The sequence below is a fragment of the Magallana gigas genome, chromosome 6 (assembly GCF_963853765.1).
Source record: "Magallana gigas chromosome 6, xbMagGiga1.1, whole genome shotgun sequence".
NCBI classification, from domain to species: Eukaryota; Metazoa; Mollusca; class Bivalvia; order Ostreida; family Ostreidae; genus Magallana; species Magallana gigas.
Window position 1 is genome coordinate 45190470 of NC_088858.1, and position 65073 is coordinate 45255542.

Genomic DNA, 65073 nt, shown 5'->3' on the forward strand with positions numbered 1-65073 from the left:
TCCTCAGTAGCTTCTGGTATGACAGCTGATTGTCAGGAGATGGCCAGTTCAGTACTTCATGGTATTGTTAGGTCCATCTTTCTTCCTGTTCTTTCTCCGTATTCAGCAGTGTACCATGTATTCCTTGATAGGCCCTCATGAGCTTTTTCTATATTTACCACATACTCGTTTTGTGATCTTGTATACTCTTTCTTGCTCTCCCTTTACTGCCGCTTCCTCTGCTTCTTATCTTGCTTCATGAGATTTTATAAACATATCTGTTTCCATTGTAAAATTTTCTTAATGTAAAAATGACTTTGTATTCAGAGTTCAATCCCTCTTCTAGATTTACTGTCCACTAATTAAAAAGATAAAATCTTTTACACTCAGATAATGATATGTTTATTTTCTCAGTGAAATAGACTACCAACAGTTAACATTGGATAGACTTGTATGCAATGTGTAACAGGGAAGGTTCTGCACTTAATTCCAATCCAAACCATTACAGTAAGATGCTTTGAATTATTGAAAAATACAAAGAATGTCGTCCCATTTCATATGTAGATGCAACATATGTGCTTTTTCCCCCAGCTCCTGAATTTTTTAAATATTTGATATGTAATTTTTATAAAGATATCATTTACTTGTTTGTCTTTTTCTTGTATATGCGTGATGTAAGGGTTTCCTACATTTCTCCTTATAAAATACAAGGTTGTTAAATTCGTCTGAAAGCCGAGAAGCATTGCCAGTGTATGAATATTGTTTGAAATATACTATCAAACTACAACTACCAGTACAAACGACGACCTCATGTCGAAGCCCGGTAATTCCTTTCACTGAATATCTGCTTGTCATGCCCATGTAAATACCATTGGATCAAGTTACTATTATAATATATATATGTATATTGGGTAAATTGGGACAAAAGTTAAAGCGCGATTTATGATCTTAAGGCGGTTGGCACCTAAAATACTAGTAATGTCATAGTAGAGGCATACCTTTCCTCTTCCTATATGCAGGTTGGGGTTGTTTTAAATAAATTATATGGAACATATTGTGTACATGACTTTAAAAGAATATCTATCTAAAAAGCTTCAACTACCCCGTGGGTCTAAATCGGGGGGGGGGGGGGGGGGGGGGGTGTTATTCTCAAGCACCTGTGATAAGTGACAGTGACTATTCTTCCTCATAAAATATATGGACTATATTTGTTGGCAGTGTTTAAAAACTCGCATATAACACGTATTTTAAATAATGCTTTAAAATAATAATAATAAACTGAAACGAAAATACTTTCCAAAACCTATCTTTGGGTTTTGTTTGACATTTAAACTATTTTAAATTCAAACAATTAAATCAACGGTGATAATAAATGGCAAACAATCATTGCCGTAATGATAGAACGTCATTCTTCTTCGTTGGTTTAGATTATGGTAATAATTTGATATAAAATATAAAAACTAGAATTTTTAAATAACATTGTTTCCAATTGGAAAAGGTTTGATAGAAAATGAAGAATAATGAAGCAATGGCTCGTTACTTTCATATGTCTATTGAGTATCTTCGGTAATCTTTAAAGGGGCATGGTCAAGATTTTGGTCAAATATTATTTTTCTGATTTTAATAACAATTAACAATAACAATTACAATGCTTCAGTAAGCCATTTTTAATAGGCTTACAAAATTTGAGTGTTATTTGTTGAGTTATAAGCGAAGTTACAGAGCTTGAAGTTCTTTGCTATGTAAACAAAACGTTTGTTTACATTTTGCACGATGAAGTGAAAATTCAGGTTTAGACCTAAAAATGAATTTGTTAAAAGTTAGAAACTGTTTATCTGTGCTTAAAATTAACAAAATTATAGACAAATAAGCTGGAATGTTTTTTACTGTATATTGAATCTATGTAAACAAAAACAGGACACGAGCCTTGTTTACATGAAAAAGAATTGTGAGCCCTGTATCTTGCTTATAAATCTAAAGATGACTCAAATTTTGTTTGATCATTAGAAATGCAATTCTAAACCATTGTAAATAAGAAAAACAGAATTTGACCAAAATCGTTACCATGCCCCTTTTTTGGTAATGAAATTTAAGTCATCGTGAATGCACATGTAATACGTATTTGAATAAATTTCATTTTAATACTGTTCCAAGTTCATATTAGATTAAATATACCTATGTATAACGGTACTAGTGACTTTCCATTGCTTAAAAAAACCCTGTATTTTGCAGTATATACCCGTTAAATATAGACATGCATGACATTTTTGGCTGTTGTACGCAATTAAAGTTTTCATTTTAGTTTGCCTAGCTAATACCGGTAATGTGTAAACCGATGTATTGTGTTGATGAACCAAACTATACAACGAACTAAAGTATAAAATAGTATTTTATACAACTAGACTTTGACCAGTGCGTGTTCGGATCGACATTGCATATGATATCGGACATTTACAAATAGATACATCGACACACCGTATTGTTGACATTTAGATAACCAAGCTACAATGATGCTATTAATTTCACTACACTCTGCTTAGTTAGAATAATCTGTTTCTCGGGGACAGGCATTCATCACAGCTAAAATGCCTCCCATATACCCGTAATGTAGCAGAACATTGCAGAATCGATTTTGAAGAAAATCAACGAAGTTGCATTGAAAATATCATTCATAAAAAACTATTCTGAGTGTAAACAGATAGCCATGCTATGACCTTGAATTGATAGTATTACATAATGGTCACTATGGTATTTATGTGTACCTAGGTGCTGCGCATGGAATAGTGTTAATGATGATTAACAGAATGAACTCTATGACTCTTGTAGCAATGTGTAGTATTCCTAAATGATGTTATTAAACAAGGTGAATAATACGGGCATAATAATATCCAAATTGAGAGTTTAAAAACAAGTGTCAAATTTGGCGATTCTGTGTTGCAACGATAGCTCTAGTACTCTATATTGAGTCATGTATTGTGTATTCTATATATTAACCTTTGTAACCTTTTATGCCATGTATGAATGAACGTATTATGAGTAAGTGATGCCTCATACTAGGTGGGGGACTCTGAGACCCAGGACTCGGAGTCTCAAATCCTGCATCCAGACTCTTTGATTGGCAGTTTTGACGGTTTTGTTACTTTATTTAGGAATAAAATATTAATCTTAATTTTGAACACTAAATATTCACTCATGATCGTCGTATATGGGCCGAACTAGTCAAAACTGTCCATCATAAGTAAAACCTTATATATACCCATGTGAAATGAGAGATAGATTCCGCTTATAGAGATTCTTAGACTCTTGATTTGGGCTGCTTTTAATTGTTTAAGTATACGATCACGCTTTATTAAAACAGCTTGAGAAAGAAATACTGTACTTGTCATCACTAAGTTTGAGCTGACCCTTAATTAGATCCGTAAGACAGAAGGCTTACATGAACTTTCTTGGTGCCGTGACCAGGATTTAGCGAAGTTCAAAACAGAATAAGGTAAGAACCATTTCTATATGTCTCTCATAGCTATCTCGAAGTAAACAACTTTTTCTAAGCAACCAATATGACGACAGGTGATGGGTTTGATAAAAAAGAATTTACAAACCAAATGGAGCAATTAGAAAAACAATTCGCGGGGTTGGGTCAGAACAAAGAAAATAAAGGGCAAGAAACAGGTCAAAAGTCCTCAGAAAAAGAACAGATTATACAAAATACTTTTGAAACATATCATGATGCTTGGCCGTATGAAACTCGTGAACCTCGACACCGAGTCCCAGATCAGGATGATGATAAATATTTTTTCATTGGTCTAGTTAAAGCTATAACAGCCGCACTCTCAGTGCCCCTATCTTCTGCAACTCCTTTTGAGGGAGATGCTCAAAAATTTAAACAGTGGATAAAAGAAGTTGAAAAGTACAGTGTTATGTCTGGGAAACAAGGTCATTAGATTCCCATGCTTGCATACATAACGAGTAAGGGTTCAGTTGGGAATTATATTAAAAGGTATTTAGATGAAACAGATGCGTCTGAAGAAATCCCATCTTGGAACGATCTTAAGGAATCCCTTAGAAATAACAGATCCCCAACACGCGTTAGCAGTAATGCGTAAGACTCGACAAAATTCAAATGAAAGTGTTCAGTTGTTCGCCGAGAGACTATTGCAAATCGCAGAAGACGCCTACAGTAATAACAGACTAAAAGAACCTTTGGTACAACAACAGTTAGTAGATATCTTTTGTGACAGGTTGACATTCGACTACCTCAGAATGAAAATTTTGCGAGAAAACCCTAAAGATTTAGAATCCGCAATTCAAATAGCAATGCGAAAACAAAATCTGAGACAGAGGCTAGCAATAAGAGGATCAACTAGACTCTTGTTGCCATAGCAATAAAAAGGTCTTCCGTTCCTCGTGTATCAATCTGCACACAAAATCCAGTTATCTTGTAAACAGAAAATGGATACATGTACATTTTGTATTTCCTCAAAGTTTGGATGTTCAAGTTTTTGTTAGTTATAATATCTCGTTGAAAAAAGGTTTTTATCTAGGGACCGGAAACGAACAAACGGAAGTGATTTAAGAAATGGAAAGTAGATATTTTAATACATTTACCTACGTACGTTACTGTTCATCACATTGAGCAAAATGTTTTAAAATGCTTCGAGTAATAACCGGAAGTGACGTAGGACCCATTGAAACCCGTTAAACACATGTTCAATCAATGTCCATTATCTATATAAGTTTTGTGTTTTGATCTATCACAGTTTCTGAGATCTTGTGGGTACTTTGTTTTTCAAAAAGAAGGCTACCTGAGATATTTGAGATGCCTCACCGGAAGTAGATCTTTATTTTACAACGTGAAGATGACCTTTTGTATTTCTATAGCTAAAATGTTACTTCAATGCTAAATAACCAAAATATTTTAAAAAAAACAAATTTGGGTGTACTTCCTATGACGACCGGAAGTTACGCCGGATAAAACAAAATAGTGTTAAGACATGTACATACATAGGTTTATCATCCAACAAAGTTTGGTTGTTCAAGTCGTTACTGTTTTTGAGATCTCGTCGAAATAAAGGTTTCGGTCTCTGGACAGGAAACGGGCAAACGGAAGTGTTCAATGTAATGTGTATTCAATATTTCTCGTATACTTGCCTTTTGTACATTATTTTTTATATATCTAACTAAAAAATATCAAAGGAAAACAGTTAAACTGATAAACAGCTCGATTTTTTTTTAACTCTTCCGGTATGAACCGGAAGTGACGATCAACAAAATGAAACAAGTTAAACACATCTTCAATCAAATGTCTATCATCCATGAAAGTTTCGTGTCTTGATCGCTTATAGTGACTGAGATCTCGCGGGTACAAAATGTGTTTTAAAAAAGCTACCTGAGATAATTGAGATATCTCACCGGAAGTAGAATTTTTTTGTTGATATTACATTGCAGAGATTTCCTATGTATAATTGTATTCTTATATATTAATTCTATGGAAAAGAAATTTAATGCGTAAAAAAAATTATTTTTGATGTGCTTCCGGTGACAACCGGAAGTTATGACGAACAAAACAAAAGTGTTTAAACACATCTACAGCAATAGGTCTATCATCCCACAAAGTTTGAATGTTCAAGTCTTAACCGTTTTTTAGATCTCGAGGTGACAAGGTTTTTTTCGCGGGACAGGAAACGGACGAACGGAAGTGAATTTAGAAAATTTTTAATTAAAATCCTTGAGATCTTTTAATTTTCTGTCATTCCTGAAAATTTTATAAAAATCCATGAAGACATCTCTGAGAAATTCACAAGACAAACAGGGGAAAAAAATAATAATAACTAGACTCTTGTTGCTATAGCAACAAAAAGGTCTTCCGTTCCTCATGTATAAATCTGTGCAAAAGATATATTTCTCTTGTAAACAGAAAATGGATATAATTTATACTGTAAAGGAATTCCCAAGAAATAAACAAAACAAAAAGACAAAACGTCATTTTTTGAGTACTTTCTGTGACGACCGGAAGTTACGCCGGATCATACAAAACACAATAAACATTACCTTGTCTTTCCTCAAAGTTTGGATGTTCAAGTTTTTGTTAGTTATAATATCTCGCTTAGAAAAGATTTTTGTCTCGGAACCGGAAACGATCGAACGGAAGTGATTAAGAAATTGAAAATACGTAGTTTAGTACATTTACCTATGATACGTTATTGTTCATTACATTGAGTAAAATGTTTAAAAAATGCTTAAGAAAAAAAACCTTTTATTGCTTGAACACTTCGAGTTAAAACCGGAAGTGGCGAACGACCAAATGGAACCCGTTAAACACATGTTCATTCAAATGTCCATTATCCATACAAGTTTTGTGTCTGTATCTCTCACAGTTTCTGAGATCTTGAGGGTAGTTTGTTTTTTTAAAAGAAGGCTACCTGAGATATTTGAGATGTCTCACCGGAAGTAGAACTTATTTTTGGTTTTTTTACCATGTGTAGATGACCTCTTGTATTCTTATAACCAAAATGTTACTTCCATGCTAAATAACCAACATATTTTTAAAAAATCAAAATTTTGCGTTCTTCCTGTGACGACCGGAAGTTACGCCGGATGAAACAAAATAGTGTTAACACATGTCCATACACAGGTCTATAATTCTACAAAGTTTGGTTGTTGAAGTCGTTACCGTTTTTGAGATCTCGTCGATATAAGGTTTTTTGTCTCGGGACAGGAAACGGACAAACGGAAGTGCTTAATGAAACTTAATTTTTTTATATCTTGTTTACTTTCCTATTTTACATTATTAGTCATCGAAACAGCTTAAACTATAAAAAAAAAACCAGTTTAACGGATTAACAATTTGATTTGTTTGAACTCTTCCGCTTTGGACCGGAAGTGACGGAGGACATAATGAAACTGTTATAACACATCTTCAATCAACTGTCTATGAGTGGTGAAAGTTTTGTGTCTTGATCACGTACAGTACCTGAGAACTTGCGGGTACAAAATATGTTTTAAAAAAGCTACCTGAGATAATCGAGATATCTCACCGGAAGTAGAATGTTTTTGTTTATTTAACATTGCATAGATGACATATATAAGGATCTATACTAATATCTTTATTCTATTGAAAATAAATTAAATACGTAAAAACAAAAAAAATTGAAGAGCTTCCGGTGACGACCGGAAGTTACGACGAACAAAACAAAAATGTTTAAACACATCTACGACTATAGGTCTATTATCCCTCAAAGTTTGGATGTTCAAGTCTTTCTCATTTCTGAGATCTCGATGTGACAAGCTTTTTAACGCGGGACAGGAAACGGACGACAGGAAATAAATTTTCAAAAAATGAAAAAAACGCCTAGAGATATGATCATTTTCTATCAGTCCTGAAAACTTGAAGTAAATCTATCAAGCCATCTCTGAGAAATCTTGTGGACAAAAACTGGGAAAAAAATAATAATAAAAAACCTTACAATCTCTATAAGGTCTTCCGTTGGAAACGGAAGACCTTAATTACATATATCTAATTAATAACGCAAAACAAATCAAAATTATTTATGTTACAAACCCGTATGCAAATCAAGTACGTACCTAAAATGATAGATAATATCCATGAAAATAAAAACATATGATATATTTTTGAATTCATCTTCATAACGAACATATTACCGATATATTTATTCTTCCGAAAAGGTTTCGACAATTTTCCCACAAAACTTCAAGAACTCTCATATGGATGGGTCGTATTGAATTTGCATAATTATTCCAATCGTTAAACTTAATTCAGCAATTTTTTCTGCTTTGAAAAGAATAAGTGTTCATTTTACAGATAGTGAACCATTACGTTGTGAATATTGGTACATTTAACTCAATAAAATAACCTTGTATGTAAAAAAAAAAAACCAACAGATAAATAATTATGCAAACAATCTAATGACAAAGGATTAACTGTGTCAGGGATATAATGAAACACCTTACAAAAAAATTATTTTACCACGCACATGCTATCTAACATCTCCTATTTAAATAGCTAGCATACAATGAGTTCACACTTCGTCATATAAGATAGAGACAATATTATTTTTACACAGTAATAATTGTGTAATGTATTTCATGTGCAATACTTTGAGATTTCAATATGAGTACATACATTGTGTCACTCTTGAAACTGTAATTACCTGTATTGCTACTGAACATTGTGTCCTCTTTGGGGGATATTCCTCTACAAAAACTTGGTCCAGTTTCATTTATTTAGTGAAACGGCAAGAATTCAAGAAACGACATGAAATCAGGCACACAAGAAAATAGACAATGTGTATTTTATTACCGGTACAATTGCAAGAGATGTTATTTGCAGTTGATTTTCTTCATACTGCAAGTATTATTTTGCAGGATAAATAGAAATAAATTTATAAATACGGCTCATCAATCGTTGTTTGCACATTTTATTATCTAACATCTCTGGCTTTTCTAAACTACATTTTTCTTTTGAGCAGTACCGCAGTTACAATAAATGACCAAAATATAATATACCTGACCATCATTAAAAAAAAGAAATACATTGTATTTTTACAAAAATATTTCACATTTATTGAGACGTTTCACAGCATGGAGATAATCTTTAAGGTGGTTTAACACATCATCACGAAATGGCTGACCTCTGATCCAAACGGGTAAAGTGTTGGGTTTGTGATCCGTACATCGAAGTTCGAATCCCGCAGGAGCTTTTGTTGTTACTTACTGAATTGTATTTTTTAGATATTCATTTTTTACTCCCCAAACTAAAAAATTTTTGCTTATTTGACATGTGTTCAGTTTATTAATCATTATATCTTTCATAATCAAATAATTTACTGTTAATTTGAGTGTATTTTTTCATGTGTGTTAAAGCTGATATGAATTCATAAAGGCATTTGGTCGCCATATTAGTTATGATTGCTCCTCATCTGGCACTAGGGTATATATACCAGTGGAGAAAGTTACAGTCGGTTGCTTTCCGATCGAGGCATTCAGGCGGCTGCATGGACTTCTAAATGCATGAACTTAACATTGTAGTAAACAATGTGTAAAAATGAATAAAGGAAACTATCAATCAATAAAACATATTTATTTATTCTTTAATAGAATGAAAGAATTTTCAATGCATCCGTAATATATTGCACAGATAGTGTTACCTAAAGGCCCTGTCACACCAAGCTGCGTCCCCACGGCGTGTTCACGGCGTTGTAAAATTCATGGAATCGCCGTAGGATCGCACGGAAAATTCAGAAAAAATGCACAGTCTTATTTGAAAATTTAGAAGTGTATATGTCACGGCGTACTGAGGCGTTCTTATGGAGCTCCCACGGCGTGTAACTGCGTTTCCACGGAGTTCTACTTGGCGATTAACTGCGCTCTCGCTGAGTCTCCGCCGAGCGCTCATGACGTGCTAGGAGTTTTTTACCGCGCATCCACGGCGTGCACTGCAAAAGATCCTTCTTTGTTTCTTTCCAGCCTTTGACAAGTAGGTAGATTGCTTTGTCCCAGTTTTCCTTCAGGTTTATAAAAATGGAAGCAATTATCAACCCTTGTAATAATTTAATGCAGACAATTTTTCACACGTTTTATAAAGTATTTCCCCCCTGAAATTAAGAATTGCTTTCGATTTTGTTCACCATTCAATATGTGGATGATGGTTCCTACCTCGTTGAAACATTCCTGGCACCTCATTTTTCTTTTGTAATCTTAAAAACGCCACCCGATTAAATGCTGATTATTTTTTTCAATCTGATTTAGAGTTATTATTTCATATCTGTCAATGATGATTTTAGCTGCTGCGTTTGATTTATCATTGATATCTGATTTGGCTTTTCAGACTGTTTGATGATATCAACTGAATCTCTGCATAAGTTTAATATGCTTTACCATCGGTAAACGCGGTCGGGTTTAAAAAATACAAATTAGTTCTAAACAATTAAAGACAAAAGTTTCCATAGTAAACGAATTATTGACAACAGGGATAGGGTATTTGTAATAAATATATAATAATAAAAGTATTTGTAATTGAGCGTAATTTCGAATATATTACATATTTCAAAGTAACTGGAAGAAATTTGTAATTGATCCTGTCGTCCTCAATTACAAGTAATTGAATGTATTTAAATACATTCCAAAAATAGCATGTATTTTCAATTACTTTTCAATTATCTTTTCTATTACTTTTTAACCAAGTTTCAAAGTAATTGGAAGAAATTTGTAATTGATCCTGTCCTCAATTACAAGTAATTGAATGTATTTAAATACATTCCAAAAATAGCATGTATTTTCAATTACTTTTCAATTATCTTTCTATTACTTTTTAACCAAGTTTAAAGAATAGGTGTCTTATAATGCTGCTTATTTTGTTTACCTGCTTGGCATAGGCTTTTGTTTAGACAATTATTAAATGTCTTATAATGTTTAATATGTTTATACAACATGAGATACTGCCCAGGACAATAGGTAAATGTCTAATTTTGTTCAGGTGTGAACCCTTTTCATTCCCAAGAACCCCAATATTTTAGGATTTAAGGGAGTCTAATTCTAAATATCGAATTGTTGTGATTTATACTTACAACTTTCTATACAGAGATGGGGTACATTGCCAATTTTTTTTGTTTTTATTTTTTTGCATAAAAACATGTTTACACAAATAAAATTCCACTATATAGAAGATCTTCCTTAGAGCCAAACATGAACTCAATGGTACTGGAAGAATTTTATGTCAAGAAACCTTTTGTATAAATGATGATTAAACAGAACTCCAATCTTTCAAAAAATTACCACACATAAAGCCATATCGTAATGCTATTTATGCAAGTAATTGTTCTCAAGATTTTTTAAAAATAAAAACTAAAGTAATTAAATTGTAATTAATTCCTTTTGTCAAAGTAATTGAAAGTTATTAATTATATTTGAAAAAACCCAATGTAATTGTATTTGCAAGTAACTGACAAATTTATCAATGTATTTGAAAGTACTTAATAACATATACGTATTTACATTTCCCATTGTCGTTGCCTATAACACTATATATCGATTTTGTACTACATAACCTATTAAACAAATGACGCCAAATTGAGGCGCCAGCTGGGTTTGCTTATTAATATTTAAATATATAATCGTACGATGGCTTAAAAATATAAATATAAGTAATAAGGAATCATTCTTTGAATATTATGAGGTGATAATTTCGGTCTGGGGGTGATCAAATCTATCATAAAGCCCTTCGGGCTTAATTGGATTTGACCACGCCCCGACCAAAATTATCACCTCATAATACTCAAAGAATGATTCCTTATTCCTTATTTCAAAGTAATTGACCCCAACCCTGATTGACAACTTGCATATCGAGAACAGAACACAACGAAATCTATCACAAAATGGATTGCTTTTGGTAAAAAAAAAAGGTAAAAAAGGACAGTCATACAATATAGTGGTGGCCGCCAAATAATGACTGGCGGTCGCCAGATGAAATGTTGGTCTTCACCTTGCGCGTGCGTTTAATGTAAGCATATGTCTGATACATTGTAGCATCCCAACTGATACTGCCTAAAGACAATTCTTATCAAATATATGGTTTGTTGTCTTCCAAATCTCTCTTTCTCATTTTTTCCTATCGTTTTGATGTATAAATTTTCCTTACTTAATCATAGTCCATAGTTTAAAAAATTACATCTAAATAATTAAGATAGATTTCATGGCTTGTTTGATGACCACCAAGCTTCCTTAACTGTTTTCAAATAAATTGTTTCGGAATCAAAATCTCGAGTATTATATAATCGTAGAATGAGTGCGTTATTAAATCTAGTATACACAATTTTTTTTTTGGCTTTTTATCAGTTTCGACAAAGTGAATGATGAATTGCTTAGTTATTTGCCTTCTAATATTAGTTTCATTTCTCGGTTGTCTTATTAGTATTTTAGTTATGATTAGTATCATTTAGGAAAAACATTTTATTTTTCCATAAAAAAAACCCTGGTGCATAACGGAATCCAGATTTTACAAGATTTGGGCAATTATTTATAAGTCTGAAATAATTAAAGACATTTACATGTATTTCTCTTTGTGATTATTGAAAAAGAGAGGAGTATTTACAATGTCATTTTTCTTTTAATTACTAGTATTCAACTCAAACACTTACAAAATAGACAATTTAAATGTAATTATTTTATACAATTATTATAAATAATGATTGATTCAATATATTGAGAACTATTTTGGGGTGACTGGGTTATGGTATTTACATTGTAGATATATCAACTAATGAAATAAGTTAATAGTCAAGAATTGATAACTTAGAATAAATCGACTCGAATTCAAATTCATAATTATACTTGTTTTAATCAGTCACTTGAAGAATAAAAAGTAATTGTTTTCAACAATTTAAGAGACCACTCTTGAATATTTGTAAAAAGTATATTTTGAGAAATATACATACATGTACGTTATATATTTAAGTCAGAAAGTTATAAACATAGCTTCTTGTAATAATAATCGTTTACTTTAATATTTTTTAAAAACTTGAAATAAGGAGTCTCTGCGCATCAAATTATATTTTTGAACTAGACTCTTGTTGCTATAGCAACAAAAAGGTCTTCCGTTCCTCATGTATAAATCTGTGCAAAAGATATATTTCTCTTGTAAACAGAAAATGGATATAATTTATACTGTAAAGGAATTCCCAAGAAATAAACAAAACAAAAAGACAAAACGTCATTTTTTGAGTACTTTCTGTGACGACCGGAAGTTACGCCGGATCATACAAAACACAATAAACATTACCTTGTCTTTCCTCAAAGTTTGGATGTTCAAGTTTTTGTTAGTTATAATATCTCGCTTAGAAAAGATTTTTGTCTCGGAACCGGAAACGATCGAACGGAAGTGATTAAGAAATTGAAAATACGTAGTTTAGTACATTTACCTATGATACGTTATTGTTCATTACATTGAGTAAAATGTTTAAAAAATGCTTAAGAAAAAAAACCTCTTATTGCTTGAACACTTCGAGTTAAAACCGGAAGTGGCGAACGACCAAATGGAACCCGTTAAACACATGTTCATTCAAATGTCCATTATCCATACAAGTTTTGTGTCTGTATCTCTCACAGTTTCTGAGATCTTGAGGGTAGTTTGTTTTTTTAAAAGAAGGCTACCTGAGATATTTGAGATGTCTCACCGGAAGTAGAACTTATTTTTGGTTTTTTTACCATGTGTAGATGACCTCTTGTATTCTTATAACCAAAATGTTACTTCCATGCTAAATAACCAACATATTTTTAAAAAATCAAAATTTTGCGTTCTTCCTGTGACGACCGGAAGTTACGCCGGATGAAACAAAATAGTGTTAACACATGTCCATACACAGGTCTATAATTCTACAAAGTTTGGTTGTTGAAGTCGTTACCGTTTTTGAGATCTCGTCGATATAAGGTTTTTTGTCTCGGGACAGGAAACGGACAAACGGAAGTGCTTAATGAAACTTAATTTTTTTATATCTTGTTTACTTTCCTATTTTACATTATTAGTCATCGAAACAGCTTAAACTATAAAAAAAAAAACCAGTTTAACGGATTAACAATTTGATTTGTTTGAACTCTTCCGCTTTGGACCGGAAGTGACGGAGGACAAAATGAAACTGTTTAAACACATCTTCAATCAACTGTCTATGAGTGGTGAAAGTTTTGTGTCTTGATCACGTACAGTACCTGAGAACTTGCGGGTACAAAATATGTTTTAAAAAAGCTACCTGAGATAATCGAGATATCTCACCGGAAGTAGAATGTTTTTGTTTATTTAACATTGCATAGATGACATATATAAGGATCTATACTAATATCTTTATTCTATTGAAAATAAATTAAATACGTAAAAACAAAAAAAATTGAAGAGCTTCCGGTGACGACCGGAAGTTACGACGAACAAAACAAAAATGTTTAAACACATCTACGACTATAGGTCTATTATCCCTCAAAGTTTGGATGTTCAAGTCTTTCTCATTTCTGAGATCTCGATGTGACAAGCTTTTTAACGCGGGACAGGAAACGGACGACAGGAAATAAATTTTCAAAAAATGAAAAAAACGCCTAAAGATATGATCATTTTCTATCAGTCCTGAAAACTTGAAGTAAATCTATCAAGCCATCTCTGAGAAATCTTGTGGACAAAAACTGGGAAAAAAATAATAATAAAAAACCTTACAATTTCTATAAGGTCTTCCGTTGGAAACGGAAGACCTTAAAAAGAAACATTACAATCACTATAAGGTCTTCCGTTGGAAACGGACGACCTTAAATATGACAGAAATTGTACAAAGTAATGACAACAGACGAACTCTTTCAAATGTTGATACTACTCTTCCCTTATTAAAGGATAGAGCAGATAATCTTACCTCAGTAGAAACAAGGCATGTAGAACCAATTAAAATTGACCATGCGCGTAATAGTAGGTGTTTTAAATGCAAACAGACGGGTCATAGGGCTCGATTTTGTACTCAAAATAAACCCAAAGTCAGGTCCCGTCCTCAAATAAATAAACAAACCTGTCCATAATATAGAGCAGAAACCCCGTTCGCCTGTGGAATGTTGGAATTGTGGTAAAGTAGGTCATGTGCGTGCAGATTATTGGGGCTCGCATATTTATCAAAGAGCGCAGCAAAATCAGGGCAGACCATCAAATCGTCAAGGCCGAACATATAAATCTAGCGACCAAGTAAATAGGGGATCGTCTCAAAATTTCAAATCGCGCTCTTATTTTGACAAACAAAAACAGGAAAACTAAGACGTTCTTCCTTCGTTGAAACCCGAAGAAAGAACTTTAAACAAAGACCTACATATGAATTTAATTTTACTAACAACCCCAGTAGCTGTTTATTAAAAGTAGGAAAAAATAAATTTAGAGCTTTGGTAGATACAGGTGCAGCCGTATCTCTAATTAGTAAGAAAATGTATGAAAATCTATTTCCCCGCCCCAAGTTGTTTAATAACGACATCCCCTCTTTACAAGCAGCAAATGGCAATTCTTTAATTGCGATAGGGTATGTAAATATTTCCTTTAAGATTTCAGGATTTACTTTAGACCACAAACTTTATGTGACAAAGGGACTCAACCGAAACATGATTCTCGGTCGTGATTGGCTCAAGAATAACAATGTTCGTTTATAGTTTGATCTTGGACTCATGCGTATTGATGGTAAAGTATACGCGGAACCTAAAGAAGATTTACACATCTCAACTATTGTAAGAACACCTAAGAAACTTATTATGAGACCAAACACGGTGACTGTATGTTATGGAAAAATAAATAACAATTTTCCTCTGGAGAAAAGTGACTTGGTTGAAGTGAACAGCATAGACAATAACTGCATTATGGAAGACCCAGGACTATATTTAAAAGACGCCGTTTGTATAGTTCGGAAAGATAAGAAAGTTCCAATGATCTTCGTTAACCAAACTAACAAAAATTATAAAATTCCAAGAGGCTAAATAGTAGGACGAATTACCTCATTAAAACAGAAGGAAATCTCAGAAATACAGACTACTCAAGACACAAAAGAAGAAATTGATGTACCTAAAAGATTTGAACACTCAATCAAGAGACTTGTGAGCAAAAACAATGATTTATTTGCAAAGAAAGACAGTGATCTTGGAGTGACTGATACTGTTAAAATGAAGATAGAAACTGGAGATCACCACCCAATAAAGAACAGACCCTACCGTGTACCCCTAAATAAAAGACAGATAAATGACAAGGTTATACTGGAAATGATGGACGCAAAGATTATTGAGAGATCACAATCGCCTTGGTCATTTCCCTTAGTAGTAGTGAAGAAAAAGGACGGATCAGACCGGATGTGCGTTGACTTTAGAAGCTTATATAAGATAGTGAAACCAGTATCATTCCCGCTACCGCTGATTGATGACATCCTATGTTTACTAGGTAAGGCAAAATATTTCACTGCGCTAGACTTAAAGAGTGGATATTGGCAAGTGAAATTAGAAGATTCAAGCAAAGAAAAAACGGCCTTTGCATGTCACAAAGATTTAAGATTATTGGTAAAAACAATCAAATTTTGCGATCGACATCTTGAGTATGGGACAAGGTTGTTCGGGTTTCCACGGTTCATTATTATTACCGCCATTTTATAATAGAGAAAGTCAGTTCAACATGACCAATTCTTTCCAAAAATTTATCAATGAGATCGATACATGCACCCTTTGGAACCCTCTAAACACCAGACACCCCGAAATTAGCCAAATAAAAATTCCTGACAAACTAAAAGATATTAAAATTTCCCTATGAATGCACTAATGGCGGAATTGCCATTAATTAATTTGCAACCCATGAAATCCTCGTCTTGGGTGGGAAGCCCCTGGTTTTATGTGTGTTTAGCTTTGGCAGTAACAATAACGATAGGACTTTGTATTGAGAAACGCAAAACTATTTTTAAAAAAGTGGGGTGGTATTTGCTGTAGTGGTTGCTGGACAGGTTGTCGAAAAAGAGGTAGTGACGGAGATAAGAAAGGTTCTTCCAAAGACACTGTATTTTGTTGTGAGAATCCAGAGAAAAGGACCTCTAGCGACATTATTAAACTTGAACCAATCCCGAAAGACACTAGGATCCAAGAGAAACCCCGACGAAGCGGAAGAATCGCAACTCGCAAATTGACCAGTAACACGGGGACAATTTCGACTAAACTAGCACAACAATGTCTTGGAGAGGAGAACAATGAAGAATATCCATGGACCAAATACTATAGACCGGACCCAGAGCTGGCACGTAAATACCTGGAAGAGAAGGCCGCGATGTCTACGCAACAGAGGAACGCAGGAGACGGTCCGCGAGAATTCGCCTCGCCATCCGCGCCGACCCTCTATCCACGGGTGCCGATGATGGATGAATAATTAATCTACAGCCGCGAAAAAGTTGTGTTTTCCTGGTGAAAGGATTGTGAAATTTAGCGAAAATTAAAAATGTGAATTGTGTAAAAGTAGAAATGTGCGTTATATTGTGCTAATATAAATCTCGCATTTGGTGATTCACTCTGGAGAACTTCCGGAAGAAACCGATTGACTCCGAACCTATGACGCTAACCTCACCCCTAAGAAGGAAGAGATATTTTGGTGAACTTACAAGCATGCACTGGCTTTGTATATATATGTGACATCAGGCTTAACCATACTTAGTATTACTTTGATGATGAATTACGATTATATTCAACTATGGTTATTTCATCTTGGTCATTATTGTCATACTTTATTCATTATTGTTTTCATGATTGTAATGCAATATAATCAAGCCATATGGTTTTATGTACATGTATACATCTTGGTTATAGATTTCTTTTTGTAGATGAATGATGTTCCAAGCCGGAGGTGGAAACATGTCACTTGATACTATCTCTTAACATAGATGTTCTGACTGGTATGTCACTAGAAAGTTCGTCTGATCAAGGGTAGATCAAGGACGCTTTCCTATTCCGGGCGCCATGCATGAGAAATCTCCCTTCGGGATATTTCTTTTGTTTGGGGGACGTATGTAAACAGATAGCCATGCTATGACCTTGAATTGATAGTATTACATAATGGTCACTATGTATTTATGTGTACCTAGGTGCTGCGCACTGAATAGTGTTAATGATGATAATAACAGAATGAACTATATGACTCTTGTAGCAATGTGTAGTATTACTAAATGATGTTGTTTTGCCTCGGACTAGAATGTCGCGACGTCATTGGATGAAACGCGTCACGTGGCTGCCTTACAAATTTCTTTAAAAGGCAAGCGTCAAAATTTATAGGGCAACATGGCGGACGTAACGTTATTTGTACTGATTTTCTACACAAACGTTTGTTTACATATCAAACTTTAGGTCCTCGACAAAACAAAACACTTATCAGGTTTGTTACTGGCTGTTTAAAGAAATTTGTGGGGTCGGTAAAGTCCATAGAAGGCTCGGCTCCGCCTCGCCTTCTATGGACTTTACCGACCCCACAAATTTCTTTAAACAGCCAGTAACAAACCTAATAAGTAATATTATTAAACCAGGTGAATAATACGGGCATAATAATATCCAAATTGAGAGTTAAAAACAAGTGTCAAATTTGGCGATTCAGTGTCAGCAACGATAGCTCTAGTACTCTATATTGAGTCATGTATTGTGTATTCTACGGAAGCCCGTTGGTGCCACGTAGGAAAAATATTTTATCTGGCGGCCGCCAGATAATTATTTGGCGGCCGCCACTTATTATCTTGCGGCCGCCACATAATTTTCTGGCGGCCGCCATATAATTTTCTGGCGGCCGCCACATAATTATTTGTTTTCCCTCGGACTGAAATGTCACATTTTCATTGGATTAAACATGGCACGTGATTGCCTCATATATCTCTATGTAGGTTCTGTGAGGATTAATATTAGGCAATATGGCCGTCATTGGCCGCCGCCTCACCTATTCATCTCGATATTTCATATTATTTAACACAGAAATCGTGTTTAGTAAGTCATTAAAATATTTAGAGTAGTGGCCCTTTGGAATTATTTTTTAAACTAGAGTAGTTGCCCTTTGAATATTGACGTCACATTGTTGTGTCTGGAGCAGAACAAAATGGCAGCGTCTAAATTTGCTCAAATCCCTGCAGAAGTTTAAAATTGAATAGCAACAAAACATTGTAAGTAATATGGCTGATGCAAAGATTTTTTAAGCGTATTTGAAAGGTGGTATTGATAATTTTGAAGAGTTTAAATGAGTTTAATTGGACGAGATGTAAGGCATCTTGTACATGGCTTTGCGTAGATCACCGCTATTTGTGAATGAATATGTCGCTTGATAGTCCTCGGGAAAACAAAACACTTATTAGGTTAGTTACTGACTCACTACGGAAATATATTGGGTTGATCAATCTCATAGACGGCTCGGCTTCGCCTCGCCATCTATGAGATTGATCAACCCAATATATTTCCGTAGTGAGTCAATAACTAACCTAATAAGTAATAATGGCGGCCGCCACATAATTATTTGGCGGCCGCCAGATAAAACCTGACTTCCTGATGCGCGTGCATGTTTTAATGGGAGCTTTTTAGGGAGTTGAGGAAACACTCTAATTTATTAGTTTTATTAATTAATTATTTCTGAAACTTGACATTAAATATCAATTGCAGAGCTTAGGATTTTGAAAAACTGGTTGAGTTGAATGTATAGAAGACTTTGTTGTTAGAATCTAGAATGAATTTTATATTACTTTGTGCCTTGTATTATACATGTATGTTGTAAAACATGGTATTTTAGAGTTGATTCTGAACTTTTAAAACTGAACTTGACACCAGTTCAGGAAATCTTAACATTAAAAAACCCTAACTTGAGAGGAATTTTATGTAAACATGTATAAGTAAAGGAACGCACTGCCTTCTATGTGTTTTAATTTTGGTACAAGAATTTACCAACGCAGATTAAAGCCAGCTTTATTGACCACGACAGCTAGTACAGGCAATATTATCACGAGAGCAGATCCATCTATGACTTAATAAGGATAAACTAGGATAAGTGTGTACTAGCATTCGTGGCCATAAAAATGAAACTATTTAACTGACTGTGTTGTTAAACTCTTATTCCAAATCACATGAAAGGCAGTACAATAAAAAGACCGTGATCGGCCACATTCTCTCTGGGTAAATCAAAGTACTGAGAGTACTAAAAGGCGGGGTCTTGAAAGTTTGAATTTGTAATTGTTCACGTTTTCCTCCATTATGTTCCAAAAATTCTGAGTTTGAATTAGTTGTTTTAATCTACATGTAGTATGCTAAAGTTCGGCTTTTTGCAATTGCCTGATAATTTGTCATAATTTTGCTAAATCCCGACCGGGACTGTTCTTCATAATTGTAGAAAATTGACACATCGGTACTGGCACTGTACCAGTTATCGGCTAAAATTTAATGTTTTCTTTTCGTATTTTCTTATTTCGTGATATCTTTGGATAAAACTTGCCATATTTTAAATACTGAACTCCTTATTTATCAATCTGTTAGTTTATATCATTTTTTAGAACCGCAAACATCTTGTTTTGTGATTTTTATCAGGCCCCGAATTTGCCTAGTTTTTACGATCTACTGTATTGTTATCGGCTTCGTGATAATGACATAGTAAAATCCCTGTACATGTTGAATCTATACTCTGCTAAATGAAATTTGAATTATGTCCCTTGTGGGTCAGGCTAAAGTAGTCGGGGTTGTGATACATTATAAACAAAACTCATAAAATTATTCGTTTATTATCATACGGTAATTCACCAAATCGTACACTATTCAATACATAATTATGCAATCAGGCGTTCAACTGCGCTACGAATCTCTCGGAAATTAATGAATTCCTTTTGTTTATACATGTTATATGTATTGATATTATTTGTCAAATCAAAGAAGGGATATAATAACGTATCACAAAGAGGTAATATTCTGTTTTTAACTTATTACGTCATTTTCCCCACTGCTGAAAGTGCAAAGATGTAAAATCAGCGGTAAACAATGATCGTTTAAGCTCATGTATAAAACATATTCAAGAAAGTTTTCAAGCAAACATACTTTTCTTTATCCGAAAAAGACGACTGAATTAAAAAATCTTGGATTGTCCCCTGCTATAAACTCGAACTCTCAGTTTAGCCGATAACTGGTCTTAGCCGATAACTGGTACGGTACCAGTATATTATGTAAAATAAGACCCCAAGAAAAATTTTAAAAAACTACAACTAACCAGGAAAATCAAAACAACTATATTTAGGTATATAATTTAAATCGTTATATTTATTTATTTTGTGATCGGTAGACAAATCAACAATTTGAGATTTTTCGGAGTTTCCATAAACCTTGTATAACAGATACCGTCCGACTTATAGATTTTCCCTTTGATCACCCCCCCCCCCCCCCCCCCCCGCCCCACGGATAAGGATTTTCATGGTTTATAGATGTTGTAAATTCATTCTTTTATTATTTGTCAATATTGTTTTGGCGAGTCTGCGCCCCCCCCCCCTCCTCCTTTTCAAAATCGATGCTACGTGTCTGTTATATATTGTACCGGTATTAGAAACAATATCTACATTGCTTCATATATTCGTGATTCTGTACCTCAGAAACATTGGGAACATAGCCTTTCCTATTATGGCATTTGGATTAACGTATCCAACAGAAGCCGCAAGTGATGCTACCTTTTGTTTCAAAGGGCCAAAAATGGAAACGTCGGGGGGTTGCAGAATATGGGTTGTGTGTGGCAGCAAACCCATGACATGGACGTCGTTAGCCATTGCCTTTTTAGGAAGGGACAGTGAGATATGGGAATCGTGGTTGTCGAAGATGAGAAGAACTGGTCTCCTACTTCCGCAGTGCGGCAGACAAATATTATTGAACCACAACTCGAAAATCTCGCCAACCAGCTTGGAGGAATCCCGTCCGTAAAATTCCTGTGGAGCAGACCTCCTTCAAAGATAATGCAAGTTGGAAGCACCGTGCCGTCAGCTGCGACACAAACATGCGCTGTACAATGCGAGTGTCCAAGATTTGACTGCTGGTACGCATGTGTGCCTTTACCAACCAAAACCTTCTTTCGACATTTTTCTTTACCTGTAATTGAGGGAAATTTTGTATTTTTTAATATCACATGTGTAAATACCGCTATTTCATCCACTCGGCAATACCAATTTAATTTCATGCGTCGGACTCACGCGCTCATATTTAAAGAAAACAAAATAAAGTAATATTTAAAAAATCACGTTAATTAATTGAAAATTCTATTTAATTTCCCCTTCCATGTTAAGTACTTGTTTTCATCTGATGTCCTACAAATATGAAATTAAATTGGTGTGACCCTAGTTTTTCTTTTTCTTTTAAATATATATTGTATTATTATCTTCAGTTCTTTAGTCCATGGAATTGTATTTTAATAGTCATGCAATATGAGTCAGCATTTTTAAAGTACCGCTGAATCCGCTTTCATCACAGTTGAATATCTGTGCAGGTTTGTCCTTAAGGCCCAAGTCTTCAACAGTTTTATTCAAAAGATTGAAGTACTGGTTCGTGACAGTCCAGTTGGACATTCTAGCTCTAGAATTATCTAGCACCTCGGGAACTCTTTCCGAAATGTCGGGATGTCTTTTGAAAAACCATTTTGAAGGACCATTTTCTAGGTTGAACAATGTTTTTCGTCCACTTTCTTTAACTATTGCAACCACGAACGACTAAATTGAATTAAAAAAAAATATTGAAGAAAATTTACTGGACTGATCCCTTCAAAATATTCAAAAGTAGAAATTGGTGTATAAAATAATGTATAATTTTAAGAAATCGTGTACTTATGTTTTAGCAACATAATTTTATGAATAAAAGAGAGACCTTCAATAGTTTTCTCGACACGGGGAAACCTCTTGTTCCCATATGTTTAATGTAATTTAATAGAGACACTTCTTCGTCCTCGGTAAGCATACGTGGTGGACCTGGCGTTGATCTCTCTATCTTGTTTTCTTCTTTTATGTGGTCAAACACAGTTGACGTAGGCACTTGGTATTCTCGAGCAGCCTGATAAGTATTTAACTTTTTTGTTCTTACATCACTCACAGCCCGATGGAAGCATTCCTCTTGGTACTGGTGTCTTTTTCTTTTGTTCATGTTTCTCTTTTTTTTTTTTATACACAAATAAATATTAAAATATATGAATGCAACGTTATTTTACGGGGGCAATACAGATGGCGAAGAATTGGATATGGGACTTAATATATTTTTCTTATTTTTGTTTATATAATTACAATTTAAAAAAAAATATCTATTGTCTTTCATTACCTTTAAAACAGTTTGATAACTGTGCATTTTATGCAGGTTCAAGTTAATTAAATAGAGTGGCATGCATGTACTGGTTTGTTGATTTTATCGATGCAATTAATTTTATGTTCTCTGCAAATTGTAATTTGAATTATGTCCCTTTGTGGGGTCAGATTAAAGGTCGTAAGGGTTATGACACATAAACAAAACTCTAAATAAAATTAATACTTTGGTATCATGCGGTAATACACAAAATCGTACTGAATATTCAAACATGGTTGTCGAATCAGGCGTTTAACTGCGATATGAATCTTTCATAATTCAGCGATTTCCTTTTGTTTGTATGCATCGATATTGCATGTCAAATCAAAGAAGGGATATATAACAACGTATTACAGAAGTCATAGTCTATTTTTAACTTATTACGTCACTTCCCCCACTGCTGAAAGTGCAAAGATGTAAATCAACAGGTAAACAATGATCGTTTAAGCTAATGTTCACAGGATATTCAAGAAAGTTTTCAAGCAAACTTACGTTTCTTTATTCGGAGCAGACGACCAAATTAAAAAAATCTCGGATAGTCGCGCACTATAATCCCGAACTCTCAGTTTAGCCGATAACTGGTCTTAGTCGATAACTGGTACAATACCAGTACTACATGTAGATTGAAACAACTAATTCAAACTCATAATTTTTCGAACATAATGGAGGAAAACGTGAACAATCACAAATTCAAACTTCCAAGACCCCGCCTTTCAGTACTCTCAGTACTTTGATTTACCCAGAGAGACCGTGGCCGATCACGGTCTTTTTATTGTACTACCTTTCATGTGATTTGGAATAAGAGTTTAACAACACAGTCAGTTAAATAGTTTCATTTTTATGGCCACGAATGCTAGTACACACTTATCCTAGTTTATCCTTATTAAGTCATAGATGGATCTGCTCTCGTGATAATATTGCATGTACTAGCTGTCGTGGTCAATAAAGCTGGCTTTAATCTGCGTTGGTAAATTCTTGTACCAAAATTAAAACACATAGAAGGCAGTGAGTTCCTTTACTTATACATGTTTACATAAAATTCCTCTCAAGTTAAGGTTTTTTAATGTTAAGATTTCCTGAACTGGTGTCAAGTTCAGTTTTAAAAGTTCAGAATCAACTCTAGAATACCATTTTTTACAACATACATGTATAATACAAGGCACAAAGTAATATAAAATTCATTCTAGATTCTAACAACAAAGTCTTCTATACATTCAACTCAACCAGTTTTTCAAAATCCTAAGCTCTGCAATTGATATTTAATGTCAAGTTTCAGAAATAATTAATAAAACTAATAAATTAGAGTGTTTCCTCAACTCCCTAAAAAGCTCCCATTAAAACATGCACGCGCATCAGGAAGTCAGGTTTTATCTGGCGGCCGCCAAATAATTATCTGGCGGCCGCCAGATAATTATGTGGCGGCCGCCAGAAAATTATATGGCGGCCGCCAGATAATAAGTGGCGGCCGCCAAATAATTATCTGGCGGCCGCCAGATAAAATATTTTTCCTACGTGGCACCAACGGGCTTCCGTAGTATTCTATATATTAACCTTTGTAACCATTTATGCCATGTATGAATGAACGTATTATGAGTAAGTGATGCCTCATACTAGGTGGGGGACTCTGAGACCCAGGACTCGGAGTCTCAAATCCTGCATCCAGACTCTTTGATTGGCAGTTTTGACGGTTTTGTTACTTTATTTAGGAATAAAATATTAATCTTAATTTTGAACACTAAATATTCACTAATGATCGTCGTATATGGGCCGAACTAGTCAAAATTGTCCATCATAAGTAAAACCTTATATATACCCATGTGAAATGAGAGATAGATTCCGCTTATAGAGATTCTTAGACTCTTGATTCGGGCTGCTTTTAATTGTTTAACTATACGATCACGCTTTAATAAAACCGCTTGAGAAAGAAATACTGTACTTGTCATCACTAAGTTTGAGCTGACCCTCAATTGGATCCGTAAGACAGAAGGCTTACATGAGGCTGTAAATACCTTTCATCTAAAAATTTAATTCTGCTAGCAAACGTTTTTTTTACTAACTTCAAATTTACACACCATGTTGACTTTCGAAACTCTTGGGGATTTTTCATAGTAAATGCACTGTGTTAGAGTTATATCACGTATTTTCTTTGATGAACAGATTATAAATTAAAGCAATGAAAAAATGACAATAGCAAACCGTGAACCATCTCAAAAATCCATGAAACGAAATACAGATTCAAAGCAGAGCAACATGGACCTCCAAATAGATAGAGGTAGGATCAGGTGCCTAGGAGGAGTGAGCATCCTCTGCTGACCGGTCACACCCGCCGTGTGCTCTTTGTCGTAATCGGGAAAAAAAGACAAAAACGGAAAAGTCCGTAGACAAGTAGGTGATAAATTAAGGTCTAACAATTAGTATGAAAAACGTCAGTCAGCATGCGAGCCAGTGGAAAATTGTATCGTCGTTGTATCGACCACAGAACTTACTTCAAACGAGACTGTTGATAGTCCTGTTTTATTAACTTGTTTGTTAGTAGATTGCTTCGCCTTAGAAACTGTTCATACGAAGAGCATGCCCTTGCGTATCGAATCAATTGAGAGACAAAAACACAATATGCAGGTGACCATCAATGTCCATTTCCAGTAAAATATTCAAATATGAATCAGATGACGCAGACTCTGTGGTATCTTTTATTTCAAATTTACTGGGATATATCGAGTCGACGTTAGTATAGAAATATAAATTGATAATTGATAATTCGTCGTCGATATACCTGAATGTTGAGCTGAATGCCACAACGAGTGATTTCTTTTTTTCACGTACAAGTTTTCGAATAAATTCTGCTTCATAAGAATACAAAAATAGATCTGCTAACAATGGGGCACAATTGGTACCCATGGGAATTCCAACAAATTGTTGGAAGACAAATTTACCATTAGAACTTTCACGTATTTGTATTTTCGTTTCTGAGTTTATACATTGTGGAAACATAAACTAAAGAGCCTCCCGTGATTTAGCGTGAATGTAGTGCGCATGCGCAAGATCGTAATATTAAAAGAATTCAGATGATTTCTGTAATTTTTTTTAGGAATATTCGTCGATTATTAATTAGCGAAACTTGATTGAAAAAAAACAACCAAATTGGTAATCTTCAAGTACCAATGATGTTTAAAATACATGAAACAAAAGACAGTACTCTTCCGATTTTTCGGTATTAGAAACCAAAAATTTGAGTCTATTCTTATATAGTAGTATAGATATAGCTGCATATAATCTACTGCGCTCTCACATTTATTTAAGGAATAAGGAATCATTCTTTAAGTATTTTGAGGTGATAATTTTGGTCGGGGCGTCATTTGGTCATTATTATCCAATAATGATAGATTTGATCACGCACCGAAATTATCACCTCATAATATTAAAAGAAAAATTTCTAATTACTTATATGATTTTAAGCCATTGTACGATTAAATGATTAAATATAAATAAGCACCCCGCTGGCGCCTCAATTTGGCTTCATGTGAAGTTATGGGTTTTACAGTACAAAATCGATACGTAGTATTATTATCACAGGCAAAGACACTGGAAAATGTAAATATTATTATATAAGATACGTTACCTTAAAAGAAACTTCTACCAGATAACTAAAGACAAAATGAATCCAAGAACGGTAGATCCTTCGCAACGGCTTTCTATTTAACAGTGAATGGTATCTGACTCCTAGATATATAAGGAGAAAGACAACGCGAATAAAATGTAACTCTAGCATGAAACGATAGTTTATGAGACTTCATACATATGTATATCTCCGTTTAGTGAAACTCAGCTGTTAAAAGACTCTGTAATACTGCGCAAACCTTGAAATATTAAGATGGTGTAATTTATGGAATGTTGATATAATTTTTTAATTTTTGTATTCTGACAAAATGAATAACTTTATGGAAATAAATTAAATTGAATTTCAACTGATCGTTTTCGAATGACTTTTTGCCCCCCCCCCCACCCCCCAAGAAAACAAACTTATTTAGCAAGGCAAAAAAGAAGTCATTACATTTTAAGCTCGCCTTTATTTTTTACATGAAGAATGCAATAATACAAAATGCATAAAGTAGAATGTTTATGACATTTTTTTTTATATGTATCTTTATATGTTTAAGTACTTGCAGAAAATATGTACATATATATACAGTCATTTTTGCTTTTATTTATCTTACATGTCATGTATTAAATAAACTCTAAAATCTTGTAAAGCTAACATTTTTTTCCTGAAATTCAAACCTTTAATATTGTTAAAAACTGATTGAATTTTGTTATTTACCTATACATGTATGACGGGTAGATTTTTTATTCACACACTAAAAACGTCAGTGTGCATCATTTCTTATGGAATAATAAACAAGATTGTTCAGCTTTTCTTTGCAAGTTTTGTGCACTTCGTTACAATTTTAACTGGGTAGATCAATGTATTATGGTTTTATAAGTGATGAACTGTGTAATGGTGATCATTCATTCAAGGTTGTGTTTGTGTGACTTTTTGGATAAGGAAAACGGAATAGAACTCAGACTGTTAAAAAACTTTATAGCGTCAGTGTAGGGATTTACATCGCAGAAAATAAAACTGTATTATTGTAAAAAAATTAACATTCGTGTACACTTGATCGCTGAAGTGGAACGACGATTAGGCGGAAGCATTCACCTTGGCGATTTAATGAGAGTAACCCGGGTTTGATGAAACCTGTGTTTGTCAGAAGTGGCACACATCCTAATGACGTCGTACTACCAACTGTACGCATCAATCGTGTTTTCTAAAGAGCATTTGATAAAAATTGCAACTGAATTAAACATCTTATCGTTCAAAATGACGAATTCAGTCATACAGTTAAAATTTTCAAATTTTGCAATATCTATCCAGAAAATATGTTAACATTTTTTTTTTTGGAAAAGTAAAGAGAAGATTGGGGGGAGTAAGGCGTGGAGAGAGAGAGAGAGAGAGAGAGAGAGAGAGAGAGAGAGAGAGAGAGAGAGAGAGAGAGAGACCCTCACATTAAACCATTAGATAACCACCAAGAGTTTAATTTACCTTTCGTGTATGAAAAAGATCAATACCTTTGTTAACGAAATAACCAGAATTTTTATATAAACCTCAACTATAAACAAAGCAGAACCAGAAGTAAAAGAACATAACACGGAACTTATTATGAGTCAACTGTCTCGAAACAACGATAAATTAACAATTTATAAACAGTGTTTTGACTTTTATAACGAAAAAATTCCATTTCATTTTAAAATGTCCTTTGAATTAATAAGGAAATAGATTAAGCATGTTTGCTATGTAAAACATAACGAGTACAATCTGGTGAAGTTTTTTAATAGTGTGCATAATACAACTGAAGGAACTTAATAAGTTAGAGGTTAAATTTCAGCTGAGCTGTAAGATAAACGTTTAACATTGTATATATTATAAAACATTCATTGTATTTCATTCATTTTCAAATCTGTCCAGTCACCATTGGTGTCATTTATAGAATATTTTTGTAATTAAATGCGTTCTGAATGGTTGTATTTCTAAAGAAAATAACTTGGACGGATAGTTTTTGAACGGCTTTTTACCACCCCCCCCCCCTCCCCCCGCTCCGAAAAGCACTCAAAAACATTACACATTAAAAAACTTTAATAAGCAAGGCAATGGAGAGGTCATTACATTTGCCTTTATTTACATGGAGATTGCAACAATACAACAAGAGGCCAGTAGGCCTTAATGGTCACCTGAGTAGCACCATCTGGCATTTATACCAAAATCATTTTACATGCAACAGTGATATAGTTAGCTTATTATTACTTTGGTCCACTACGTCATAATTAATTGACCGGACTGTCTCAGCATCGCGACCTCTATCGGAGTACGTTGGTATTTATCACAATGACGCTTATGGAGAAGTTCGTGTCACAATGGAAGGGAATAACCATCTAGTATTAAACTACGGAGTCGCTTCCTGGAAACTTTGGCCAAAACACAGCCACGACCAGTTCCAGGGAGAGGGACAAGGGATGCTGTTCGAAACACTTGACATTCATCAAATCAAGTTCCATTCTAGTCACTCCAAAATCATTTCTTTGGAAATTATTACCTTCATCCACTTAGCGTAGTCAATTCCATTAGTCAAGACACTATTAGACCCTGCCCATATCGCCCACTTGCTGTTAAAACAAAGCTGACATAAAATAAAAGTTTGTTACGAGGTACTAATAGGAAGTGAAAATTCTGTCAATGGTCTTCTATCAATAACAAAAACAGCAATTGAATTATAATCATTAAAGATATTTAAATGTAAATTTATATGAGAACACTATTTAAAAGCAAATGAAAGATAATTATTGAAGAAGGAATCAAAGAACCCAGAGATTCAAGTCATAACAGCATATCTAAAACGAACAACTTAAGGTTGAAAAAACCAGCAACACATTGAACATCATAATAGTTCATTTCCACACTCATTTACATTTACAGTTTTTTTCTCTGAAATGGTTTTACAAAGTACATTGAATACATGTATCTGTATTGTATATATACCGGGTCAGTGCATGCAATGCTGGGACGAGTCGGGATCCTGGACCATTTCTGTATCCAGGAACTACCTTGGAAAAGTCTGGAGTAGTTGGTGCAAACGTGGAACTGTCCATTCCCAGCGACTGGAATAGTTCTTCTTGTATCAAGTCTTCCCAACTTTTTCCGCCAAGATTCTCCGATATATAGGTAACTAAGGCGTAGTTCAGGTTACTATAGACGAAACTTGTCCGGAATGGGTGTACCGACTCAATGTAAGGCATCCGCCTGTAAAAGACCAGAAATTATACTCTCTCTCTCTGTGATATATTAGACGCGCTTGATTTATCTACACTGTTGTACACCTTGTGTAGATGACTTACACCATATAATCAAGCGAAATTTGGTGTAGTGTATAATGTATAGTGTTCAATATGGACGCCAAAGTATTGAAAGCTGCCGAGGAGTTCCGTTTTTGAGACAATTCTTTTAATAGCTTTTGAAAATAAATCAATTTTGTAATCTATAGCTACCCTTGCCAGTTTTCAGATTTATGCAAAGTACAGTATGTGTTTTGTTTTTGTTTTTGTTTTTTTTAAATAGGCTATTAAAAATTGTTTATAAGTTTATTTTAGGAGAGACACAATGCTCAGCAAAACAGTAAAGTAATTGTCAAGAAAAAAAATTATGAAAGTGAATTTACTTTCTTTACAACTGAAAAGTATAATCTGGCAAAATTACTAGCGAGCTAGTGCATTCATATGCTCTGAAAAATAAATGCGTATAAATCTTTTCTTACTTCTTATTACACTATACATGTTCAATGTATCTGTTGTCTTTTGCTGACAAAACATGTTTTATTGATACATATAAAAAATACAAAGTTTTTAAATTTATTTTTCTTATGCTTTGAACACTTTCACATTTACACACGCAATATGTACTACAATTAAGCTATCAACTCTAGCATATTTCATGTGCTGACAAAAGAAATTCTTCAGATTTCTCAGTTAACCATTTTGTCGCCATATTGAAAACAAGAGTGTACATTTCCCACATGCCCTGCACAAAGAGTAGACGGTGTTCACCTAAAGTGTACACTTTTGCACTTGATTAGAGAAAAGTGTACACAGGTTGTAAGGTGTAGACAAATCAAGCGCGCCCATTGTTACATCAGATGCAGTTCTAACGACTTTTTATTTGTCTCCATTATTATTTTTTTATTTACTAAAAGAATTATGGTCGTTTTGAACAGTTTCTTGCGAAATGTTTATAAACATTATGATACAAACTTGAAATATAATAAGGGCAAATACTAATACTATTCATCTTCAAATAAGTATCATTTGTAATAAAGTTAAGTTTTTGAAATTGATTAAGATGAGTGAGTTTAAACAATCGTTGATTTTTTTTATGACATTTTGAATGATAATGATCAAAATAAAATAATGTATAAAACCCCCTCCGTATCCAATATTTTCATTGGATATTGTCGTTTTCAGTTTGTCACCAGTTACAAAATATACTCCTTCAAAACAATTTTGATTGGTTCGGAAGAAAATAACACATATCACAATGTTACTTTTAATTTGTCAATGTCTGAATTGAACGACCTCATGTGGACAAAATGGCGGCATTATACGATCTATAAGTCAATGCAGACATCAAACGATTGATGATCAAGAGTCAATGCAGGCATTGGACGACTGATGATCAAGAGTCAATGCAGGCATTGGACGACTGATGATCAAGAGTCAATGCAAGCATTGGACGACTGATCATCAAGAGTCAATGCAGGCATTGGACGACTGTTGATTAAGTGTCAATGCAGGCATTAAACGACCGATGGTCTACTAAGCCAATGCAGGCATTGGACGACTGATGATCAAGTGTCAATGCAGGCATTGGACGACTGATGATCAAAAGTCAATGCAGGCATTGGACTACTGATGGTCTACTAAGCCAATGCAGGCATTGGCCGACTGATGATCAAGAGTCAATGCAGGCATTAGCCGACTGATGATCAAAAGTCAATGCAGGCATTGGACTACTGATGGTCTACTACGCCAATGCAGGCATTTGACGACTGATGGTATGGAGTCAATGCAGGCATTGGCCGACTGATGATCAAGAGTCAATGCAGGCATTTGACGACTGATGATCAAGAGTAAATGCAGGCATTGGACGACTGATGATCAAGAGTCAATGCAGGTATTGGCCGACTGATGATCACGAGTCAATGCAGGCATTGGACGACTGATGATCTACTAAGCCAATGCAGGCATTGGACGGCTGATGGTATGGAGTCAATGCAGGCATTGGCCGACTGATGATCAAGAGTCAATGCAGGTATTGGCCGACTGATGATCACGAGTCAATGCAGGCATTGGACGACTGATGATCACGAGTCAATGCAGGCATTGGACGACTGATGATCACGAGTCAATGCAGACATTGGACTACTGATGGTATAGAGTTAATGCAGGCATTGGACGACTGATAGTCATCTAAGCCAATTCAGGCATTGGACGACTGATGGTCTAGAGTCAATGCAGGCATTAGCCGACTGATGATCAAAAGTCAATGCAGGCATTGGACTACTGATGGTCTACTACGCCAATGCAGGCATTTGACGACTGATGGTATGGAGTCAATGCAGGCATTGGCCGACTGATGGTCTAGAGTCAACGCAGGCATTGGACGACTGATGGTCTAGAGTCAATTCAGGCATTGGACAACTGATGGTTTTAAGCCATCTTGACAATTTTTTCTGGATCTAATGCAGGTTTGTTCCACCTAATGAATGACATTTTGTTTGTTTGATGATGTTTTTAATGAGATAATCTAAGCATGAGAAGTATATGGAGTCATTGCTTGATTTGAACATTCTATGCATAAAATAAGATACTTCTACATATAACGTCCTTGTACATTTGTCTTTTTGTTCAACAGGATACTGTAACACAACTTCAACTTTTGAGACAGAGCTTGATTTTGATTTAAAAGAAAACAAAACACTTGTTTTAATTCATCGTTTTTGATGGGTAATATTTTTTTAATAAAGTGCTATATTACAAGAGCGGACCATTGCATTCCTGATGTCTACTCCAATTACAGTTAGAACTTTCTTTACTCCAGCTTGTAGTGGTTCACCTGAAAGACATATTAAGCGTAATGCATAAACACAAGGTCTACATGTGTATGCTGTCTTAAATGCACAGTTCCAAAATTTAATTAAGTTTTACATGTATGCAAATGGATTTGATAAATGTGTATATTAATTAATTCAAATGACAGAGAGCATAGGATGGTTTCAGAATTTTGTGAGTGACATAGGAGAACATATGCCACACCAAGAAAAAGTTACGCTACCTGCTGGAATGAAGAAAACAGATGTGTGGAATCTAATGACTTCTGACCTTGACAGTCAGTCTTTGGCAAAGTCATCATTTATGAAGATATGGAAGAATTCTTTTTCTAATGTAACCATTGTCAAGGTATACTTTTGTGTAATATATTTGAGAATAATGAGAAAGTAGAACAATATTTATGCTCGTATAATCACCAAAAAATTGGACAAGTGAATAGAGTTAAATGACTATACATTTTTTAAAAACAGGGAAACCCATTTTCAAAGTGCCACATCTGTACAACTTTACATTTTGAGTATGAACAATGTGGAAGATATGACAAAGAAGCAAAGAAGCTCATAATAGACAAGAAGAGAGAACACTGGGAATATGTTAGGTAAATATTACATTTATTTCTTTAAGTTTTTAACTTCATCAATTTCCGAGTTTCTGTTTTATCTGGTTTACTTCAAGACTGGTTATTTCATGCACTAGCACTTTCGCACTCAGTTTAAATAGATTTACTCGGGAGAAATTGATTAATGCGATATTCGTTACAAAGAAGTACAGGTTGTGTATTTGGCTTTCCCTTCCCACCCTGACCCAGATATGTTTTTTTAAAGATAATTAATAAAACTAATATTGAACTGCTGTTAAATTGTTACTTTTATCTTGTCATTTATTTGTATGTTGAATAAATCTTAAATGCGATTTGTAACGAACACACCAATCCTAAAAATTGGTTTTATTTTTCAATAAATTAGTCAAGAAAATATTTAGTTTCAGAGAAGTGAAACAAGGGAGAAATTAAATGTTTTATCCTGTTCTTTTTTCAATTCTAACAAAACTATATGTAGAAAATCTTTTTTCATAATGTTTTGTAAAGGAAACAGAAGGATGCATACTACATGAGAAGAGAGGCGTCATGTTTGTATCCGAAGCGCTTCCTGACGATAATCATGGACGGAATTGACCAGCAGAAAACTAACATTCCCATTCTATACACCAAAGCAAAAAATTCGGAACAGATTTCGAATCTGCAGCAAGTAAGGACACACTTGCTGGGCGTACTGGCCCACAGAGATTCAGGTAACATATAGAACAATCCATATAAAACATTTGCAATTCAGAACACATTGCTAGTAACTGAAGTACATACGTGTGTCCCTCAAGTTCAATATTTCTGTACTACTTGTTTTTCAGAAACTTCAGGAATGAGAAAAGTTGGATTTGTCCATTTTGATTTGATGCAATATCCACATGATGCCAATCTTAACTTGACTGTTCTGCTAGAAACATTATGTGGTAGGTACTGTTTTTGTAAAAGTAATAGAAAAGACAAGTTTACTAGAGCTTAGACACAAGTGTTATATACAAATGTATATGGAAATCCTTTTTTGGCAGAGTTCAAAGATGCACTAGGAACAGAGCTTCACCTGCAAACAGACAGTGCTTCGGACAACAAAAACAAGACGGCCTTGGACTTCTTAGGATTGCTAGTGCATTTGGGCATATTTGAGGAGGTATTTCTTGTTTACATAATGCACAATTTAATATTGAATTATTTCCTGTTCATTAATAAGTACCTGTTAGTGACATATACAGTGACAAATATTTTATTTCTTCTGTGTTACCTGCACATGCTCCCAGTTGGCCATACACATGAGGACATAGACTCTATGTTTTCAAGCTCTTTAAAAGGCGACATTATCACCCCTGCGAATGTGTTCGGAATGTTTTCTTTATCGTTGCTAAGTATGTAGTAAATCCAAAGGTGCTCGAATGAAAGTTCACAAGACTTCACCGAGTTTGTTCAGTTCCTGTGAAATTTCGAGCGGAAGTATAAGTGTTCGGGTAATATTCTTAAAGTACGTAAGTACTGGTCAATTTCCATATCATATCCTACTTTGATTTATGTTAAAACATCAACATCGTTTAGATGTATGTCTTATTTCACCATCTAGCGGTAATTTGAATTTAACGATGATATTCAGAACAAAGTTATCGTTCGTGTTCAACCACGTGTAGAGTGGTTGAAAATATAAACATTGGGTTGCTAAATAAAATCATAGCCATGTTTGATGCTTCTGGTGTGCAATTCTATGTTTTAAAAAAAAAATAATGGGTGAATGTTTTGCATAAAAACTTAGTATATCGAGCCATTTTCAAAGAACATTATGCATTTAAAAGTATAAGTCTCTTTCACTATTGATGTTATGACTAGGTCAGGCGCGGATCGAAAATTAATTCCTATATAGGGGGATCTCTACTACGCATGTTAATTGTTGCAACAGCAGGAAAAAAACCCTATTTTTTCTATTGTCACATTTATTTATAGAACACATTTTATCCACCACTTAAAGGGACTTGGACACGATTTGACTTAAAATTTTCAAATTTTATTTTTCCATTTTCAATGTTTATACTGATAAATATAGAAGATTATAATGCTTTGTCAAAATTTGAAACTCAAATATCAAGTTATAAGCAAGATACAGACTTTATAATTCTTTGTTTTGTAAACAAAGCTCGAATATTGTCTTTTTTACATATTCGTTGTATTGGTGTAAATTTCAATCAAATGTAACTTTTTTCTGTTGATAATAGTATTTTAGAAGATATTGATTTGGTTTAAATTGTTTTTTACAAGTCATTTTGTCTAAGAAATGGTAATTCTCTACATTACATTTTTTGTAAACAACTATAAGACTCGAGCTTTGTTTACATAACTATCAATTCTTACCTCTGTATCTCGCTTGTAACTTGACTTTAACATTTAATATTTTGGTCAATCGTTTAAAATGCACCAATAAACCATTTTATACATAAAAAATAAAAATAAAATTTTTGATCTCAAATCGTGTCCAAGTCCCCTTAATGAAAATAAAGTTTAAAATCAATATACGTCTAGAATTTATATTTGACAACAAGTACCTAGATTCTATAAAAAAGACTATAAACACGAGGCACGATTTTTACTGCGAAACTGAAAGGGTCAAATAAAACCACGTGGTTTAAAATTTAAATGACAATAACATTCGCAGGGGTGATTATGACCCTAGATGGTAAAATCTAACTTCACATCAAGTTGAAAAACCTATCATTACAATTGCTTCACGACATCACTGCTGGTTTTTCTTTACAATACTGGAAATGATATTTTTATTTTCAGACCTGCTTCAAGCTTTTCAAAAGCTATCATATGTTGAGCGAGGAAAGATGGTAAAATTGGTTTGGGATTTTAAGGGATGGATGGAAAATAGCCTGATCAACAGCCACGGTCTTGGGGATCAATTTGTATTTCGGATTAACACAGTTGACAAAGGTTACTTAAATCAATATACTCAAGAAATAAACAGCAAAAAAAAAAGTTCACCAGGATATGAACTTGGTTGGTCACATGGTCAAATCCTTTGAAGCCCGAAGAAGATTTGATCATGTACCAACCAAGTTCATATCCTGTTGAACCTTTTAGCATTGCTGTTTATTACTTATATTTACATTTGAAAAAGACAAATCATTCACAATTGTTAAGATTTCTGAGATTTTATGTTTACAATATTGCTATTTTATAGGTTTATATAATGGAACATACTTGATTAAGTGAATATTTAAATGCGAAAATATGCTTATTTTATTGTACTCTTTATCAATAATAAGATAAGATAAGATATTCTTTTTTTCCTCCAAATTATTGGAGAGTATTACATAATCAAATTATAAATTCAAGTGAAAATAGAACAGAAACAAAACATATTTATATATGTACATATTTTGATAGACATTTATAAATTACGACAATCTATTGCAAAGGAACCTCTGTTTTTATACAACATAAATGCAACGATTAACATAATCTGTTTCCATTTTGTATACGATATATTTTTAAAACTTGTACCATTGACACATCCCATAAGGGATAAAAACTGTAATTCTGGATCTTGATTTTCAAACAATATATATTCGTTGACATCAAGAAATTCTAAAATGTTTTCAAGCATAACTTCTCTGTCTTCTAAAAGATTATAACAGCTTAAAAGAAGGTGCATATTATAGCTATCTGTTTCCTTATAACATAAAGGACAAGTTTTACATACAGTTTTCATTGATGAAACTTGAACTAAAAAGTTGATCAATAGTCGTTTTGAGGGTTCCTCTTTAGCAATTTGCCAGAGCTTATTAGGGCACAAAATCGTATGTATTCTACTAAAAAAAGAGGGTCGAGGGTTCACACGGAGGGAGCTATGCCATTGTTTTTCTTCTGCCTAAATTGTTTTGATAACCAATTTTGAATATTCTTTTTTTTTAAATTAATATTACAGTCGTTAAAAATCACATCGAAGAGCTTATATTTCTTAGCTGTTTGTAACAAGTTTTTAGTTGCAAAAAGTTTTTACATGAACATCAGAAATAAACCTATAAATCCGATTTTGTAAAGAGTTTTGGTCTGATCGGTGTAGTCTCCCTAAAAACAATAAGCGGCATTTATCAATGTAGCCTTGCATGGTCCACAGTCCAATATTTGAGATGCTGGAGAGCGACGGAGAAAATTTGGAAAATCCTTGAATGATTCTGGATAAGTGTCTTTGTACATACTCTAGGAGTTGCATGTCGGTGAGTGTCAGTGACGACCATATTTCACAGGAGTAGAAGGCAGAGGGTAGCACAACACGTTTCCATATTTTGGCAGACACATCTGGATGAATGTCGGAGTTATTAACACCAATAGAGTATAATGAGTGGATTTTTGATCTTGCATTTTTGCACACTCGTTCTGTTAGCTTGTCAGTTTTCATATTTGCTTGTAAAAGGCAGCCAGCATAAACAGTGTTATCAGACTGAGGAATTTCACTACCAAATAATCTAATACTATAGGAAACAGACCATTTTTGTGTCTTGGAAAAACAATAAAGACACTTTTACTTGGATTGTAATGAAGTCTCCAAGTATATGCATATTTTTCTACTTCTTATAGTATTAATTGTAAAGACCTTGGCGAGTGGTCATTAAAACAGTATCATCCGCTAATAAAATACCTGGTATGTGTATATCACCCAAAACAAGACCATTACCATTTTGGCAAATTTCAGATAACAAATCATTAATGTGAACAAGAAATATAAAAGCACTTAGGACGCTTCCTTGTTCTACACCTTGTAAAACTTTAAACAAGTTGGAGTTTGCACCACAAAATGACACAAAACATTTGCTGCCATTATACCAGTAATTTATAATTTGCCATAACCTTGAGTCAATATTAAGATTATATAGTTTATATAGGAGACCATTATGCCAAATTCTGTCAAACGCTTTTTCATTATGTAGAAATGCACAAAGTACTGATGAACCTTTATCTACATAATAACTTATTGCTTCTTTCAAGACGTAACAAGCTGGTATGGCACCATATTCACTTCTGAACCCAAATTGCAAATTATGTGGGAATGATACATTTTTGTTAGCGAAGTCATTTTCAATTCTTGATAGAATTATTTTTTCAAACAGTTTGCTCACTACAGATGTCAATGTAATACCTCTGTAATTAGTAGGATCACATTTATCCTTATTTTTACCTTTATAAATAGATATAATTTTTCCAACTTTAAACATTTCGGGTACATACTTCAGGCACGTAGCATCGGAGGGGGGGGGGGGGGGGGGGGGCAGGGGGGGCCTGCCCCCCCCCCCCCACTTTTTCTCACAGCAACTAAATTTTTAAAATTTACATATAAAAAATTGAATTATCATGGAGTTGCCCCCCCCCCCCCACTTTTTTGGAGGATGGAAAAAATTGATATGAAAATAAGGAAATTATGATTTAAATTGAAGTTATATACTATGCCACCCCCCTCCCAATTATGGGGAGCAGAGTGCACCAAAAATCATCTTCGCTTTTAGCGAAGTGTTTCGGTCTACACCCCCCCCCCCCATTATGGGGAGCGGAGTTGACTGAAAATCAATCCTTGGCTAGCAAAGATGCTGTTTAATTGACAATTGACAGTTGACAGCTGAAAGAGAGAGAAAATGTTTGGGTGCAGTACTTTTAATCAGTCAATGAAAAAGTGGGTTATATTCAAAGTAATATTGATCATATAAAGTAGAATTTACACTATTAAGAGGGAATTCAGTACCTGCGCCCCCCCCCCCCCCCCCAGGTGCCTTCTTAATCGCGTAAATTTTACTTAATATGATCTAATTAAAGTAACTGCTATGTAGAGACTGCATTGGAAACATGTCATAGCTAGTATATTATCAAATACATTAGATATTTTAAACATACAATCTGAAACAGGATAAATCTAAATACATGTACCTATTATTGGCCTGTTATTGATAGGGAAACCTTCTGTCAATTGTAAGAGAGTTAATGAAATAGTCAAAAGAATCCACATGTTTTCTTCTCTTGTATTTTTTCAAGTTTGGTTAAGTACACAAATATCTGAAAGACATTAAACAATAGTGAACAAGCATGATAATTAAATTTAATATGCTTTAATGCCTACAGCTGAAAACATAATAGAAACTAAGTAAATCGAGTGTGATAAATATTCCCAAAGAGTTGTGCTATAAATTTCCTTTTGTTGTACATTATTAACCTTCACATGTCATGAGACTGCAGACCCTTGAATGGAAGCCCTGATATCAAGGAGCTAAGGAGAGGAAGGCTAAACGTATATTCTGAAGAAACCTATTCTAAATTGTGACCCAGTTACTAAAGTAGTTATTATACTAGCTCTTTATATTCTGAGATTATATTTTAATATTTTCAGTAATGTGTAAAAAATAATACTAAGTACACAAATACATATGCATCTTTTTTTTTTTACAAAACATATTCTTTTATGAAACCTCACCATAACAGCGAACAATTTGTATGTAATATTTATACATCTATACATGTACTCATAACTCATTTGATTTACTTTTAAGATGCAATGTTGTACATATACAAATCAAATATTTATTTAAAAGCCATAGTAAAAAAAATATGTTTAACTTACTTGAAGGAAATGATTTGGTGAATAAAACTACTGTACAACAATATTTTCCTTTTATAAAGGAAGTTTATCGTTTATATAAACAAAAGCCACAACAATACAAAAACAACATGCACAACGGGATATTGTTTTACTAACACGCACAATAGTCCTTTTCTTCCAGGGATTAACAAATTAGCATTTGCGACATACCTAATTGACAGGAAAACAGTTTCCCTAAGGATTATAAAGGAATTTTGAAATTGTATTATATAACATGATAAGTGCCATACCAACCTTAGTCTTGCAAAATCATGTAAAAGTTATAAATTTGAAAGCTGTTATAGCAGTTAGTCGCTTTATGTTGTGCAGCTAATCCCGGCTACTTGAATTTTTCGTAAATAGTAAAAAATAAAACACTGTCAATGTTTCTTTGTCGAACGATAGGTCATCTTTTAGAGCTTCTGGCAAACCGAAATTAACTGCCCAAAACAAAATGAAAGTAGAAGATATCATAGTCAATTCTTTCTAGGACTTTTCGGGAACATAATTATGTTAACTACGGTACTAGCGTTTCGTGTTTTCATAAGTTTGAAGCATTGCTGTGTACATGTATGTAGTTTACATAACACTTATAAAGAAACTATTCAACAGTATTTATTAACAATATAAGTTTTATCTATAAACAAAATATTAAGGGGGATATCTTATGATATGATAAAACATAATTTGTAAATGCATGGTAAAAACGCTCTTCAATATTCCTCATTCATATTTATGCTGCACTATATGTAGCCTTGATAATCAAAGAAAATTGACAAAAAAGTGTAAAGGTACACTATATTATACAGCTAATAAATGTCCCAACTGCATCATTTTCAACCGCCCTCAGTTTGGGTAATCTGATTAAAATCGGATTTCAGCAGGCACGTATCTTGGGGTAGGGTGGGGGGGGGGGGCTGTCCCTTCCCCTCCTTTTTCTCGCAGCAAACATTTTTCTTAAAAGTACTTATATAAAACAAGACATATCATGGAATTTACTCCTCACTTTTTGGGAACGATGTAAAAACTGAAATGAATGGAAGGTACATTGCAATTAACAGTGAAGTTGAAGGTAAATATAATATAACTACGCAACCCCCACGGAGATATGATTTTCATGAATGTGAGAAGTTCCCTTTTTGGATGTTTGTCAAGTTTTTTTGGATGAGTCTGGTTCCCCCACTTTCAAAAACGATGCTACGTGCCTGTTCAGGTTAGGGTACAGTAAAACACGGTTATAGCGAAAACGCTTATAATGAATTGACGCTTAAAGCGAAGTGAATTTCATTCCCCAAGTCTCTATTTCATGTTGTAAACTTGACGCTTATAACGAATTACGCTTATAACAAAGTTAAATTGCCCGTCCCTGGGACTTCATTATAAGCGTGTTTTACTGTATATTGAATCACGTATGCACACGATGACCGCACCCGATTATATATAATTATGCCCAGACAAGTGACGTAATATTTTTTCTCATTATAAAAAAATTATATACCCTCTACCTAAAGATATAGTATATTATTAGGTAGAGGGTATATGTTTTCTATATCATAAGAAAAACATATAACGTCAGGTGTGTGTTGATAAATGGTAAAAGGAAAATAATACTTAATATCTTAAAGATTTTCATATATTTTCTTGGTAAAAACTACTAAAAAGAAATACTTTTAAATAATATTTCTATTATCTTAAAAATGTTCATATATTTTTTTCAATGGTCGTATGATAATGTAGGAAAACATGGTTTCCTGCCCTATTTTCTTCCCCGATAATGTACTGCTAGTAAGAATTGGAAGTTGACCATTGAAAATGAATAAAGAATACATAAAGTCATGTGTTATTTTGTAATAAAATATTGTAGTGATTTGACCCCCCCCCCCCCCTTCGTTATTTTATTTTTAGCATGTCCTTTAATGTTGCAGATGTATTATAATTGTACATATGGAGAGGAATATTTGTACTTATAACGGTATAGATTGATAATGAACCTTAATAACTTACTTTCGTATCATTCAATCATTGTTGACATGTGTTACATTCCAACATATGCACTTTCGTTTTTGCACTTCCTGTGTGTCAATCGTAACTACTCGGCCATTTCGTCTGGCGAAAAATAATAATATTTTTCGCCAGTGGAAATGGCCGAGTAGTTGGTGTCATAACAGTATTTCACTGAAGGTTCACGTCAAAACATGGCTGAGCCAAAATAATTCCCGAATTTTCCTTTGAATTCGGGGCGTTTCCGCTCGCGACAGGAGCTGATTTTTTTATGAGCTAAAAAAACAATGTGTAAGAGGTCTAACTATCCCATTTTTTTAATAATGCGAGGTCAGTTGAATTTTTGATGCGTGTTGTTTCCGGAGGGGGGTGAAAAGGCCCGGGCTTGATTTTAAGCACATGTGTAACTTCGAGGTAAAAAAAGTCCGACGCCTTGCTGGATGCACGTGTGCATTTTGCTAGAAAATTGTAAATGAAGCGTTGTTTAAAAAGATGTCAAGAGGATTTTTTCCAGAAGTTCGTTTTGAATTTTTAATCTGTATGTAAAGTTGTGCAATTTTGGTAAGAATATATAGTAAAATTTAATACTGTAGTGACACCTGCAGGGAAACGGGTTTGCTGTGTTAAAAATTGTTTTACCTGTGCTTTAGGTGTTGAATCAGTGTGTTTAGACGAAAAATGACAAACAATGGGGTTTTGTTGCCAGCAGCACGCTTATTTTGTTTTTAATGATGCATACAAAATTAGCCCACATTTTCTCTGAAATGTTCTACTGCCTCAAAACAATGACCCATTTATAATAGATCGGACCGTCTAAACTGCCCGGAAAATTTTCAGCAGATCAAATAGGATGTAGTATTCATCGTCGTAAGCAACAAAATCTTCTACGGGCTGTGAGTTTCAAATAAATCGGTTGTTTAGGCCCTTGTGTTACAGTAAGAAATTCTCAAATTATGTCAAAAATTGAGAAATATTGATATGAAAGCGGAAAACAGCTGAGACGCATCACTCATGAAAGTTAGATTAGAACCAGACCATGCTATTTTGGACAAAAGTTCTCACTATTTCCATAAATTGTATGAAATAATGACGTTTTCTCTACCCCCCCCCCCAGCCAGAGGCAGGGTCATCGAATATTTTGCTGACTTGATTTCTGGGGTCCACGTGATATTAATTAAATTGCGTCATTTTATACATTTTCATACATCACTTGTCAATTTAAAACCAAAAAATCACTGAATATCAAAACACCGTGTAAATGCATACAGTATAACTTTGATCATATTTTCATAAATCAGTGGCCACCGTGTACACCGTGGTGTTAAATATCGCTCATAACTTTCTGAAATGAGTAGATATCTTCATAATTTTTTTTTAGTCACACAACAAAATGAGTATTGTTACGACCCATAAACATTGCTGATTAAATAATTTATTTACCTATTTATTTATTCCAATATTGTTATTACACATAGTTGTTTATTTATTGTTGATATTGTTATAGTATGTTCCTATGCGATTGTTGAAAGGTATTTATAATATATAAAGGATTTGTTTTAACATGCAAATCTTGATGTTTATTTTAGTACGGTACTGTACTACAGTGTTTTGTATATACAAGGATTTCTATCCAGCAGAAATACTACGGCGAATTTATTCAACCAGTAATGATACCCATCAGAACAACTATCTGTCGCCTATATCTATTTTACAACTCTATTTACAAGGAATTAATGCGTCTTGAGTACTCTGGGGCAAAATGATCGCTTACAAGTTATGTCAACACGTGCTCAGCACTACGCCGCTTCAGAAAACTATTTTCTGCTTTATATACTACAATCTGCGTTGTTTAATTACTTACGTCTGACTGTTAAGACATCGATAAATACTTTGTGTTAGCTGCATCATCGTCTTTTTGAGCGGAAACCATGTAATGTTTTCGTTCGCAGACACCATTTTACTTCATGAATATTGATTAGCGGGTCACGTGATAAAGGCTTATATAAGGCCGAGCCCGATCAGAATTAGACACTTCGGTCACTTCGTGTTTGAGACGAGTCAGCTTCAGCTCTTTCAGCCCGACTTCCCGGCTACGAAGGTGAATATTTTGCACCTTCTCTATTAGATAGGCATATCTGAACATAGGTTCCATTCATGATATGTTAAGGTTTTAGTAGATCTTCAGCATCGCCTTCTGCATCATATTCAGCATCCCTGCTCACCCTCCTCAGAAGGTGCAACCAAATCGAGTTCAACACCTTTCAACCCCTACTACTAGAATTAGAACTTGGTTTCTTATATTTATATAATTCATTTATATAATTCATCAAAAGCGTAGGTGATTTCATCAGGTGCACCTTAATAAGGTGCAAGTATATACTATTAGTTGTAGTTGTTGTTTACACCTTCTATTAAAAAGTCGGCACCTTCCCCTATAGACTGTACCTTCTACGTTTAGGTGCATAGATTTCATTAAAGGTAATAATTTATACAACCCCGTGACTCAAGACAGCACCTAGACCTATGAAGGAGACCCTCCAGAGGAAGATTCTTGAATTTTATATTTTATAACTGAATAAATTTGTATTGATTTTAAATAATCTTGTCATTACTCATCTTCTACCAGGTACAGAGGGCTCACACATTTTGAAACAACTGAGACCTTACAATTAAAGTTAAAACTAGTGTATTTTAAATATCAAATAGGTACCAGTTGCGTTTCAATTGGCGCCCAACGTGGGGCCCTCAAATAATCTGTACTTGTAGAGAAGGTGGGTAACCTGACAGAATGTCTGTACCTACCCCAGAAGGTGCTGACTCAGTACCTACCATGGATTCAAGTGAGGAGGTTGTATTTAACCCTCAATATCATTCATCTAGAAAGCATGTCTTAGATTCTCTAGAAGCCAACTTGAGTTGCTCTCAACACCTAGACAATGAATGTGATGCAGATGGTGATGTGGCTTATAAAAAGGGTCATGACACTATCCTCCAAGAACTGACTTCTCTCAGACACACTTTATTACGCGAAGTCAGGAACCTATGTTCAGAAGCCATAGAAAGTACTTTTGATGTTCGAAATAGACTAGCAAAAGATATGACAGATCTGCGCTCAGATGTAGAAAATCAGCTCTCAACTTACACTACAGGGTTACACAGCTAGAGAGATCACACCAACAAATACTACAAACATTAGATATTCAAGAAATTAAGTCAGCAAGACCCAAATTCAACTGATTGCAGGAAAATACTTCTCAAAACCAAAACAAGAATTATGCAGGGTCAGTACAGACTGCAATGTGTTTGACAGATGAGCCAGATATAGATGGTACATCAGTTCGTTTTTCCTGTCCTTCTCATATCGAGCACAATAAAAGGGGGACAACTCCTACACCTCAATCATCCAACACTAATGGGATAAATGGGGGGTCCCAAGGCAGTGTAAACCCTTTTTACCCTTGAAATCATGGTTAAAGGGGGACAACTAATACTAAACCACAACTCTTTGAGGGAACTGAAGATCTTGAAGAGTACCTTGCCCAATTTCAAATAATTTCTGAAATAAATGGTTGGGATTATACTACTAAATCCTTCAACTAGCAGGTTGTTTGAAAGGACCAGCACGCTCAATTTTGAGTGAACTCAACAAGACAGAACCTCGAGACTATGATAGCTTAGTACGATCCTTAAATACTCGTTATGGTTCAGTAGAAAGAGCAGAGATTTTCCGCACTAGACTCAAAACACGAATGAGGAGCAAGGACGAATCCATCCCAGAGCTAGCACAAGCTGTCAGAAAATTAACAAGGCAAGCGTACCCAAGCGCGCCAGCTGACATAACCGATGTCTTGGCAATTGACCACTATATAGATGCCTTGCCGGATATAGATATGAGATTAAGAATAAGAGAGGCTCATCCTAAGAACATCAGTGATGCAGAGTCACAAGCTATTCGTTTAGAAACTTTCAGGTAAGCAGACAAACAGAGAGGACGACTCGTCAGAACACTTCAAAATGAGACGGATTTTGATGTTAAAAGTATAAATGCTTCCACCATGGATAGCAGTACAAAACACTTTCAAGAGGAAGTCTGCAAAACCATCAAACATGAATTCTCTAGTTTGAGAGGTGATTTTAAATCAGTCTCCCAAGATCTAAAACAGGTTGTGCATAGTTTACGACCTTCTCCTCCACACAGATTCATCCAGCAAAACGGAAATAGGGATTATAATTTTCAAAATAGGGAGGGGGGAGGACATTACAACAATCAGCCCAATCAGCCCATGAGCCAGAACAGATGGGGGCCAGCAAACTATCAGAGACAACATAGACCACCTCAAAGAAACAGAAATCAAAATGATTTTCGGGCGGAGAACAGTAGTGAACAGGGAAACGAGAGAATGTCGGACTCAAGGGCCAGAGGTCGACCTCAAATGTAGAATGGCCCAATACTATCATAGTTAATGAATCGTGGTCTAAGAATGAAGGCTTATTTGTGAAAGTGAGAGTGCATAATGAAGATATTGCCATGCTTGTAGATACTGCCATGCTTGTAGATACTGGAGCAAATGTCACCTTGTTAAGTCAAAATTTTGTCAATCAGTTAAAGACTTCATGCAAACCAGATATTAGACCCGTCAACACTAGTTTCGTAACTGCAACTGGGGAGAGTACTCCATTTCATGGACAAACTAATGTTACTTTGTCCATAGGTTCCAAGTGTTATGACTACAATGTACTGATTGCAAACATCAGCAATGATGGTATTTTGGGATTGAATTTTCTGGTCAAACACGCCAGTAATGTCAACTTAGCAGAAGAAACATTGAATATAGGATATGAGGGTAAAAGAGTACCCTGTCATAGATTTGTAAGCAATGCTTTATCAACTTGTTTCAAGATTGCGGTTACAGAAAACATTGAGTTCCCCTCCAGAAGTGAGACAATTGTACCTGGCACCACGGTTGATGGTTATCTACCAGGTCAATTCGCATTCATTGAGAGTGCCCAAAAATTTGTGGAAAGAAAAGGATTGTTGGTAGCAAAGTCCTTAGTAAAAGTCAATAAAGATATTATTCCCTTACGAGTCGTCAATTTATTGGATGAACCCTGCATGCTATATAAAGGCACTATTGCTGCCACTGGCGAGGAGGTAAAATCTGAAGATGTCTGCGTATTAGAGAAAGTACAAAAAGGGTCAACAGGGGAGACAACTTGTTCAGACTAAAACCTCAGAAAATACCAGAGCACCTTAAGGACCTGATTGACAGGTCAAGCGCCCATTTGCCCCCTGATGAATAAAATAAACTGAAAGACCTTCTCTGCTCTTATCAACATTTATTTTCAAAAGATTCTTCTGATTTAGGGCACACCACCTTAGTTAGACATGAAATAAACACCGGAAATTCCAGACCAATAAAACAAAGACCTAGAAGAATACCCTTGGCAAAGTTAAAAGAGGCTAATGAGGAAATCTCCAAAATGAGATCTGAGGGCATTATAGAGCCATCAATGAGCCCGTGGTCCTCTAATATAGTACTTGTAAAAAAAATGGTTCTTTCAGATTTTGCGTTGACTTCCGCCAACTAAACGACATCACCATAAAAGATTCACACCCTCTGCCTAGAATTGACTACACCTTTGATGCATTATCAGGATCTAAATATTATAGTACACTTGACTTAAAGTCAGGTTACTGGCAAGTTGGTCTATCAGAGGAGGACAAACAAAAGACAGCATTTTCTTTTCCGGGTGGGGGACTATGGCAATTCACAGTTATGGCTTTTGGGCTATGTAATGCCCCTGCGACCTTCGAGAGGCTCATGTAAAGAATCTTACATGGCCTTTCATACGAAATATGCTTAGTCTATTTAGACGATATTATCGTCCATTCAAAAACATTTGACAAACAAATTGAAAACCTCAGATTAGTGTTTGATCGACTAAAAGAAGCCAACTTGAAATTAAGTCCAAATAAGTTTCAACTCTGTCAGAAAGAGGTACTATTTCTTGGTCATAAAGTCAGCGAACAAGGTCTCTCTACAGATCCGAATAAAATAAAAGCAGTCAAAGAGTGGCCAACACCAAGGTCTACAAAAGAAGTTAGAAGTTTTCTCAGGTTGACATCATATTATAGAAAATTTATATTGCATTATGCTGACAAAGCTAAGCCTTTACATAGATTGACAGAAAAATCAGAAAAGTTTCACTGGGATGAAAATTGTCAGAAGTCTTTTGAGATATTAAAAAATGTCCTTATTACTGCCCCTGTTTTATCATATCCAAAAGAAAACAGAATCCTCATTTTAGATACTGATGCAAGTCTGGTTGGCCTCGGTGCAGTACCCTCTCAAATACAAAAAGAAAAGAAACAGTTATTGCATATTACAGCAGGACATTTTCCCGGCCAGAAAGGAGCTACTGTGTGACAAGACGTGAACTTCTAGCTATAGTTAGCTCATTAAAGAATTTTCATCACTACCTATATGGACGGCATTTTTTGGTCAGAACTGATCACGGCGCGTTAAGATGGCTGTTGAATTTTAAAAACCCAGAAGGTCAGATGGCACGTTCGTTTGAGGTGTTAGCCTCATATGATTTTAAAATACAACACAGAGCCGGGAAGAGTCATAATAGTGCCGATGCACTTAGTCGTAGACCTTGTACAGAACAACATTGTTCGCATTGTCTCAGAACAGAACACAAAGAAAATAAAGAGGATGAAGGGTTAAAGAATAAACAACAAATCATAGGGAATTCAAACAAAATTGTTTGTGCAACAACTAGATCAATACAGCAAAATGAAGCACCAGAAGCAACAAAGGATGACATACTACCCTTAATAGAGCAACAAAGAAATGACCCAGTACTTAAATTTATCATTGAAGCAAAAGAGAGAGATCTTAAACCTGAATGGTCCAATATATCTGCAATGAAAGACAGTATGAAATACTATTGGCAAAGATGGGATTCATTAGAGTTAAAAGAGGGAATTTTGTATTACAAATTTATAAACACAAGAGGCTTTATCTCTTGGCTAGTTGTTGCTCCTCCTTCAGCAAAAGAAACTATTCTTAGTCAATTTCATGATAGCATAACTGGGGGTCACCTTGGAATTAAGAAAACTCTCCTCAAGGTTCAACAGCGATATTTCTGGTTGAATTTGAAGAAAGATGTAGAAAGTTGGTGCAGAAATTGTTTTTATTGTGGCAGTAAAAAGCCACCACCAAATGAAATGGAAGGCACATTACTATGTTGGTGCTCCATTCGAACGTCTAGCGATGGACATCTTAGGACCTTTTCCAAGATCAAATAAAGGAAATAAATTTTTATTAGTAGTGGGGGATTATTTTTCAAAATGGTTAGATGCCATTCCTGTGAAAGACCAGGAGGCTACCACTATAGCAAAAGCTTTTGTTAATAGAATTGTGTCCATCTTTGGTGCACCGTTACAATTACATACTGACCAAGGGTCAAACTTCGAATCAACTGTATTTAGAGAGATTTGCAAGATCTTAGGTATTAAAAAAACTAGAACAACCCCATTAAATCCTCAGTCAGATGGGATGGTTGAAAGAGGCAATCGGACCATAAGTCATATGATACCTGCATTTATTTCAGAAAATCAAAGAGACTGGGATGAAAATATTTATCTTCTTATGTTAGCATATAGTTCCTCTGTACATGAATCAACAAAAGTGACACCAAACGAAATGGTTTTTGGACGACAAGTCACTCTACCTATAGAATTGATATATGGAAAACCAACAGCGGATACAGAAATTCCAGATAGCTGCGAGGAATATGCCTATCAATTGCAACAAACTCTTGATAAGATACATGAATTTGCGAGAAAACACCTTCAAATGTCTTCAGACAACATGAAACGTCGATACGATAGGCAGGCACATCAATTAAACATTGAAATTGGTGCAACAGTGTGGTTGTACAACCCTAAGCGAACTAAATGTGTATGTCCTTAATTACAAACAAAATGGGAGGGTCCTTATACAGTACTTGAAAAGTTAAATGATGTCATCTTCAAAATCCAGAAAAACAAACACTCAAAACCGAAGATTGTCCACCACGACCGCCTCAAACCTTAAACATGTACTAACAACAATCAGTAGAATTTCATAACATCTCTATAGACATAAGTTACTAGAATCCTGTAGTATCAACACCAATAACAATACATCATGAGCGCAGAGCTGCAATTAAAATATATATAAATTGTACTCAAATATTCAGAATGTGTAGAGTTCCTTAAGATATCCTAATTTACTTGATTACAGATCACCATGTACAGGTGCTTAGAATGCAACGCCATGTTTTTAAAAGGAGCACAGCGGCTTTGGTTACCTGTGCACTGTGTGTCATCGGATCTTCAATCGACCGGACAATCATTCAGGTCGTTGTGTGGGGAATGAGTTACTGTTAAGAAAGAAAGCGACCAGAACTTTTACAAAAGAAGAGGCAGAGGAGCATCGGGTGTTCATGAGAATCCAAATTAGCAAAGAAGATCAGAGGCGTACTCCATCTCAACGCCAACAGCTGCAGCAAAATAACAGGAAAAGATCACATCGGAGAAACTTCAGAGCAGGAAAACAGAACAATCATATCGAAAAGAGAGCCAGATCGCAGGAAACTGAGAGAGTTGCAAGAAAAGAAGAAACAGAGAGGAAGGAGTCTACCCCTAAAGCCCAGCCAGAGCCAAGACCAACAGTGCTACAAGAACAGAACAAGAACGCCAAGCCACAAATAACACAGCCAGAGTCAACCAATGCAAGAGATAAAAGTAATGCGGAAAGGTCAAATGAAGATGACTGTCTTTCTCTATATGCAGAAGGGTTTTCCGATGAAGAAATTCAGGAGGCATTCAACGAGATTATCTCTACGCCCCCACCACCAAATCAGGACATCACCTTTCCACCTGTCAGAAAACTAGACACCACGCCTGCAACCCCAGTGTTAACGACCAAAATTTCTTCAATATCTACATCAACCAGTGCGTCTTCCGTTTATCCTCCAACGTCCAAAGAGTCAAGCACCACAGTTTCGAGCTACGTACCAACACCAAAGATAGATGATAAGATAAGAAAAATATATGATTCTCAGAGGAAGAGAATTATTCTCAATATTGGGGGGAGGAAATCCGAGACCTCAGTGTCGACCCTTATGGTCAAACCCAATTCAGTTTTGGCCAAAATGATATCCCCGGGAGGAGTGAAACCTTACAGCGTCGACAATGTATACACGTATTTTATGGACAGGAACCCGCAGAACTTCAACTATGTATTAGATTACCTAAGGAATAGAGGAGACCTTCCCCTGGATGCTTTGCCAATAGATCAGAATAGCTTACGAGAAATATTATGAACTGCGACATCTAGAATTGATTTGTGAGAAGAAAATCATCGAAATTAAGAACCTCGACTTAACCGCAGAGTTGGCTGCTCTAAGCAAGATGTAACTTTATATTTGAGGTCAAATATTTCTTTCGAGGAGGAGGGTAATGTTACGACCCATAAACATTGCTGATTAAATAATTTATTTACCTATTTATTTATTTATTTATTCCAATATTGTTATTATACATAGTTGTTTATTTGTTGTTGATATTGTTATAGTATGTTCCTATGCGATTGTTGAAAGGTATTTATAATATATAAAGGATTTGTTTCAACATGCAAATCTTGATGTTTATTTTAGTACGGTACTGTACTACAGTGTTTTGTATATACAAGGATTTCTATCCAGCAGAAATACAACGGCGAATTTGATACACATCAGAACAACTATCTGTCGTCTATATCTAACTTACAACTCTATTTACAAGGAATTAATGCGTCTTGAGTACTCTGGGGCAAAATGATCGCTTACAAGTTATGTCAACACGTGCTCAGCAGTACGCCGCTTCAGAAAACTATTTTCTGCTTTATATACTACATACCACGATGTTTAGATGGAATAAACACAATCTGCGTTGTTTAATTACTTACGTCTGACTGTTAAGACATCGATAAATACTTTGTGTTAGCTGCATCATCGTCTTTTTGAGCGGAAACCCTGTAATGTTTTCGTTCGCAGACACCATTTTACTTCATGAATATTGATTAGCGGGTCACGTGATAAAGGCTATATAAGGCCGAGCCCGATCAGAATTAAACACTTCGGTGACTTCGTGTTTGAGATGAGTCAGCTTCAGCTCTTTCAGCCCGACTTCCCAGCTACGAAGGTGAATATTTTGCACCTTCTCTATTAGATAGGCATATCTGAACATAGGTTCCATTCATGATATGTTAAGGTTTTAGTAGATCTTCAGCATCGCCTTCTGCATCATATTCAGCATCCCTGTTCACCTTTCTCAGAAGGTGCAACCAAATCGAGTTCAACACCTTTCAACCCCTACTACTAGAATTAGAACTTGGTTTCTTATATTTATATAAATCATCAAAAGCCTAGGTGATTTCATCAGGTGCACCTTAATAAGGTACAAGTATATACTATTAGTTGTAGTTGTTATTTACACCTTCTATTAAAAAGTCAGCACCTTCCCCTGTAGACTGTACCTTCTACGTTTTGGTACATAGATTTCATTAAAGGTAATAATTTATACAACCCCGAGACTCAAGACAGCACCTAGACCTAGGAAGGAGACCCTCATGAGGAAGATTCTTGAAATTTATATTTTATAACTGAATAAATTTGAATTGATTTTAAATAATCTTGTCATTACTCATCTTCTACCAGGTACAGAGGGCTCACACATTTTGAAACAACTGAGACCTTACAATTAAAGTTAAAACTAGTGTATTTTAAATATCAAATAGGTACCAGTTGCGTTTCAGTATTAATCAATTTATTAATGTTGATTTTGCGATAACAAAAAATGAGTTATTTTGCAGGTGTCATAACAGTATTTCTCTGAAGGTTCACGTCAAAACATGGCTGAGCCAAAATAATTCCCGAATTTTCCTTTGAATTCGCTCGCCACAGGAGCTGATTTTTTTATGAGCTGAAAAACAATGTGTAAGAGGTCTAATTATCCCATTTTTGTAATAATGCGAGGTCATTTGAATTTTTGATGCGTGTTGTTTCCGGAGGGGGGTGAAACGGCCCGGGCTTCGAGGTAAACAAAGTCTCACGCCTTTGGGATGCACGTGTGTATTTTGCTAGAAAATTGTAAATGAAGCGTTGTTTAAAAAGATGTCAAGAGGATTTTTTCCAGAAGTTCGTTTTGAATTTTTAATCTGTATGTAAAGTTGTGCAATTTTGGTAAGAATATATAGTAAAATTTAATACTGTAGTGACACCAGTTACGATTGTCTGTGTGTATACGGAGTTTACCTTACTTTGTATCAAGAATTATGAAGTGTTCAGAATGTTCGTTTGATCGATTTCTCTCATTCGGCGCACCTCGGCCGATTCCGGTATCAAGATGAGGTACGAATCTGCCGAAGTGTGCCGAATGCGATTTCTCTGTTTATGCGGGAAATATAAAGTCTTTGTAAAATAGTTCGAGAGTGTAAACGAGATTTTTGGGAACATAACTGATATTTTACATGATAATGGTATGTGTTGTTTTGTTATTTTTTAGACGAGAATCGACGAGATTTTTATAATAGAACTCTGCATGTAGACTTTCGGTAATGATTTCTATTGATATCACGTGATTTATACAGACTCCGTGTTCTATGTTTCGCTCGTGCGATGTATGGAATTCTGTTTTGGGGGATATAAAAGCCAGACAATTCTGTAACTCGCTCTCTTTGGGTTTTCTCTCATTCTGGAGACGACGTTAGTCGTTGTTTTTATTTTAGTATTGTTTAGGCTGCATCTTTATTTTTGAAATGGAGTTTTATTGATTTCGTGTCTAAAGATTTTTATTTACGTTTGATAAGTGAAAGGGATTCTAGTAATTTATTTAGCTAAATTTTGAGACTTTGATCAGTTTAGTTTTTAAAGTAAGTTACACGTAGATTTGGCAGATTCTATTTTAGTTATTAAGTTAACTTTGTTGGGAAATCTGGATTTTTAAAAAAAAGGTTTACCTTATATTTCTAAAACTATGATACATTTTTGGGATGATTTTGGATGATTATGATGAATTATAGGTCGTCTAGTGTTTGTTGAAAGTTGAACTTGATGATTGTCTCAAGTAACTTCGGCAGTTAGTAATTATTCTAAGTGGTATTTAATTGAAGCATAGGGAACTTCTCAAGAGTGATTTTTCCTCTGAGAGCTTTAGAATTTGAAGGGTGATTTTCCCCTGAGAATTCATTGTATAAGTTTAACTTTATTGCTCACTGAATTTAATGGGTGATAACCCCACATAATTCCAGTTCTTTATTCATTTTATTTTAAAACTCAAAGTATTGCCTATGGTGAATTATCCAAAGTTCCCCTTTATATTGTGTTATATTGGCAAGTCGATCTCGTCGTTTACGCGTTTTTCTTTTGTGTCGTGTTTTATATTTGTTCAAATGAATAAATTTAACTTCAGTTCAAGAGTCTGACTCTTGAACTGAAGTCCAAAGACTTATCGTAATGAGACACAAATTCAGAAAGTTAACAAATTTATTCATTTGAACAAATATAACAAGAGTCAGAGTCATGGTCAGCGTCAGGGTCAGAGTAAAAGTATTAGAGCTAATTAGGTCAGATTAAGTTATGTTTTATTATGGGTCACTTAAGTTTCTTTGCTGATAGGAAATAATCAGCTGGTGGCACCGCTAATGGGAAAAAGGACTTTCCCACTACAATATTTCTCTTTTCGTGTGTGTCAGTTATATTGATATTTATAAAGCGGATTAATATATACTAAAGTAATAATTACATGATGTTTTCAAAATTCTGTTTTGCGCCAATATACGGCAGTAAACAAGGCTTCTATCCTGTTTTTGTTGACATAGGTTCAATATACTAGTAAACATCTTTTTCAAGCTTATTTCTCTATCTTAGAACCATTTTAACAAGAGCTTGTGTCAAACAGTAATGTGAAATAATTGCTGGCCACTCAGCCGTGGCTCTTTGAAATCAACAAGATTTGTCTGGCCCTTGAGCTAAGTCTATGCAACCTACTGGCGTCGGAAGCAAAATGAAAGTGGGGAGGGGGGGGGGGGGCTAGACTAATCCTCAGAAATATTGAGAAAAAAATTAATTCCCAAAATCATGGAAATCCTAATCCGTGGTGGTGGTGGTGGGGGGGGGGGGGGGAGTATACATATACATTGTACTTCCAAAAGAAAAAAAAATTACTTACCCATTTTTTTTTCTTCAAAATTCATGAAATTCCTAATCCGGGGGGGGGGGGGGGGCTAGTATGCTTCTGAATCCAACTTCTCAATCTTTCAAGGTAAATCCTGCGAGAAAAAGTGGGGGGGGGGGCTGAACCCTCTACCATACTATGTTTCTAATGGTTAGGTATAACTTTGCAAAACAAGCTAAGCCCCCCCCCCCCCCCCCCCCCCCCACCGGTTCCGACGCCTATGCAACCGGTGCATGTTTCGCTTGAAACCGCGTCATTTTTAACTTGTTTTGACGCAAGAAATAATTAGCTACGTCCAACCGAAAGTCTAATGTCTTGTTAAGGTCTGACAACACGTTCCTCAAGAATCTTTTTTGTATCTCCTCGTAATAAAGAGTTCCAATAAAAAATATTAATTTTATAATTACTTTTTAAATGATAAAAATTTGTTTGGATATGGTTATATGTCTAGATGGTCGAGTGGTTAGAACCGTGGCCGCTTACTGCCAGAAGCGTATAGGTTCTAGAGGTCGTGAGTTCAAAGCCCCGCCCCGGCGCAGATACAGTTATATTATAGTGAATTTCGCTGTGGGGTTAATGTATTTATTTTTATATCAGCAATTCAAGTGTATTTTCAAGAAGATAATATAGGAAATTGCATACTCTAGTATTTTGCAGAATTGCCTGGTAAGGTACCCTAATTTTTTGCAAAAAGGCTTGTCAAAGTAGTAGTAAACCATTAACACATTCCTGGAAAAAGTTATCTTAAATTGAGGAACATGTCGTCTGACCTTAAAATGGCTCTAAATTATTCATTTTAAGCATAAATAAACAGTTTTTAATGTTTAACACATTCATTTAATTTTCTGGAATTTTCCCTTCAACATTCAAAATGAAAAAAAATCTTTGTTTACTACAGCATCGAATGATTTATTTTTGAAGTCGTCGTGTCAATAACTGCCGTCAATTGAAAAACATAATTTAATGGAAAAACAGTAGAATGTAAATATATAGCAAATAGTTGTTAGCCCTGTAACTCGCTTACAACTCAACAAATGACACTCAAATTTTGGTTGTCTATTAAAAATGCTTTACTATAAAGCATTGTAAACATTAAAATCGGAAAAATAATGTTTGAGAGATATCTTTGGTTTACAAACAAATTTTGACAAATATTCAATCCTTTTTCGAAAATTTGATAATAGAGATATTCATAGGTTGGAAAATTTAATCATTCTTTTCACAAAACAATGTATTCTGCAAACTAAAATGAAAACATCAAGGCTAAATGTAGAAAACATTAAGAAATCTATAACCAGAAGACTGTTTATTGAAAAACTTTTGCTTCTGAAAAACTGTAATTAACATTTGTTTGATATTTATTGGAAAGATATATTTCAACGTTTGGAACATTCATCACTATCTTTATTCTCTCCTTAATGTCCCTGTTTCTTCTTATTTTTTTTTGTTTTTTTTGCTCTGTATCTTTGAATTTTTCCTTTTCCATTTTTTTTCTAAAAAGAAAACCATTTTTCACATATATATTTATACCACAACCTGTTCAAATTATATCGTTACTATTCTGAGAAGTAATACATATATGTACATATATACTTTATGTCAAAATATTGATTATATCTATCAAACAAATACTATAAATTTAATGTATATGTATACATTGCAACATATATTTATATAAATGTTTATGCTATGGTATGTGAATATGTGAAAGTTCAATTAAAAAAAAAAATTAAAAAAAAATAGTGAGTTCGATTTATTTCTGAAAAATACTACATATGTTTTATCACACTACCTTATGAAAAATCGGTGGGTCGTTTCCGCACGTGGAGCAGAAACTGTCGACCCGTACCGAAACTATTCCGTCATTTTCATTGGTAAGGAAATTGAAGCTGTGCATGTTTTTCAAATATCTGATCATCCCAGTTCCTTCTGCTTTGAACTGGTCTTTTCCTGATTTTGTCCAAAAGTCCCATGTAGCGACTCCGTACCTCAGGACCAAGTGTTCATTGTTTGGGTCAAACTCAACGTTCAAATTTCCGTAGATGGGATTGACGTACAGACCTATATACTCGGTTATGGGCCTTTGTGGGTTGTTTGTGTTGGAGTACCCCGTGTACTTTGGCGCCGTCAGTCTGTCGCAGATAGATGACGCATCAAGCCATGGCGTCACTCCAAGTGCGACGTCAGACAGGAAGTTGTGCAACAAGACGCGCAGGATATAGTCGTCGTCCTCGCCGTTCATGGAAGTGAACACGCCAATATTCTGAGAGGGGAACAGTGTGATGAATGACCTGTAGCCGTACGTGCTGCCAGCGTGTAGGAGAATGTCGTTGTCTGCAATCAACACATTTTAGAATGAATAAACATTTTTAAAAAATGAATGTTTTCGATTTTCTCATCTTGTAAAAAAAACATCGGAAGAAGTTAATCTATTTTCATTTTACATACTTCTATAAAGTCCTCGCTTCCAGCCAAGCCCATAGCCATTTTCAGTGGTTGGGACCTCCTCATTTCCAAAGTGTGTGTTTACCGTGGTAGAGGACAGTTTTCTGTGTTGTTGGTGTAAGGCGTTGAAATTCGCTAAGGTCATGAACTCGTTACCATTCTTGTCCGTGTTACTGAGGTGAAAGTTCATGTATTTAACCATATCCACTGCGTTCGACATGATGGCCCCTGAACCTGCCCAGATCCCCCATTTCCTATTAATCAAAAAAAAATTCTTAAGGTTTTTTCCTTTTTTTATGCAAAACAACTATCTGCACATGTGCAAAGTGTGCAAGCATTTACGGAATTTTAACTTATCTCGCCCCGGTCACAATGTAAAAGTCATTATCTCTCTCTGCGAAAATGTACAAAAAGCTCAAGTTCATGTACTATTCCAAAATTTTCAAATTTCTTTCGAAAAATAAACGTAGTTCAACTATACGTATACATGAACTAAATTAACGATGAAACGTTTATGTCTATATTTTTTTTTTGTAGTTATATAATTCTTATGAATTCTTATGAAACGAATACACTGTTTATCAACGACAACTGGCAGACCTTAGGGCATAGATAATACCAAGTTGTGTAAACACGGCAAATTTTAACTCTGAAAAGAAGCATGAAAGTAACAGCATGTAAATATGACGTCAGGGGGGAGTAGTTAAAGCATAAAACGTCGGCCAGGAATGTTAATTTTGTTATCGGTATTTTCTCTGCTTTTCGCAATACACATAAAATTGAATTTCTATACACGTGGGTTCGTTAATCATCATAATAATTCTGAAATTACATGAACTTGATGTAAATGTAAATTAAGGTTATGAGAATACCAGCATGCATTTCAGACATTGTGAACAATTTTAAAATAATCAAGTTGAAGCGATACAGTAACTTTCATACATAATATAACTTTAGTTTGAACGATCGTGGAAAAAAGACAGTACAGATTGATGCTGAAAACAAGTAATGAAAGGAAATGTTTGTATAAACATACAGGACTAAAATCTATCTTTTTAAAACCCAAACAAATACAGTAATTGCCAAATTCAAGATTATGTAGACTTAACTTTAAATCTGAAATTATTTCGCGACCTACTTGCTGAGTTCCAGCGGAACCGGTACCACCGCCTTTGGTTTGGATTTCGGTCCTTTATCATAACCCTGTGCAGCGCCCGAGAGATCCGCCAGAGTGGTTATAAACGTGGATGACGTCATGCCAAGACGGTCGAAAATTTCCGACGTCACTAAATTTTCCCACGGCTCGTTGCCCAGTCTCTCGGAGAGGTAGGAAGCAAATCCGTACATCATGTTGGAGTACAAGAAGGACTTCCCGAACGTCTTCACCGGCGTAATAGCGGCAAAACGTCTACACAATAGAAAGATGTTTTATTGCTCTTTAAGGTCAAGATCTAGTAAATGAAAGGTGCCTACAAGTTTATGAAATTCAGGATATAAATTCTTTTAATGATCTTTGTTTCATAGGGTGTACCGGGGCCTAAAGTTTTGATAAACACAAGGAAAAATTATGTTTTAAACAACCATTTTCTATGAATTATAAAGAATAAAAGTAACAAATCTCGGAGTTTTGTCCATTTTTGACTAATGAAATAAATCTAGAATGCCTACAGTCTTTCCAAAAACGGCACAAAACAAGTTTTTGACCTCCTCTTTAAAATGATGGCAAATTGAATGTGGGTACCGGTGTTATATAGTGCCGTTTCCCCCTAGCCATCTTTCCCCCCGGAAAAATGGCTATATAGCAGTTCGTCCCCCCGGAAAAATGGCTATATAGCAGTTTTTCCCCCACGGAAAGCTGACTATATAGTGGGCTTTCCCCCTTTTTATAGCCAGATTACCCCCACGGAAAACCTACTATATAGTGGATTTCCCCCCATTTTTACTTTCCGGCCATGTTTATTGCGGACCATTCGTGACAATAATTTGCAATAACTGATATGATATTAATTTCTCACATAAAAGGATAATTATGGCATTTATTAATACATACAATAAATTACATGGTTTTTCAACCCCAAATATGAACTAAGGCATGCGCCTTCATAACATGCATGTGTCATCATCGTTTATTTCACCTGTTCTCACCCCTTTTTGGAACACCTTTTCACGGATTTCAGAATACCTCGAATTTTTTTCATCTAATCGATGCTTATCTACAGTTTTGACTTCGACGTTATGAACACGTGAGAACACTTTTTAGTGAAAATACGCCGGTTTGCAATTGGAAATTTAATTTTCCAATGTATTACCATCAATGTATAAGTTTCTCCCAGGGAACTAACTGACCAATCTTTACTTAATGTTGTAGAGGAAGGGAATCAAAAGTGGAAATGTATCACTCCCTTCGTTCAAAAGGCTACCAATTTTAAATTTAATACCGTTAGAATTGACGATCTTAAAAACAATTATATATTTCTTCTTCTAAATATCAAACGGGAGACAGGATGCAATGATATGATGAGAAACTGAAATGTTTTAGTTTTACTTTGATTGATGGGGTTCTAAATCATGGTTAAGGGGTATTTTAATTATGTATTAACAGCATTTGTAAAGTTAGTGTTTACCATTTCGTTTTAAAGATACGTATATTCATATTTTTAAGCACATTTCTACGAAACGAGAGATATTATGATGTAAACATTTTAAAATACATTGAAATGTCTTCACAACCAGAACAATGTCGGTATCTTTGCTGGTTACTTTGGAAAATGTGAAATGGAGCATGAACTAACTTTATGTTTATATTGTGACTCACTATTTGCTAATTTTTCCACTTTTAAGTTTGCAGCGTGATTTATAAATACAGCAAAACTCTTTTAGTACGAACACGGATATAGCGAATTCTCGGATATAGCGAAGTTTTTTCGAGTCCCCGGTAAAATGCTTAACAAATCTTTGCAAAATTTTATAGTTATAACGAATTCGGATATAACGAATTTACGGATATAGCGAACTGATTTTGAGTCCCGTTAAGGTGAATACTAACGAAATTTAACACCTTTATAACGAATTTCTTTACTGTTTAAAAACATTTGCACTACCATTTAACATAATAGTTTGAATGAATTATTTTATATATTTATTTTATATATTTTTTTCAATTCTCAATCCGTTTATTAAAGGTATCAAAGTAGTGTTTTTTTTAATTTAAGCATCAGTTAGCAAAAGATACAGTCTGGTGAAAGAAAACATGTATATAGCGAATTCGCTATAAATATTATAACGAATTCGTTATACGGATATAACGAATTACGGATATAACGAAGTAATTCAATTGGTCCCTGGGACTTCGCTATAACCGAGTTTTACTGTATACAATTTTGAAAACGATGCTATATAAATCAAGATATATGATTCAATTACCTAAAAAATGTATACTATTTGTTTCATATTTTTGCAATAAAGATTTACTTGTGTACCATATTATTTCTTCGAACAATTAAACAAGGGTAATTAAAAAACAAAAAAACAAAAACAATCAATACATATATTGTGATGAGCTGACTTTTTTTTTTAAATATAAGCTTTTTCTTCTAATCAACTAACAAGTAAAAAAGTCGTATATATGCGCTTAGGTTTGTTATTTATTTTTGATTTCCGGTTTCTCCTTTTATGAATAAAAGTTCATTGATTTATTTATCTAATTATTTATTATATCATTAGTCATCTTATGAATGGATTAAATGTTTTGAAGAATAATGAATTTTACCCGCGTACCTTTTTAAAAAATTTTGTTCGTAAATTTAAAAAAAGCAGAAGAATTAAACGTAATTTTCAATCATTTTGATAAAGAAATATATGAGTGATTGTGTATTTTTAAATGATGTTTTTACTTTTAAATGACCGTAAAAATATGTTCATGTGGTCATCTATAGTTTTTGAGATATGGGGCTCTAAAACATACATATTCTTTATAATTGGATTTCATACATCGGGCTCGAAACCAACAAAGGCTCCTACCCTGCATGGGGGCTTAAATTTTCGGTGTCATCTACTAGTGGTATACCACTATCACTTTGAAAATATGGTTAATTGGTCATCTCTAGAATTTGAGATTCGGGTCCACACTTATAGAACACTATTCAATCATATGGGGTTTTAAACATCGGGCCCTGAAACATCAAGGGCCCCTACCCTGAGGGCTGAAATTTTCATCTTTAAGTAGTAAACCACTGCCACTATAAAAATATGGTGATATGGTCATCTCTAGTTTATGAGACATTGGACCCTAAAGAATATGCACTATAATTTTCGGAACATGGGAAACAAAATTTCTCTAAAACAGAGGTTTAGCCTGGATGAAATTTTCACAAATAGACAAACAGTCTGATAAATTTATCAAGAAATTCTTAAAACATTCTCGTTTAATACAATTTCAGAACACAGAATTATGTATATAAGTGTATAACTTGTAAATCTTTTTTCGATGAATTACCTAAATTAAGTTCTAGTTGTAATTCCGTTACACACATGTTCAACTTTCAGCATTGTCTATAAAAATAATAAATCGGCAAAACGAAACTTAACCTGTACAGATGAATGCCGATATCGAGTATGCAACCTGGGAGTGTAGAAACATTGATTTTAATCCTTACTGGATTTCCATAAATAATTTTTATAAAATCTGAACCAAAAAACGTGAGGGAGAAACCCTACTATGGGGGAAAAACTACTATATAGTAGCTTTTCCCCCCGGGGGAAAGGCTAATATAGTAGGTTTTCCGGGGGGAAAAGCTACTATGGGGGAAAACTGCTATACAATACCGGAATTACTTTTCCCGTGATTAATTATAGAATGTCAAAATATTGTTTTGCTTTCTACAAAATTCCTTTAAAGCCGTAAAATACGGGAAAAGATCCATCAAATCAATTATAACGGCATAATGGTTCTAGCACCAAATATACACTCTGAAATTATTTTTTGAAAAAGTAAATTAATGTAGATTGTCTAAACAAGAAATGGAAAAAGCTTTCTTTAACTGTTTGCATAGATGTTGCAGCTCTTTGAGTTATCGTAAAATTAGCAAAGATTACAAGCACAATTAATCGTATAAACTTAAAAGAGAACAAACATTTCGAAAAAAAAAAACCCTCTCTCTGCAATAAGAAGCACCTACTGTTGGAGGTTGGCCCTGGTCAGGTTCTGGTCCAGCCTGAGATTGGTATGGTCAGGGACTCCCATCCTGTGGGCCAGAATGTCCACCACCGTGGCGGAATCCGTCCGCTCTTGATCGACGAAGACAAATCCCGGGTCCATCATGTCTTTTACCTTTGTGGTTAGGGCCAAACTAAATGGAACGTAAACGTTTAATCCTTTTCTTGTTATTCTAAAATACTATGACTTTTTACAAAAATATGAGAAAGCATTATATCGGTACTGTCCAAAATAATTAAACTAAAAAACAACTAATTTAAGCGTACACTTTGTTTGTGGGAGACTGTATTTTTTAACCTCGTCTGTAAACAACTAAATACAAGAAACAATTGATATTTCTCTACTTATCCAAGACCGCCAATAATTAATGTAAATGTGGTAAATACTAAGTAAGATATTTTAAGCATAAAAACTCAAATACTGTGTAATTGTGCATAATATTCGACGTTGCAAGGTCCTCATTCATCATTGACTCAACCATTGCAAAATATGTTATCAAAATGTGATGATATGAATGAAATGCTCGTATGAAATAAGTCAAGTATTCAACAATTGCCAAGTCTTTCTGTTTATGATAATCGATTAATGATAAGCTTGTGTAAAACAACATTTATATTGTATTACATTTAGAAATTCAAAGTACTTTTCATCTTCCATTTGTTTGACCAGCAATGTTGCCGCAAAGGATTTGGATATGGAGCCGATCTGGAAGAGTGTTTGTTCTGTGACGGGAGTGTTCGAATTGACGACGGTCTCCCCGTAACCTCTGGCGAACAGCGTCTGGAAATCCTTCACAACGCTGACCGTCAGCCCCGGAATCCAGGGAGCACAGTCCATCACCTTCAATGAATGTAAGAATAATTGAAAGTCCGATTTACCCCATGACAAATGGGATGAGTGATTTACAACTGCCATGTGATATTGATTACATGATAGCGTACATGTATTTATGTAGTCATTTCTACTTAAATATCTATTAATACTTGTACAAATGTAAACGGACGTGAAAAGGCGGAATATATACAGTTAGTTGAAATAGTGAATCCCCTACAGTATTGCTTGTTGGGTTTTTTGCAAAACGGGATAACATTTAAAAAGCTTTGCGTTAATCTGAAACTGATCTAAAATTTTGCATATACATTCAAAAAATGTTTAAAAATAAATAAATAAATAAATACCACAAAAATTACACACCTGTTGCAAAGTTTGATCCACCGCATCTGCATATTCAGCGGGTGTAATAGAATAGGAACCCGGATAATAGCAAGCCAGTACCAGAAACACCAAGCTTATACAGCGACCGTCCATCCCGATTTATGAGGTCTCTATCACGGTCCTTCTGAGCGCCACACTTTATATATGTTTAATATATACGCCAATACGTCATAGGTGAGAAAAATCCGGTTTGGGTTCAATTTAAATCGTTCGCTCTTATTGTAGCAACCACAACAAATTACATTATTTTGACAAGTCCCCAACCTATGGTACTCGGTACGCAAACATATCTGATACATAAAAAAATGATATCAAGCAGAGATCATTGGCTAAATTAAAGAAAATGGGAGAAATTGTTAAAAGGTTCAAAGTATTAGAGCGTTTTATAGCGCATGTAACCAATTATGCATAGGAAGCATTTCATCTTATGTTATGAATCATGCATTCAGCTGAAACAAACAAACAAACAGTAACCAATGGGTGACACACTTTAAAAGCGACTGTAATTGTTAGTTAGATCAAGACCATACCACACGGACCGAGTTAATGGATACAGTATTACACTGACACCAACACACTGAACGAACGCTGATCCCTTCAATTGCAACCATAAATAGTATTTTTAACTTTATTTTATTTGTTTTATTCTTTAATTGTTAAATGGTACATATACGGATCTCAGTCGAGACTAACATATAAGAATGACAATTTCACACCCCTGTTAAAAACTTTAATTTGAATCCGGGGACTAAAACCAGTAAACTTGTATTTGAATCTACATTTAAACCACTACTTTTGTAAAATGCAGAGCTGTGGGTGTAAGTAATAAACTAGTAATATATACTAAAAGATTCTTAAAGTGCAAAACGTTAGAAGCTGAAGACTGTTTTAGAAATCTACCTTGTGAAAGAATATTACGTAAACATTTTCTTGGTCTTCACATAAAATATACAAGTTTTGCAGTATTGTCTGGGCTCCCCCTGCAATATGATATTGTCAGATTGTTAATCGAATGTTGGTATTTTGAGAAAAATTCTCCAGAGTGTAGCAAAAACATTTTTTGACTGTGCAAGGCAAGAAACTTATGCATTGCGTATATGTCTTTGGTTTCTTGATTTAACAATCCATGATATGTAAGCAACTCGTAAATAATGTAAACAAAATGAAGTTTAACGTTTCTTTTCTTT

General features: G+C 34.7%; 2 protein-coding genes and 2 long non-coding RNA genes across 5 annotated transcripts; 1 reads left to right on the top strand and 3 right to left on the bottom strand.

The window, feature by feature from the left end:
• Positions 1-8472: 8472 nt before the first annotated feature.
• On the bottom strand, positions 8473-26679 carry LOC136276633 (uncharacterized). Its single transcript, XR_010715174.1, has 3 exons — positions 26447-26679; positions 9144-9500; positions 8473-8998 (listed from the first exon to the last, which is right to left on the bottom strand). It is a non-coding gene; the product is annotated as an uncharacterized lncRNA (long non-coding RNA).
• A 1836-nt stretch (positions 26680-28515) lies between these two features.
• LOC136276197 (uncharacterized) lies at positions 28516-40808 on the bottom strand. 2 transcript variants are annotated; one of them, XR_010714625.1, is made up of 4 exons: positions 39723-40808; positions 39035-39160; positions 29399-29659; positions 28516-29025 (listed from the first exon to the last, which is right to left on the bottom strand). It is a non-coding gene; the product is annotated as an uncharacterized lncRNA (long non-coding RNA). The 2 variants fall into 2 exon arrangements; XR_010714626.1 differs by lacking the exons at positions 28516-29025; positions 29399-29659 and adding an exon at positions 32287-32524 and having other exon boundaries at positions 39723-40802.
• LOC136269785 (uncharacterized) lies at positions 32662-34484 on the top strand. The gene is made up of 5 exons (XM_066086981.1): positions 32662-32868; positions 32991-33118; positions 33608-33810; positions 33925-34026; positions 34126-34484. Exons 1-5 carry the CDS (start codon positions 32662-32664, stop codon positions 34482-34484), a joined length of 999 nt encoding a protein of 332 aa, XP_065943053.1.
• Positions 40809-55895: 15087 nt separating the features above from the next.
• On the bottom strand, positions 55896-64092 carry LOC136276256 (uncharacterized). The gene is made up of 7 exons (XM_066087786.1): positions 63866-64092; positions 63315-63511; positions 62634-62804; positions 58595-58864; positions 57460-57710; positions 56804-57345; positions 55896-56504 (listed from the first exon to the last, which is right to left on the bottom strand). The coding sequence occupies exons 1-7, from the start codon at positions 63977-63979 to the stop codon at positions 56427-56429; spliced, it is 1623 nt and encodes a 540-aa protein (XP_065943858.1). The 5' UTR covers positions 63980-64092; the 3' UTR covers positions 55896-56426.
• Positions 64093-65073: the final 981 nt, after the last annotated feature.

Bases quoted from the DNA above. Each gene is read 5' to 3' on its own strand.
- LOC136276256 (XM_066087786.1), bottom strand. From the start codon at position 63,979: ATGGACGGTCGCTGTATAAGCTTGGTGTTTCTGGTACTGGCTTGCTAT. The intron at 58,865-62,633 runs GTAGGTGCTTCT...TCTATTGTGTAG, and splicing joins ACCAGGGCCAACCTCCAACA to ACGTTTTGCCGCTATTACGC. The intron at 57,346-57,459 runs GTATGTAAAATG...TGTTGATTGCAG, and splicing joins GAAGCGAGGACTTTATAGAA to ACAACGACATTCTCCTACAC.
- LOC136269785 (XM_066086981.1), top strand. From the start codon at position 32,662: ATGACAGAGAGCATAGGATGGTTTCAGAATTTTGTGAGTGACATAGGA. The intron at 33,119-33,607 runs GTAAATATTACA...TGTTTTGTAAAG, and splicing joins GAACACTGGGAATATGTTAG to GAAACAGAAGGATGCATACT. The intron at 34,027-34,125 runs GTAGGTACTGTT...CTTTTTTGGCAG, and splicing joins TCTGCTAGAAACATTATGTG to AGTTCAAAGATGCACTAGGA.